The 72,089-nt window shown below is 31.9% G+C and overlaps 7 protein-coding genes across 7 annotated transcripts in view; 1 reads left to right on the top strand and 6 right to left on the bottom strand.

The window, feature by feature from the left end:
* Positions 1–5,330, bottom strand: part of NEF1 (no exine formation 1) — a 6,624-nt gene extending 1,294 nt beyond the window's left edge. Inside the window, exons 1-4 of the mRNA XM_020363147.3 lie at positions 3,983–5,330; positions 587–1,158; positions 264–483; positions 1–164 (exon numbers count right to left, since the gene is read on the bottom strand). The exon at positions 1–164 is cut by the window's left edge and continues 1,294 nt beyond it. Coding sequence (XP_020218736.1) covers positions 1–164; positions 264–483; positions 587–1,158; positions 3,983–5,197 — 2,171 coding nt within the window. The 5' untranslated portion in view covers positions 5,198–5,330. The remainder of the gene's footprint in view (positions 165–263; positions 484–586; positions 1,159–3,982) is intronic.
* A 1,622-nt stretch (positions 5,331–6,952) lies between these two features.
* LOC109801721 (SNARE associated Golgi protein family) lies at positions 6,953–9,886 on the bottom strand. The gene is made up of 2 exons (XM_020362836.3): positions 9,440–9,886; positions 6,953–7,597 (listed from the first exon to the last, which is right to left on the bottom strand). The coding sequence occupies exons 1-2, from the start codon at positions 9,742–9,744 to the stop codon at positions 7,171–7,173; spliced, it is 732 nt and encodes a 243-aa protein (XP_020218425.2). The 5' UTR covers positions 9,745–9,886; the 3' UTR covers positions 6,953–7,170.
* Positions 9,887–29,483: 19,597 nt separating this feature from the next.
* LOC109802552 (heparan-alpha-glucosaminide N-acetyltransferase-like protein (DUF1624)) lies at positions 29,484–35,720 on the top strand. Its single transcript, XM_020363955.3, has 14 exons — positions 29,484–29,643; positions 29,767–30,026; positions 32,364–32,501; positions 32,673–32,754; positions 32,995–33,071; positions 33,304–33,413; positions 33,733–33,847; positions 33,978–34,094; positions 34,199–34,290; positions 34,426–34,492; positions 34,580–34,658; positions 34,748–34,839; positions 35,013–35,156; positions 35,300–35,720. The coding sequence occupies exons 2-14, from the start codon at positions 29,811–29,813 to the stop codon at positions 35,324–35,326; spliced, it is 1,356 nt and encodes a 451-aa protein (XP_020219544.1). The 5' UTR covers positions 29,484–29,643; positions 29,767–29,810; the 3' UTR covers positions 35,327–35,720.
* A 3,620-nt stretch (positions 35,721–39,340) lies between these two features.
* Positions 39,341–43,396, bottom strand: LOC109802063 (glycine--tRNA ligase, mitochondrial 1). The gene is made up of 7 exons (XM_020363271.3): positions 42,408–43,396; positions 41,769–41,963; positions 41,461–41,685; positions 40,838–40,897; positions 40,629–40,709; positions 40,139–40,544; positions 39,341–39,825 (listed from the first exon to the last, which is right to left on the bottom strand). The coding sequence occupies exons 1-7, from the start codon at positions 43,362–43,364 to the stop codon at positions 39,593–39,595; spliced, it is 2,157 nt and encodes a 718-aa protein (XP_020218860.2). The 5' UTR covers positions 43,365–43,396; the 3' UTR covers positions 39,341–39,592.
* A 3,984-nt stretch (positions 43,397–47,380) lies between these two features.
* On the bottom strand, positions 47,381–50,424 carry LOC109802025 (14-3-3-like protein A). Its single transcript, XM_020363216.3, has 5 exons — positions 50,301–50,424; positions 49,312–49,816; positions 49,099–49,221; positions 48,418–48,534; positions 47,381–47,694 (listed from the first exon to the last, which is right to left on the bottom strand). Exons 2-5 carry the CDS (start codon positions 49,795–49,797, stop codon positions 47,641–47,643), a joined length of 780 nt encoding a protein of 259 aa, XP_020218805.1. The 5' UTR covers positions 49,798–49,816; positions 50,301–50,424; the 3' UTR covers positions 47,381–47,640.
* Positions 50,425–56,787: 6,363 nt separating this feature from the next.
* On the bottom strand, positions 56,788–59,389 carry LOC109802230 (Zinc-binding dehydrogenase family protein). Its single transcript, XM_020363501.3, has 5 exons — positions 59,047–59,389; positions 58,773–58,953; positions 57,724–57,890; positions 57,446–57,528; positions 56,788–57,265 (listed from the first exon to the last, which is right to left on the bottom strand). The coding sequence occupies exons 1-5, from the start codon at positions 59,272–59,274 to the stop codon at positions 56,887–56,889; spliced, it is 1,038 nt and encodes a 345-aa protein (XP_020219090.1). The 5' UTR covers positions 59,275–59,389; the 3' UTR covers positions 56,788–56,886.
* A 2,899-nt stretch (positions 59,390–62,288) lies between these two features.
* LOC109802373 (T-complex protein 1 subunit zeta 1) lies at positions 62,289–69,491 on the bottom strand. Its single transcript, XM_020363713.3, has 15 exons — positions 69,251–69,491; positions 69,115–69,178; positions 68,865–69,000; positions 68,162–68,313; positions 67,974–68,021; positions 67,733–67,825; positions 67,169–67,275; positions 65,744–65,858; positions 65,533–65,619; positions 64,789–64,993; positions 64,535–64,629; positions 63,803–63,871; positions 63,601–63,708; positions 63,356–63,474; positions 62,289–62,788 (listed from the first exon to the last, which is right to left on the bottom strand). The coding sequence occupies exons 1-15, from the start codon at positions 69,382–69,384 to the stop codon at positions 62,713–62,715; spliced, it is 1,608 nt and encodes a 535-aa protein (XP_020219302.1). The 5' UTR covers positions 69,385–69,491; the 3' UTR covers positions 62,289–62,712.
* Between the last annotated feature and the right edge of the window lie 2,598 nt (positions 69,492–72,089).

The following is a 72,089-nucleotide window of genomic DNA, read 5'->3' as shown; positions in this document are numbered from 1 at the left end:
GTAGGCTTGCCAGCTATATAACCATAAATTGAGATATCATCGGCAGAGTGACGAGCAGTCTTGATAAGATCAGAATGGTAAGTCAATGACACAGGAAGAGGCGGCTGCATCAAAATAAAAAGTAGACCAGTTGCCACTACCAGCACTAGACATCTTTTGGCAGACTGCACAGGAAACAATAGTTTATATTATTAAGGAAAACATGATCAACTACTTTGTCGACAATAAATAACAAAAAACACAGATTAGAAAGATATGCATACCAAAACATGAGAGAAATGAATAGCAACAATTGGAACACAAGCCAATCCAGTCGACAGTATACAGAAGCCCAAAATTAAACCATCTGAGGGAGACCTTCCATTCCACCACTGGAGGGCTTCAAAAATTGTTTCGCGGCAAAACCATACTGACAAGGCAACTACACAGGCATGTGCATAACCTTGCCATGGTTTCATCCTAGAAGTTGTTTTTGATCCATCCCTACATAATCCAACAGAGAAATATCATAAGGACAACAAAGTCTAGGGGCGAAATGTGTTAGAATCCCTCCAACCTGACAAATTCCAAAGATTGTCATAATTACCTGTAAAGAAGCAATGGAGGAGAAACAGCCAACAAGAGAACTGCAGAAACCCATACAACTGACTTTGATGAAATAAATAACATGGCAAGCTTTGAAGAAAAGAGGCAAGTCAAAATCCAAACTGCTTTCCCTCCAATTCGATGATCCACAGATAGCCTTCTCACCAAAGCCAAACCCAATAACGTTGTCATCACAACCATATAGCTAGGATACATCACCTCATCCTCAAATCCATAATAGTAAATGCTGGAGTAATTGAAAAATCGGTTCTCAATGTAGCATAAGAGCAGCGCATGGCTTATCAGACCAGCCTCAGATAAAAAGTTCAACTTTGAAGGTAAAAGAGCTAAACCAGGAATAGCCATAGCCAGAACAGCATTTGCTATTATGAGTTTACAAAATGATTTAAGGGACATGCCTGCCATCCAAATATTTAAATCCCAGAAGTTGTGCAGAACAAACCATGTAACCATCAAACTTCCAAGAATAACAAAAGCAAAATATGATGCTAGACTCTTCTTTTCAAAAAAACGAGCCAAATAAAAGCCAGCAACTGCAGGTAGAGGGAGGAACTGCAAATCAAAGGTTGAAAATATCTCAGTAATAAAGAGAAAACCAAAAAGGGGTCGCAAAATTAAAATTTAACCAAAAACATAAGCAATATTATCATCATCCACCAAAGAAGCCAGCACATCAAGAATTGAATTTTCAAGAAAAACGCCATACAGTTAACCACCCAGTTATTTCATGAAGCAATATGAATTTTAGCACATCAAACAGTATTTTCTAGTTTCAACATTTAATATGATGACAAGGGTAGTTAATTGTGAGTCAGCAGCCATCCTAAAAACCACTATAACGGTGTAGTAGATCATAGAGTGGCCTTACACTGAAGTCAGCAGATACAATTAAAAAGTATCATAAATTAAAGCATACATGATTCACTATTTTAATTTTAATATAAATAATAATAAATAAATAAATAAAAATGAAGTTTGCAACATTGTGTTAAAATTAAAGATTCTAATTTATAATCATTATACATAATTATAAATTATATCAATATTACCATCGTTGAGAATTTGAGATCCTACATAGATTAGGGATATGGTAAATAAGTCCTTATAAGGCTTGATCTGTCCTCACCTTGCAAGCTAGTCTAGTGGGGTTGAGTTAGATCCAATGTTTTAAATCCCAGATAGCTGCGCATAGCGACCAGCGCAATAACTCTATAGCAAGATAGCCACTATTTGGAAATTTTTATATAGTTTATATAATGTGTATACACATGTAAATTCTCAAAATTGATAAAGGTTACTCAAAATTAATGACATTCATAATGAACAATAAAAAGTCATAGGAGTCTTAAACAAATCATACAAGTAAATACCAACAAAAGTCAACCACAATTTTCATAGATAGGAATCATCATTCAGCATCACTGCATAGCACCCAAACGCTCAGCTATGGCATCCCTTGTAGCAGGTAGGGACCGCTCCACACACCTACACAGCTATAGCATGCTATTTAAAACCCTGGTAAGATGCTAGGTCCAATTATAAGATAATATCATAGCCTATCCTAAATCTGTTATTGGGCCACCTATATTTGTCTAAGCTCTAGATGCTATTCCTAAGCATGAGTGTTGTTTAAACAATGGCAGCACGGGAGTTTGACCTGCTAGATAATTAAACTTCTAACACTAGCTCACTCCTAGTAGCTTCCAACAGTGCAAAATTCTCTAAGTATTGTATTTAATTCAATTCTCTTAAAGTTTATATTCATCAAATCCATGGATGAAGAAAAAAAAACGTTACTTATCACTTAACATGAGGGCACAAGTTGACAAGTGCCTATAATTGTCTAACACATTTATAGAAAATAAGAAGTTTTATTGACACAGTGAAAAATAATCAGAAAAACCAAAGTGGAGAACATAACCTCTGTAAACGAAAAAAAAAAATAATAACACAAACATCAGCACAAAAGCACCCTCCAATACCTTTGAATATCTGTAGAAGAGATGCCCTGGGAAAGGCCAAAAGCTTAAAATGAAAAAAAGGCCAAATAAAAAATGATCCTAATGTTCCTGACGTTCCTATTCAAAAGACGATAGGAAATCCCAATAAAGTTTGCACGAGTTATCTTGAGAGACAATATTGTTGACAAACAGAAGAGAATTCCCTATTATATCTGTTCCTCAAATACACTAGAAGACATTTTCTCAAAACTCAAGTAGAAGCAACACCCAAAACCAGAAAAGGAAAGAACAATACCTAAACAGATTTCATACAGCTCAATCCAGTCTGGACAAAAGCCAAGAGAACCCCATACAAACCATAAACAGGGTAAATTGTAAGCCCCACCGGAAACAGCTTAGTTCAAGTCACACAACTACCAACGTCACACAACTTGTGTCATGTAGCCTAGCCATAGCACAGATGTGGTTACATAATCAGAACCTTAGGGTTCAAAAGGAGAAGGTCCAAAGCAGGTTCATTTTTGAGCAGTGAATGACGAATGTCATTGATTAACTGAGTGGTTGAATAAGTTTAGTGCAAAACAGGTTTATTTTTGCATCTGCCCAGTCCAACAACCACGTTTCAGCTTAAGCTTGCAACTTTCTGAAAACACACATTCATGACAACTATCTGAAAGTAGTATTGCAGGATTCACAAGCAATCCCACCAAAATGTGATCATAAGTGGGAGCAAGATTGCAAAGGCAAAAAGGAGCACATAGAATTGTACAACTGAATGATCTGCATCGCAGTTTTGACTACCATGCTCCACACAGTTCAGCCTAAACTAAATATTGAAGGCTGATGCCCCGTCTAATGTGAAGGGTGCTTAAGAAAATTAACATAATTGCATTACATAGTTGAACAATCCTCTGGCTAATGCATAGTTGAACAATGCATTGCAGCCTTTTGGTATTGCGCACTTAATGTTAAGTGTTTGTTACAATTGAATGAAACATAATAACAGAATTTTCAGAAACCAGTACCTTCGACAACAAAATTTATGGGACGAGCTTGACTAACAGATTTTCTAGGACGGACATGCAAAGTGACTGCAACGCATTTCCCTTTAACGCATTTATTCAGTTCTTCACTCTCGTACATTTTAGACAAATCATAATCCAACTAAGTCATATTTCCCTTCTCAATGGATTCTCATTCAATTCTAAAGAAAAAAAAACTCAAAAAGAATAGCATATACAACCATCTGTCAAACCAAAACTAAAGCATTAGCAATCAAATAGCCTCCTATACCTTATCCTACAAGATTTATCAAATACGATGGCAAACACAGACACACACACACATACATGTCCAAAAACAACCACTAATGAATTCACATTAAAACAGAGTGAAATCAGCATTAAACTGCATACCAGCAAGGGAAAGCCCACAACAACTGCTCCGGCGGCACTGACGACAATAGCAGAAGTAGTGAAGGCGACGGAGCTGAGAGCATCAGAAACCATACCCATGGCATAAGCCCCGGCAGCAGAAGCCCCTCCAAGCAAGGTGATAGTGACGAGAACATAATTGAGAGGCGGCGGCACCTGAATGTACCTCCCAAAGGAATGGAAAACCACCCTAACCTCCAAGGCAAGAACGACAAAGACAAGAGCAACAGCGCCATTGACGACACGAATGCTGTGTAACTGGTTGGGGTTGCTGGTGACCCACCACAGCGCCCCTCTGGTGGAGGCGTAGAGCTGAAAGAGGAAGGGAACGAAGAAGAGGAGGATGAGGTCGCAGAAGGAGGCAGGGGAAGAGAGAACGAGGTTGTAGTGGGAAGCGATGTGGAACAAGAGAGGGATGAAGAGAAGGTAGAGAGTGTGGACGCAGCTTTCGAGGGGTCCGAGGATGAAGCTGTCGCGGGGAGCCTCGCCGCCGTGGTACCGGGCCTCGTGCTTGGTCTTGAAGGAGGAGACGCGGGGGAGGGAGAAGAGCCAGTAGAAGCAGCATCCGAAGGCGGCGAGGTAGTAGGCGGCGTTGTTGATGCCGACGGCGGCGATGGCGGCCCAGGCGAAGAGCGCGGAGGCGGAGATTGGGAGGCAGGCGAAGAGGAGGCGCTCTAGGGCAACCGCGATGGAGGGGTTTTCTAAGAGGAGCCACTTGAATTGGAGGGAGGACCAGACGCCGAGGAGGAAGGTGGTGTGGGCGCAGAGGAAGGAGGCGAGGACGGCGGCGCCCACGGAGGAGTTGAAGGCGGCGAGGAGGGAGGAGGAGGCGGAGAGGAAGAAGGCGAGCTGCGCGAAGATCAGGGAGAACCACACGCTGAAGAAGGCCGCGGGTTTGAGATTTAGGGAGTCCAGGATGTAGGAGATCATGAGGCCCACGACCAGGGTGGCACCCACGGTGGTGCCGCCGAGGTCCAGGAGGAAGAGGGCGGAGGGGACCAGCGCGATGGCGATCCGGTAGTTGTGGCCGAAGGCGGAGGGGCTTTTGAGGGATCTGGAGGCGCCGGTGCCGTTTCCATGACCGTGGAGCGACGGCGATGCGGCGGTGTCGTTAGGGTTTGAGGAGACGGATAGGGAAGGGGCGCTTGTGGAGGATGATAGCGGTATGTAGGGGCGGAATGCGCGGGGTTGCAGCATTTTATACTGCGATTCTTATTCTTCTTCTTCTTCTTCTTCACTTCAGTACCCAAAACTCGATCGAGGAATCGATGAAGAAGAAGCTAATTGCTGACTTCATTCATCTGCACAAGAGCTAGCTAGCTGGAGTCGTTTTCCACTCTCTTTTTCTTTGGTCAAACTGTCTCTGTATTTTGGTGGGCCTCCGTGGTCTGAACACACAAAAAGGCCCCGTGGGTACCTTATTGGGTTGGGCTTCTACCAAATTGGGCTCACCGCTCACGTTCTATCTTTCCTCCGAAGACGTGTTTTGCGTCGTATTAGTATTACAATATTTGAATTACTGTGCGGTTTTCCTAAGCATGTATAACTTAATTACATTTACAGCTACATCCTACAATAATCATTAATCAATAATTAAGGTTCTGTAAGCAAAACAGAAGCCCGCAATGTGGCTTCATCAACATGGGTTTAGATTGGTGTAAGAATCGTTATTTTAGAAGCCGAATCGAACATCTGTGAGCAAATTTAAAAAATATAATTATTAGTATTTACCAATTGTGTTGATGTTGAATTACTCAAAATAGTTTATAATTAATTAATTAGACGGTGATCCAATTTGTCTTGAAAGAGAAAAAGGAAAAAAAAAACAATGGAGCAATTTATGCTGAAGAAAGCGCGTTGTGTGTTTGATAGGATAATAATTTAGGCTTCAATTCAAAACTAAAACCCACAATGTGAGTTCATTCGAGTTGGGCTCAAAGAAAGCGGGGTTGATCTGTCTATCCTCCAAAGACGCGGGCGGAACAATTTGCTCATGTATTTTACAGCTACACTTTTCCTCAATAATCAGTAGCTTCAATTACAACTTTAATTTCTTCAATCATCAAAAATTAAGGTTTTATAATTTATAAATAAAATAGGAGCCTACAATGTAGCTTGGCTTCTATCAATTAAGTTGTGCTCAAAGAAAGCGCGTGGTGTCTTTCCTCCGTAACCATGTGTTTGTTCTTGCAATCTACTGTCACTGTTGGAAACAGCATGTGCTTGTGTGTGGGTGTGGGCAAGTAAAACTTAATTACAACTCCATGTGCAATTTTCCTGGATGATCGATACTTTAAATTTCTTTAGACCAGGAGAACAAGTAAATAAAGATACGCTCCTTTTTCATGTCGGCATCGTATAATGGAGACTGCCTGCCCTGCACTTTCACATTCATATATGAAGCTTAAGCAGCATGATAATGATGGATGGGACGGGTGGTTCCTCTTGAATGCAAATGCATCCACCTGTTACGCGCATTTACACTATACAACAGAAGTTGTGCAGGAATCATTATCGCTGCTATTAATATCCAAGATTATTTTGCTGCCTGCTCTTACGTACGGCTAGCGTACAATTCACTCCATATCTTCACATTTCAAATAAAATGCATGATAGGAGGGGGAAATAATCAAAATGAGACTATACATGACAATAATGTATTCGCCGATCACCTCAGAAGAAGCAACCTGAGTAAGTAGTGTGTGACTATGTCGCACTGTTTTTAATAGAATTCAAACATAATATAATGCTAAACGCGTATCAATAACATTAAGGCACTCCTCCCATCCCATTCATGAACCTGCGTAATTGTATCGCTGGCTCATTGGTCCGAGTTTTTCGTACGAAAAAGCTTCACGTCACGTAGGTAGGGCCACCCGTACTACCTAATCCCCCAGCTCAATTCGTGTGCAATTTTGCGAGGCATTATTGCGCACGTTGCACTACTCTATCTAAATAAAGGCTTCAAATATAATTAAACAAAAACATCCAAACCAAAGTTTAAACAACTTAAGTGAAATACAACTACCAGACTAAACGATGATTAAATCAGCACAAAAGCTTTTGTAAGAACGTACTAGTGTAATGTTAATACTAACTCAACAAAAAATGGTCCTTGACCTTTACGAAGGTACTCCGTCTCTTGACTCTTCACTATCGGATAAGGTGTGTCACGAATCGTGGGTTTTATCTTTGCTCGGGGGTATTTCAGAGGCTGTAACTTGGCTTGAATACTTTTTAATTCTCAAGGAAATAAGTACACTAGACAAAATGCCAACTACAGGAAAAAAGTAGGACCAAATTTGAGATTTCTTAGAGCCAGAGGCTGAGGCAACCGCAGCACCAGCAAGACTTCCAATAGATGTATTCTGCAAGATCATGGGGAGACATCCAACAGCAGTAGGAAGAAGGAAATCCAGAAAGAATCCAACTTCAGTAGCCGCTAAGGTATAGTTAATAACGTAAGAGGGCACGGGTGAGAAGCGGGCAAGAAGAACAAATTTCCAACCATCTCGCTCAACTCCTCTAGAGATTAAGTGAAAATATCTGTTTCTTTGGGCCCACTCCACTGCTGAGCTTGATTTCCTGAACACAAACCTGAAAGAACCCAAATGTCAGACAGACAAGAAAAGAGAAACAGCTCAGAAATTACATGTAGGCATAGCACATCTAATCAAATAGACAACATGTCATTAACACATGGACATCATTCTTAAGTTAAACTAGAATAGTATTCATATTTCACACAAACGCCGCCATTAACTAATCCTATGAATTAGCATTTATTGTTTGCATATACACTAACAGCTCTTTTCGTCAGACAGTACAAAAGTCAAAGAGGCAAAAACTAAAATGAATGGTTTTCTTGAATTTCTATTCTAATTAAGCTATAAAGTTCGAACTCAACAACTTTTTAAGGTCAACTTGAATCAAGCGATCTATAAATGTGTGTTTGAAAAGACGTCATATGTTTTTCCAATCCATGATATAGTTACTTTGTTATTTGATGTATTGAAACGCGTGAAAATCCACTTTAGAAATTAGAACATCTTAATGTGAAATCAAACATATAGTAAGTTTTCCCATTCCCATTGATATAAATTAGGTCCACCTAATTGTGAATGAGGACACAAGCTAAGTAAACATATCATTAACTCACGGTTTCCAGAAAAATCACAATGGTTTTGGTACAATGGCAGCACCCCGGCAACTCCTATTCCTACTAACTAATCAAATTTCTAACACGGGCCCAGTCCAAATTTTGTACATTTAATAAACTAATTTCTAAAATTAAAGTCTTATATTCATGAAATCCATGGATGACAAAAAAAAGTATTAGTTATTCCACATCACGAGGGAACAAGTAAGCAAATGCCTATAATTTTTTTGACTCATGTATAGAAGATGAAAAGTTCTAATAAAATGCAAACCGTAAGATAAAAATAAAAATATAAATAAATAAATCAAAGAGGAGAATATAACCCCTGCAAAGAAAACAAAAGGATAAAAGACAAACGCAAGTCAGCACAAAAGCAGCCTCCGATTGCTTAGAATATTTGCATAAAGAGAGATGCCCAGGAAAAAAGGCGTGAAGCCTAACAAGAAGAACAAGAAAACGCCAAATAGATAACAATCCTAAAGTTCCTGTCACTACTTTCCCAAACACAAAAGGAAATTAAAATTCCAATTAAATTCTTCTAAGCTATCGTAATAAAAAAAAAAAATTGAGGAGAACCAAGGTTTTAAAAAAAACAGTCCTCGACGCAACATCAAGGTTTGTTTTTCGGACGTGGTTGAAATTATGACAGCATTTATCCACAATTTCCTGCTATATTAAGGAATAGTGACCACAATTTAAAACCATGATGAGGACTAACAACAGAATCCTTATTCCCTCTGCTCACTGGACAAATCAGGCATGCTATCATCTCCAAATTGTTCTGACCAACCAATTTGTTTCCATAAACTGAAAATTACGGTAACATGATTAAAAAACCTAAACATGAGCTCCAGTTTCAATTTCAAGGAAGGCTCCACGCCAGAAAATAACCAAAATTCAGATTTAGTATTTTAGTTAGATCATCCAAAGCTATACGCAAAAATAAACCATCAACTAAACGTTACTTAATATTCTTAAGAAAATGAATATGAACCTAATCAGGTAGTCTATAAGTCTAATAACACTATAATATAAGTTAGACTATGGTAACATTTTAAGAAAGTACATTGAGTATGTGAATTCGGATCTAACTCAAACTTATAAAATTGATTAATAAATTGATAATTCATTTCCACTTATATACATTCTTATAATTATGATTATCTCAGCAGTCATCATGGCACTATTTGACGAAGGATCTCCAAGAAATATTGAATTAACAATTACAAGTTCTAACATAAACAATTATCCTAAAAGGATTGAAGAAGATGGAAATTAACCTGCCGATCGAGAAGGAGAGAGAGGCTGCGAGGATTTTGGCGGAGAAGACACAGAATACGGAAGGGAGGAAACCGAAGAGGAGAGGGGCGGCGGTTTCGAAGAAGATGGCGGAGGGCAAACAGAGAGCGATGGAGACGGTGTGGACGGAGACGTAGAGAGGGATCGCCCAAAACCCTAATTTGTCCGACCAATCTCTCACGAACTTGAACGCCGCGTCTTTGTCAAATCCACCGCCCTGCCACCCTCTCCACGCCGCCACTATCGCCACCAGCACCGCCACCTTCCACCACCACCGGCGCCCCATTTTTGCGGCCACCTGAGTAAATCTTATTGGATGGATTATTATTATAATTTAATGCTGTTAAAGATTAAAGATAGATGCTACATTTATCTATTTCAAGACACTTCTACTTGTACTACCATTTTCTTGACTTTGTCTTTCATATGTCGTGCCTAATGCGTATCAGTGATTTTACATTATTAATTCACTTATTCTTTTATTTTCGTTCCTGTCTCCGCTAAGATCTGAATTAAAAATATTGTTTAATTTCTTTTTATAAAAACTAACTTAAAATATGTCTTGTATTAATTATTTTTTATAAAATAAATTTAATTAAAGATATGCTTCTCAATTAAAAAAATCATTTTTAAAAAAATGTGTATAAATTTTAAATAAATTTAATAATACCAAATTAATTAATTTCTTTAATCTTAATGAATCAAGTAACTTGTATTATAAAAGAAAATGAAAAATTCTCAATTTCTTCTTTAGCAGGTAACGTACTAATTCTTTTCTTCACTTTTTTATTAGAAAATTTTAATATTTTATCCTTTTCTGTCTTTAAAGAACTTTAGAATTGAGGTGTAGATTTAATATAATTTTTACTAATTATTCTATCGTTTAATAACTCTATTTTATTGATTCAACCGTTGAATTATAATTGTATATCATCTTATTTATATATATATATATATATATATATATATATATATTATATTAATTTTATTTTATAAAAATAGATATCAAATCATCTTTAATTAATATAAAATTTTGTATATAAGATTTAGGAGTAAAAAATTTTCAATTTAATTGTGAATTTTTAAAATTATCATTTAATTAAAAATTATTAAACAATTATATATATATATTACAATTTTAATTATTTGTTATAAATATAAAATATAATTTCATTTAAAAATAAATATTTAAAGTAAGTCACTAACTAGATCTTTAAACATGGCAAACATTGTCATTTTAGTCATTAAAATAACTAGAGGAAAAAAATAATGCTTAAATGTATGAATTATTTCTCACTTTATCTCTTTGGTAAATGCTCCCAAACAAACTTAAATACTTTATGGTTGTATTGACAATACACATTACATGGTACTAACTTAGGAAGCTATGACCAATATCTAAATATATGAACAAAGATCAAAATAAAGTAGATAAGAACCCAAAAGTATCAACACCACCATAAACCCAAATTTTTTCTAATTAAATGTGGCTTTTCTTATCATTCAAATGAAGTCTCAAGCAACAAGTTAGAAAATTTGTATGCATGATATGATCATGAATAAATGATCCAAAGGATTTAATACTTGATAACTAAAATGATGTTGGGGTGGTCATGATAAAGACTCATAGCATGAAAGGTCACAATAAGATCCAAAAAGGTACATAATAATTTATTGAATAATGAAAAAAACAAGCATAACACTAGAGATGGTTTGTTCTATAACATAGGAAAGACCTACTATACACATAAGTGTTATTTTTAACGTTATCTCACAAACTTTTCTTTTCTTTTTTATATTCAAATTGTAGACCAATACAGGTCCTTAAATATGAATCCTTACTTATTAGTTGGAAATATTAACAATCAATCATAAGAATTCTTCATATTTTTATTTTTTGAGTATACATTTCCTACATTTTATTAACAAATACTCAATAATTCATTATTTAACAATTGTGTAACATTGGATGGATGGATGGATAATGTTGTATATTCCACTCCTATAATTTTCTTCTTTATCATCATTGTCTTCTATGGCCAAGTATTACTATTACACAACCAATAAAAGCTTATTTGAGTACAAGTTATAAATCTTTTTGAATGTTTCTTTATTGAAAATAAAGAATATTTTCTAATGGAGAAATGATCAAAACAATTTTAATTTATACCCAAATTAACTTTAAATTACAAACCAAATTCTCAAATTTTCATGTTATCTGAATTTAACACTTTTGAAATATCCATACTTCTCAATACAATTACTATTATAAATGACAATAATAAAAGAGCTTGAGGATTACTCATATGACCTGCAAAAGGATTAAAAAGATTGTCATTGAAAAAAAGGAAAGGTAATGACATTCGAAAAGGAAGAACGTGTTTGGTTGAAAGATATTGAAAGGAAGGAACATGAGTTTATGACAATAGTGACATTTTTAATTGTTAGTTAGTAATCCAAAATATAAAGTTAGTTAATTTTGTTTGATGTGAAAATAGAATATGACAGCTATTGTAATGAGTATATAAGGAAATATATTGTATTGCTAGTTATTAATAATAAAAGTCTCATTCTATATTCTCTTGTGTATTATCCTTAACACTTATATCATGTGTGTGTGAGAGAGAAAGAGTAAATGTTCATCTTCGATCCTAATATAGTGGTATCAAGAGCTTATGTAAGGGAGGGAACTATGAGAAAAGAAAAGAAAAAAACACCATATTGAAAAAGCATTATGTGTGTGTGCTTCAATGGCCAATGCAAGTAGCATTCATGGGAATCTTCTTATGTTTGATGGGAGCAATTATGATGATTGGTTTGTGAAGATGAAAGTTATTATTGGATTTCAAGAAATTGATGAAGTGGTATAAATTGGGTTCCAAGAATCTCCAAATAATGCATCAGAGGAACAAAAGGAAGCGTACGGGGAAAATAAGAGACTTGACTACAAGGCTTAGGTGATACTCCATCAATGTGTCAATGTTGTTGCCCTTCAGAAAATCTCCAAAGCAGTTACTACAAAACAATCCTAGGACATATGCAACAAGCATATGGAGTTTCTAGGAAAACCAAGAAAGTAAAGTTTTAATCCCTACGAAGACAATATGAGTTGTTATTAATGACTAATCAAGAAACAATTGCATAATATTCCAACAAAATTCAGATTTTGGCCAATGCTATGAGATTGTTGAAAAGTACTAAGAACCTTAGCTCCTTGATATGATCATATAGCCATAGCCATTGAAGAATCTAAAGATATGGATTTTATGACAATAGAAAAGTTATAGAACTTTTTAGAGGTGCATGAGTAAAGGGTGAATGAGAGAAGGAATAGTGAAAAGGCTACAAAATAAACCTTACAGGCCAAAATCAACCACAAAAATAGAAGTGGTGGCAGCTAGAACAAGAAAGGTAGAGGCAGGTCTTAGGGAAGAGGATGAAGTGGAAACTTGAATGCTAAAAGGTGGAAAGGGCAAGTAGAACTATGAAGCAAACTTCGTCCAAGATGATGATGTGTCTGATTCCGATCAAGTATTACTCTTAATGACCACAAATATGGAGGAAGATTGCTCCTTATGATATCTTGACACTGGTTACTCAAATCATATGACTGGATATAGAGATTGAATGGTGGATTTTGATTCAAATGTCAAGAATAAAGAAAGGTTTGTTAACAATGGCACTATGCTTGCAAAAGAAATTGGGAGAGTAATGATCACAAGGAAAGATGGTAAACAACATTTATGAATGATGTGTTGTATGTGCCAATAATGAAGAATAAATTGCCCAGCCTAGGACAACTACTAGAAAAAAGGATTCTCAATGTTAATGTAGCATAATCACATTGATATTTATGACTCAAAACAAAGTTTAGTGTTGAAGAAGCCCTTGTCAAATAACAAAACCTTTAAACTCGACTTGAATGTTATAATAATCCATGCTTATCCACCATTAACATTAAAGAAGAGGGTTGGTTATGACACTACAAGTTTAGGTATTTAAACTTTAAGGGTTTAAATCAACTTGGTAGCAAACACATGGTGCCTAGACTCCCATTAATCACACCAACACAAAAGTTATGAGAAGGATGTTTGATAGGCAAGTAACTAAGGAAAGCCTTCAAGCCTAATGCACCTCGAAGAGGCAAGCAACCCTTTGGTGTAGTCAATTTAGATGTGTGTGGCCTTTTTGACACTCCTTCACTTAGTGGCAACAAGTATTTCACGACATTTGTAGATGAATTGACTTGGAAGATTTGGTTAAACCTATTGAGAGAGAAAAATAAAGTGTTTTCCTTATTTGTCAATTTTTGCACACTTTGTTGAAAGGCAAAGTAGCTTTAAATTAAAAATACACATAACAAATGGTGGTGGTGAGTAAATAATTCTAGGGAGTTTAAAGAGTTTTGTGCTACAAAGGGTATTGAACATGAGGTGGCAACTCATTGCACACCTCAACACAATAGCTTAACAAATAGAAGAAATAGGACACTGTCAAATATGGCTACATGTATGCTAAAAGGAAATAAGTTACCTCATAGTTATTGGGGTGAGGCAATGACAACAACTTCTTATGAGCTGAACAAATATCCCACAAAAAGATTTAAAACAATTACACTTGAAGGAGTTTGGTTTGGAAATAAGCCAATTATGCATCATTTTCAATATTTTTGGTTTGCTTTGCTACAAACACATCCCTCATGAGAAAAGAACGAAATTAGATGACAAGAGTGAAGTTTTTATAATGTTTGCATATCGCCTAACTAGTGCTTATAAACTCTACAGTCCACATTAGCAAAAGATTGTATGAACAAAGATATCACAATAGATGAAACAACATCATGGAATTGAGAAACTAAAATTGAAGACAATACCCCTTGTGTCTTTGAAGAAGAAAATTAGAACAAGTAAAGGGACCTAAATCTGCCTAAAAAAATTAGTAGAAGGATCACAGAGAGTGAGATTCTCTTCCAATAGGCTTGTTGATCATGGAGTGTATATTGATAGTGCAATTTCTGATAATGGTGAAATGGTACATTTCACATTCATGGTGGATATAGAACCACTAAATTAGGAACAGATACTTGAAAATAAAAGAGTGGAAGAATGTTATGATTCAAAAACTAGAAGCCATTGAGAGAAATAAGACCTAGGAACTAGTGGATATTCCACACAACAAACATCCAATTGATGTGATGTGGGTGTTCAAATTCAATTTCAAACCAAATGGGATAGTTGCAAAACACAAGGCCAAGTTAATGCCAAAAGGCTTCCTTTAAAGGCATGGAATTTACTAAATTGAAGTGTTTACTTTAGTTGCAAGAATGGAGATAGTTAGACTTGCGATTATTGTTGCTAAATCTAGAGGTTGGTCAATGAGCCAACTTGATGTGAAGTCAGCCTTCCTCAATGGACCATTAGAGGAAGAAGTTTATGTCCTACAACCACTAGGATTTAATGTAAAGAGGAGAAAGCAACAAGTGTATAGATTGAAGAAAGCTTTATATAGCTTCAAGCAAGGTCCTTAGGCTTGGAACAAATTAACACATGCATTCCTATCTAAGCAAGGTTTTGTTAAGTGCACAGTAGAGTTTGGTGCGTATGTGAAAGAGACCAAGCGAAGGAATTTAATTTGTATGTGTCTTTATGTGGATGATTTACTTGTTACCGGAAGTGAGCAATTTGAAATTCAGAAATTCAAAGAGAGGATGAAGTCAAATTTTGAAATGTCTAATTTGGGAGTCCTCAATCATTTTCTTGGCCTTGAATTTGTGCACACAAACAAAGGTTCTACATCAAAGGATATATACACTTTTGAGGTGTTAAGAAGATTTAACATGGAGAATTGCAATGTTATACTTACACTAGGGGAAGCCATTCTGAAGTTGATTGAAGAAATGGATAAGAAAGTAGTTGACACAACTTTTTTCAAGCTGATTATAAGATCACTCAGGTTCTTGTATAACAGTAGACCTGGTATCAATTATGAACATACCCTTATAATCTCTCAACAACAATTATCAAATCAAACAATAGAATCATGAGATGATAGTGTTACATAAAAAGAGAAAAATAGTAATATAGAAAATGTAATCAATTATGAACATACCCTTACCACGGGAGTGTAAGTATATGTCACAATTCATATACGAATAGGACAACTACTTTGTTATTTGTATCTTTTGGTGAAATACCTAATTTTGTTTCGGATACTACACCTAATTTGTTAAGTACTTGATCATTATTTTATATATTGTGACAGCACCAAACATCAAACTTATATGTTGCTACTTACTAAAAGAAATTCACCTTCGTACTTTTGTGTTACATCATGGTACGTAAAATAGAAAATCGATAAAGTTGAAAACGATAATCAAAACATTCGAAACCATAAATTAGGTTTTTGAATATTTTTATTTATCATTTATATCGGGAATCTTTCTTGTTTTAACATTTATTACTTTGAAAATAAGATATACTTTATGAATGAATTTTTCACTAATATAAAAGCCAACTCCACTGTATCACCCCGTAATGAGAAATTGGAAATATTATGTACATTTTTAGAAAACATCTGCGTAGGGGTATATAAATTTGTTTTAAAAATAATGTGAAAGGGATAAGGATTTTATATTAATAAATTTCAAACCACACAAAATATAAAATTAAAATAGTTATACACATATTTTTTATGATATATGTACTATTTCCTCTGAAGCTACTAAAATATTGCTTAGTAGAGGTAATTCTGTCCAAGGAAAATTCTTGACATTAAGATGTTATAGTTGAGTAATTATGATCGAATAAAATTGTTCACCATCTAGACTTAATTATATAGTAATTCTGTTGGTGAGTTTTTAATGGAAATCCAAATATTTTATAGTAACTAAATAACTAATTGAAATAACTATTATTTAGACAAAAGTGGTGAATACGAAATCGACACTATTCATCCCATAATCTTTTATATAAAAAAAAAATTGAAGTAGAGAAAGTGAGACAAATATTTAATAGCATAAAAAATTAAGTATAAAAGTTAAATTTTTATAATAATCATTTTTAAATACATTTTTGAATAAAATGATTATATAATATTTAAATTCAATTTCAGTCTCTATAATATTTTTTTTTTCACTTTTAGTTCTTATTAAATTTTTGCTAATCTTTTCATTTTTTTTAATTATTTTTAGACATTGTTGACTTGTTAAATTAGTTTGTTATGCGTGACGTCAACCATATATGTCACGTCAGTAACATAAGTTTAAGAGAATGAAATTATAATTAAGCCTTAATTTGAATTTTGAAGTACTATTTTAATTTTTTTTTAACATGATTTTACGAAGAAAAAAAACTAATACCACGTACGCAGAATATTTGCAGGTTCATTACCAAAAAAAGAATACTTCATCATTATTCCTCACGGCACCTCAATTTCGATCGAGAGAACCAAAAAGAGATTCCCACAGGGATGGATCGTCTTGATTGTTTTCTATCCTTTTCTCTCTATTTTAAAACTTATAAACAATTAACTCTGTTTCCATCTCTTTATTAATTCTTGGCTCGTTTTTCTCGTAATTTATCGTTCACCATGCATGGCACAAGAAAACTTATTTCATGTACTATCATTTCATTTAACATGTTATGAAAATTAATTAAGACTCGAGTGTACATGCAGAAGCATGCGTGTATTGTAAAATTGATAAATTTTCAAGTATTATTATATTCAAACATATTCATTGATCTTCTCATGAAATCCTAACTATTTTTTCTTCTATAATTATGATATAGTATGAAATATCTATTCTTATAAAATCCTAACTTTTTTTTATTTATGATTATGATATATTATAAAATATCTATTGTCAATTTGTCAAAAACAGTAATTAATTATATATGCATGGTGCAAATATATATATATTAATTTTTTTTAAGAAAAAAAAGGTGTATGTGATAAAGGTGCATGTGGATGTGGGTAATGGGTATTGGGGGATAAAAAAGGTGGAAAATTAAGGGGCCAGGAGCAGAGTGGAGAAGATAAGAGATGAGTCAGCATATTCTGCTAAGTTCTAGATAAGTATGACAAGAGCTTTGCACCGCCCATTGCCTAAACCCTATACGTAACAGAGTCTAAACGGCATGATTCATGGAGATTGGAGAATGCATTTTCCTACCTTCTGCATGCAATGCAACCATTTTTCCTTTATGCGCTTCGTCATGTCCACAAATTTACCTAAACCAATCATCCTTAACTTAGTTGTTCTACCTCCTCTTTTTAATTCTTAAACTACTTCAACTTCATCTTTTTTAGTATTTATACTCACCTAAATTAACCTCTAACATTAGCATTTGCATTAATTTGAGACTTTAATCAGTATCTAACTACAACTCCCCCACTCATTCGCCACATACATTACTTTCTATTCATTTAATTATATATTATGATCAACGTTTAAAAACCTATAGTTGAAGCCATTCCATACTCTTTCTTAAATCTTCCTAAAACCAAAAGGTGAACAACTACAACCATTATTATATTAACCAAATACATGATATGATGATACACTTTTATAATATATATATATATATAGTCTTATTTCTTATATATTAAATACTATTTTTTATCGTGAGGGTGTTTTTAAAATCTTTTTTTTTAATTATAAAATTTTAAGAATTTTAATTTATTATCTAATTTGATTTTATTTATATAATTATTTATGAATTAAATTTTAATATTTTTAAAAATATTATCAATATAAAAAATTTATGTTATATAATAAATTATTTATTATAAATTTAAAATATAATTTATATGTTTAAAATTATTTATTTATATAAAATTTAATTATATTTTTATATTTAAATATAATATACGTTTTTATATATAATTTGTTATAAATTTTAATTATATATAATAGATATTTAGTATGTATATTGTATAAATTAAAATATGAATATATATATAAACACAACTGAAATATAATTAAATTGACCACTATAGTCCAAGATCTTATATCGGTTTCCAAACCGTTAATTTATTAGTTGATAAAAGAGTAGGTAAATTTTAACCAAATTGAATGAATAATAACATATACTCCTTTTGTCGTCATCATATCATATATGTATTTATCAACAGACTAAGAGTTTGTTTTATTTTAATCATTGGATTCAAGTTGGAATTTTATGTATATAGTTTTATTATTTATAGTAGTTTTATACAGTTTAAACACCATTTTTTCATTCCTTAAAAAAAACGCTTTTTCAAGTGGAGAATAAATATGATCTATAAAAAAATTAAATATACATGAATAAGTTGCTGTTCTTAGTAAAACTAAAGTTCATCCTTTTAAATTAGATTTAAAGTTCAAGTAATGTGAATGGATAAAAAAAATGTAATTTGAGAAAAATGTTCACTAAAAGTGGTAAGCCAAATTTTCTATGTAATTTGAGAAAAATGTTCACTAAAAGTGGTAAGCCAAATTTTCTACAAAAATTAATCATCAAGAAAAATTAGATGAATACTTTATACGAATGATATGATTATAAAAAAAATCATATATATTTAAAAATAAAAATAAGATCTAGGTTATTACTACACGTTTTGTTATTATATAAAATAATTATGTGATAATTCGACTTTAAAATTTAAATAATTAAAATAAAAAATAAACATCATTAAATTATCATGGATATATAATTATACATATAAATTTCACTATAAATTTAAAGTCCTTGTTAAAAGAAAGTGGTTAAGAATTTAACTTAACCTTAAAAAAATGATTTATTAGATGAAGATTATTTTTCACTTATATACATTATTGTGATCTTATTTTCAAGGGATATGAGATCTCTAACGCATTCCTTTCATGTCGAAAATTGAACATCTCGATCTATTAACTCACTAACAATCAATAATTGTTAGAATATATGTTTTTATATCATCTTAAAAGAGTGATTTAATAGTTTAATTCAACCCTATAAAACCATTTCGTAAAATAAGATTACTCTTTACTTATATATATTATTATGATCTTATTTTTAGAGGATGTGAGATCTCCAAATAGTCTCTTTCTATTAACAACATAAACTCGAACTTAATTATTTAAGCTTTTGAAGCTTATATTGGAGTTTACATTTGGAATTACGAATGAAGTTACAAGCGCCCATGTAATGCTTTATTATTATTTATTTGTTTTGTTAATAAGATATATATGTGTGAAAGTTAGTGAATTGATGCGTTGTTTGTTAATGTGAAGAGTAAAACTTATTAAGTTAACTATTAATTTGTTTGAGATGTTGGATTATGTGTTCATAGAATCATAGAAAATTAATATGTATGTGTTTGTTGCTAGTTAATTAGTAGTGGAGAGTGGTCATGTGATTATGGTTGAGATCCAACATGTTGAATTGTGAGTGAAAATTTAGAATATATATATATATATATATATTTATTTATTTATTTATTTATTGTATGCTAGTGGAAAGCATACTCAATAAGTATATATGATCCTGTGTGAGACGTACGTAAGATGTTGAATTTTGTGCTAATAATTTATAAAAATTATGCATATATATGTTTGTTGTATGTTATAGTAAAGAGAGGAATTTAATAATATTTTCTTAATAATACATAGTATTATTTTGTTATATATAATAATTGTTTTGTCACATTTTGTTAAAAAAAATGAAAATTATATATAGAGAGAGAACGAGAGAGAGAAAAAAAGAGAGGAAGGATTAATTATTGCTAGTTTTTTATTCTTGTCATTTTGTGCAATACTCCTATATTAGGTAGTAATTATCTGCTTAGCAAGTAAAGAATAGATCATAATTGAATCTCTATATATACATATATGATAGAGTCGATGCTAATAGGAGAGACTTGAAAAATGAGTTTGTTATGAGTGAAATTGCACACTCTGTTAAAAAGACCATGAGACAATTTTATTTTACTATGATTAGAGACAACCTGTTTTTATCTAAGGAAGAGATAAAGTGTCATTGCAGAAAGTATGAATGCTCAAGTATCGATGCAAGTTTATTACTGTTAAATGAGAAAATTGCACTCATTTTTCTCTTAAGATCTAATTAAACGATATACAATTTTTCTAATTTTTAAAAATCATTTTTTTATAACAATATCATTAGTTAAAATAAAAAATAAAAAATAATTTATATTATGTCAATCGTATAGATATCTATTATTTATTTTTAAATTACATATTATATTAAGTATTCTTGATGGAAAATTCCTTTATCTTTAATTTTAAAAGTAATAATTTCTCATTCTATAAAATTAGTATAATTTTTAAATTACATTATGCATGATATTTAGAATATAATTTGAGAATTAAAATTGAACATATAATTTGATAATTAAAATTAAGTAAGAAATTAAGTTTTATTCAATTATTAACACTTATATTAATAATTTATTTCTTTTTAACAATGTATAAATGATATTATTTTATATAAAAAGTTCTATTTGTCATATATTTAAATAAATAAATAAGAGAGACTAATGTAAAAAAAGTGTTTGTCATTTAAAAATACTTCAGGAAATGTCATTACAATTTTTCCCATGAAATTATTGTTTAAGCTTGAGTTTTATAGTTTTATTACAAATAATACTTAAAATACTCATTTATTGAACCATTAAACTCATTTTAGTGATGAAAAGTTTGAAGTAAAATACACATGACCTTAAATTTTAATTTTGATATTGTCATTATAATTTTGATGGATAAAAAAATATTCATTCATTTCATCCATCACAATTGAATATATATATATATATATATATATATATATATATATATATATATATATATATATATATATATATATATATATATAGAGAGAGAGAGAGAGAGAGAGAGAGAGAGAGAGAGAGAGAGAATTCATTCTAAATTATTATTATTTTCATTTTTATATTATTTGCTAATTTTTTTACCATTATTTTAAATTTTGACGAAATCAAGCTTTCTTATAAAAAATCATAATTTGTTTTGGAACACGTTATGTTTTATCGTAATATACAATGTTCGTGTTTATATACATATAACTTTATATCGAAAAGCAAAAATGGCTCTGGTATAAAGAAGTAAAGTTTTTTATTTATTTTAATTAACACTTGAAAATTTATATAGAGTTTTATAGATTCATAATACTTCAGTCACCCAAAAAAATTAAAGCATTTTTTTAAAATGTCACGTCAAATATAAATTTGTTTTGTGGTATGGAGCTCTTTTCCTCTATAATCCACTTTTTAAATATGGAACCTTGAAAAAACATACATTTTATTTTATTTTTAAAATGTGTATTTAATTATAGTGACATGATTCAACTATAATAAAAAAATAAATTTCTAATAACGTACGTCAACCTTTTCTTTTAGAAGATAACGTACGTCAACCTAAAATTTAAGAAATAATAAATGTATGGGACGCTTTCGAAAAAAATAAACCCAACTAATGAACATTAATTTATTTACGAGAGTTTATAGTGTTGATTTAGAGCCAAAGGCATGATTAGGTTTGGATGAAGGCACGACATGTGTCGAACACCCAACAATGGTATTGCAATATTAAGCAAACCATTGCACCAGGTTACAGATAGACTGAGCCAAAGCATGATATAGCACTTAAACTTGAAGTCTCAGATCACAATTGCGACTAAATAAGCTTCATTCTTCACTCAAATTCCCATGGTATTAAAGAGAAGCAAACCAATTGTGATCATATATATGTCAAAATATATTATGGTTGCCTGAAATTTGAATAAGTTGTTACATAAAAGAGAGAACAATTATCTACGTGTCCAGAAAAAAAAGTGATTCTTATTTTCTATTTCATTATCATAGCAGTGACTAATCTTCTCGCTATGTTGGAGGCACCTTAGAGGGTGGGATAGTTGGCCCCAAGATTTAACGTGGCTGCATACATAAGGCAAGATTTGAACCCTTGACCTTGCTTAAGCATAGATCAACTCCTACCGCTGAACCACGCTCTTAGAATTGAGAGTCTGGTGTATGAATTGGAAGATAAAGTTTACGAAAATATTTTTTTCTTGATTGAGATTTTAAATGGTAAAATAATTAATAATATAAAGATTGGCCTTTAAGTTTCGATAAAGGCAAATAAAATAAGGGTAAATTTAAAATAAATAAAAAATACTTGAAGATTAATTCAAATTTTCAAATTCAAATATTTGAAATACTATTTAAATTTTAAAAGATATTAATTCTTTTAAAGTATAGTTTAGAATTGAAATATATTATATTTATTTTATATATTTGTTTTCTCATTTAAAATTATGATGTAAGATCAATAAATAGATACTCTTAATATGTGAAGAATCACTTGACCTATAGAGGACGTCACTATCTTAAATAAGGAATAAGATCATGTGAAGGAGGGTTTCTAAATTTCGCTAAAAACTTGTAAAATACAAATTTTCAAGTTTCACTCGTAAAGCTCATGAGGAATGAGCTTTCAAGTTTCATCTATAAAATTTGTGAGAAAAGGTTTCTAAGCTTCACTCACAAAACTTGAAGGGAGGATTTAAAAAAAAAAACATGTAATGCATTTTGAAATAATGAACATCTTTGTGAATGTAAACATGGATAGTTAAACCATGTTAAATAAAATTTTGTATGATCTTTTTCTATTTCTTTATGGTGTTGACTTTTTGCATTCTCACATTCTTATGCGTAAAAGGAAAAGTTTTTTTTTATTGTTCCTATTAGTGGTGTTAGAGCTCATGATTTGTGCAGCTTGGTGACTTGTTACTTGAGTATTGAAAATTGACATATGACGATTCCAATACCTAAGAATTAGCCTGTCGATTCCCTCCAAATATTGTGCCCTTTATAATACTTAGTTAGATATTTTGACCCTCAACCTTATACCTTACTCGATTGGTCACTTACAAACCAATATGATTCGACCTTGTCCTTATACAATATCAACTAAAGGCCTAGAGAAAATTAAACAATTTTACTTCAAGAGATACTATACCTAAGAAGGGTTTTTCAACATCTAAGCTTTCAAAGCACTACAACACCATATCTTCATAATGAGGTATTTATTTTTTAAACAACATCTCTCCTCTAGTCCTAAGTTAAGAACAAAATACAACTATTTGCATCAAGCATTCACAACACAACTCTATTCAACACTATAAATTTTATCGTCATACAAGTCTACTAAAACTAAACTTTCAACATACTAAAATCAGAACATCATCATATGAAGCATTTATCCTCATGATTCAGCATTTAAAATCAACTAAGTTAAGGTTTATTCAACATAACCATGCCCAGTACCATTCAGTCCATGCCTGACATTGGTGAGGTAGAGAGTCTCTGACTTGTCCACGCTTGGTGCAATATCATTTGCGTTCAACATGAGTGACACATGGGATTTGTAAGTATACTACGTCTAGCATTGCAAAACTCACGTCGATGACATCCAGGCAAAGAGTCTCTGCCTTGATCATGCTTAGCGCTACTCATCTTAGGCCTAACGTCAGCAAATGAGAGAGCTCATAAGGCAATTATGTCTGATGCCTTTCAACCTATGTCTAGTGTAATCAAGTAAGAGATATCTGAGTACACTGTGTTTAACATTGCAAAACTCACGTCCGATGACATTTAGGCAAAGAGTCAATGCCTTGATCATGCCTGGTGCTACTCATCTTGGGCTTGAGGTCACAAAGTGAGAGAGTTCTCAAGGCAATTACATCCAACGCCTTTCAACCCATGTCTGGTGTAATCAAGTCAAACATCTTAGATCTCTCCTCCAACTCACGTCCAATACTACCAATCTCACATCCAATGTTAGTGAGGTAAAAAGTCTCTAACTTGCATCACACTTGACACCATGAAATTGCGTTTGACGCGATGGTAATTTATGCACTTTATATAATCATAATTTTGGCTCAAACTTGTAAAATCCCAACCCAAACTAACATACAACTCATGAAAAATCTGTGTATATATCACAAGCAACTCATTTTCAACCAAAAGAACAATATACAACCACAATTGAGTACAATGATCATCATTTTCTTCCAAGAAGTGCAAAGCATCCAAAAACTCAACAACTCAAATTTCATTCGTGACTCAAATCATAATTTCATTCGTCACATCCAAGCTCTCTCTTAGCAATATTATTGGTGGATTCTGTGCAAAAGTAGTGGTACATGACATAAGGTACGGATTTCAAGGTTAATTTTAATTTCTATTCGGCTATTTTTTTTAAACATTTATTAGGCTATAGTAAACATTTACATAATACCAACTATCTATCTATCTATATATATTATTTTTTATCTATACAGTTACACCTATATCATTCATTATCATTTTAATTATCTCAATTAAATATTTTTAGTAATTACTATTTTAATCATATTATATAAACTAAAAATTTATTATATATAAATAAAGTTTATAATAAATCATACAGTACATTATACATTATACTTGCTGTTTGAACTATTCCCGAGAGAAAAAAAATGATAAAATATAAGAATAAAACAAATGTTGAAAGTTTAAGAGAGAGAAAAGAAGACATGGCTCCCATTAATTAAGTGGCAGACTCAGGATCAAGTTGGGCTCACAAATTAGTGCTATAAGGCATAGAAATATGGCTAGGTCCAATTAAGACTGAAGCAGATTAATTAACGCAGTCAGAGGTAATTAATTAACATGAGCTGAAATCTTCAACTATGACTTAGTTCAGATATTTCACAAAGATTCAAAGGTTCAGTTGATGAATTCCTCGTATACTTGACTGCATCGTAGTATTACTCAATCTTCTATAAAAGTTGTTGACATGTCTTTTCTCTTTTATTTTTGGGTAAATTTGTCATCTCATTCTTTTTCAGTGTTTTGATGAATCACTTATAATCGAGGGACAACGTAAACATGAGTTTAGCTTAAGGTTTCAAACATCAACATCTACGATTGATAAAACATACCGTTGAACATTTTTCGTAACACTTTTTCTATTTCCCATATTAGTTAACATTTGTATGAGATTTATTAAATTATGATTAAGATTAATCGAATAAAAAATCAAATATCGTATTTAATAAGACTCCTATAAATTTTAATTAATAATAAAAATAAATTTAAATATATTTTTAAACTTTTAAATTTAAAATAAATTTATTTTTAATCTCTTAAATTTAAAATTGATCTTTTTAATTTTTGTAATTTACAAAAAACCTTATTTCAATTTTTATATTCATTTTTTTAAAGAATTCATCAAATATTATTATACAAAATTTACTTATTAATATCTCTCTATTAATAAAATATATCATTAAAATCGGTTGATACTATATAACTATCTCAATTTATTACTTTTAAAATATTATTGACAATTATAGAAACTAAAAAATAATTTTAAATTTGAGAGACTAAAATAAATTTAAATTTAAAAATATTATTAATTATGAAGTCTGATCTTATTAACTCACGTGTCTCATTTTAAGAAATACATTTTAATTTTAATTAATAATAATAATATTCACTTAAATCATTATTGAATAGCACTTATTTATCAAAATAGTATGTAAGTCTAAGATCTATTAGCAACTTATTTTAATTTTTTATTCAAATATTATGCTCTTTTTTCTGACATTTTAAAATACTGATGTTTTAATAATTAAAAATGCAGTTTTTCTAAATTATAATTGTTAATGGTGCATAAAAAATACTAAAATTCACCGAGATATAAATGGCAATATATTGATTTTTTAATTTATCAAAATTACAATGACACACTAGTATTTAAATATAAGATTATGTGCAAACTATTATAACTCTCACCACTAGATTCACTTTAGTAATATATGTTAATATATGATTTAATGTTATTAATAGAGTAATTTTTAAATATAGACTAAATTATACTTTTTATTTAGATTTATTATGGTTCTTTATCTATTAAAATGTTTATTTTGATCCTTTATCTTTCATATTTGGATCAATTTGAACATTTTAAAATAAAAATTATTTTTAGTTTTGCAACATGTTTGTGAATCAATTTTTTTTTTTCTGATTCAAAATGTAAAATTTGTAGTATTAGATTCACCTATATGAAAATTATAAAATAAGATATTGACACCTAAATTTAAAAGGGCAATAAATATAGTAAAAATCATGTGAAAAATATATCACACGAACAACTAGAAAATAATATAGAAATAATTTTATAAATTTTTTTAATTTTCATCATGTTTATAATACATTTAGTTTGAACTTCAATTGCATTTAAATTTCATATAATTGAATATTGTGAGACAAATATTAAGCATTAACCTAAACTTAAGAGATAAAAATGAAAATAAATATAAAAATTAAGATAAAAATCAAAAGTAAAACTTATTCTTAAATATATGAATAAATACTTTCTATAAATAATAATATTTAATTATTTACTAAAGTAATATTCATAAAAATAGAAAGAAAGTGATTTATTTATTTATTTTTATATAGTATCTGTTAATGTAATTCCAATTATATATATATATATATAAATTATATTATTAAAATAAAAACATAATAGCACAAAAATTAATATATATTTAATATAATATTATTTCATCAATATATATAATTTATTTTTGACTGATTTAAAACATGAAATTTATAACATTAAATTCATCTATATAAAAATTATAAAATGTAATTAATATTTGAACCTAAAAAAATTATAAATATAGTAAAAATTATGTAAAAAAATATATCTCATGAATAACTAAAAAGTAATATGAAGACTTAAATATGTTTTTTTAGTTTCTTATATTTAAAATAAAATTATTTTTCATCCCTTAAGTTAAAAATTAGTAATTTTAGTTCTTATAAATTTTAAAAAAATTATTTTAATCTTTATATTCAAATTTTGTTAAAAAATTTATTAAATATTATGTCATAAAATTTACTTATTGGTATTATTATAATTTGAAATATATATATATATATATATATATATATATTTCTTTAATATATATATATATATATATTTAAAATATATTATTAAATTAAAAGCATAAAATCACAAAAATAATATATGTTTAATATAATACTATTCAGTGATTTAAAAACCGGACCGAACCGGCCGGTCGGACCGGTTGGACCGGGAACCGGTGGTCCAGCCGGTCCGAATCTTAAATTGGATCGGTTATGCAGTCGACCCGTTTCAAACCGGATTGAATCGGTCAATTTTCCGGTTCAACCGGTGAACCGGTGGGTCAAACCGGTTCAACCATTTTTTTTTCTTTTTTTTTTTTTAATTTTTTTAAGGGACCATAAATCACAAAAAATAATAATGAAAATTAAATCTCTTAATGAAAAAGCAAGGAGTCTTATTAAATATAACAATGACTACTTGTTCTAATATATTTGTTTGCAATATATACAACTTAAATAATTTTTATAATATATTATTAATTTTAAATTATATATTTAATAATATAATATTTATATAAATATTACATATATTATTTTGTGATATTAATTGTAAGCATATTATATATGTACATATTATTTATATTTTTAATTTGTATTAATATACCGTTTAACATGTAATTTTTTATGTATTTTTTTACAAAATAAAAATAAAAATAGTTTTAAATAAGATAGAAAAATTGAAATTTAAAATAAGATATGAATTTATTAAAATTTATAAGTATAAAATATATTTAATATGAATATTTTTTAATAAAAATAAATAAAAACCGAGTCATGCGGTTCAACTAATGACCCACCAATTCAACCTTTGACCCACTGACTCAGTACCTTAACCGGTTCAATGACCGGTCCGGTTTTTAAAACTATGATACTATTTCATAAATACATATAACTTTCGTACAATGCTTTATAATTTTGTTGTTTCTGATTGTACACGTTAACGAGCCCAACATTCAAAAGACCCAGCGACTACAATCAATACCCAATAGTTTCTGAAATCAAGAGATTTGCTCTGTTACCTTAAAATGTTTCATTTTATAATAATAATAATAAGCTTTTCATCCTTTGTATAAAAATATTCTGTGAACAAATCATTTTAAATGTTATTTAATTGGTAATTAGTCATTGAAATGATGAATCAGTAAAAATTGACGAATTAATTCGATAATTATTTGCAGTATATATTTCGGGATAACGAGTGGCCTCGGTGTTGATGAGAGGGTAACAAGAGCGTGGTAACGTACAGGGACGACCATCCTCGTTAATACCACGCACATCAATCAATAAATATATAAAATCAAAATAGAAAATATCATTTATTTTATGCTCCCAATAAAAGTAGAAGAAAAATAAGTGCAATAGTTATTTTTCCATAACTTTATATATTTTAATTTAAATAAAAAAATCCTTAATATGGTTATTTATTTATTTCTTATAATAATTAATAACTTATCTTTTATCAATAATAATCAACAAACTTAATATGGTTATTTATTTATTTTCAATGATATTATTTTATCTTTCAAATACAAACTTTCATTAAGTTACTGTACATAATTTTTTTATTAAATTAAAAACTTTTGGTAAGTAATTATATATTATATAATTTTTTCTAAAATTATTTTTTTATAAGAAAAATAAAAACACAAAATATCTTAATCTCACTAATTATATATAACACCTGTAGTAATATATAAATTATATTTTTGTTATGAGATAAGATTATTTTAACTATAATTAGTTAAAAATAGTAAAGTTAATTAAAAATATTATGATAAACATAAATCAAAATGAAATAGATAAAAACTTTCTTTTAAAATTATTTTTGTTAGAAGATAATTATTGGTATTTTATTAGTTTGAGATTAGATGAGGTGGATGGAGTAGTTCATTTTCTGTTTTAATTTTATTTTTGAAAAGGAGTTACATAATGTTATCTAAAGAAGGTTTTTTAGGTTCATAAAAATAAAAATAAAAAAAGAAAAAATAGAAAGAGGAAACGCAAAATATCGAAAATGTTAGCGTTGTGTGTCGCACTTGGTTGTCCTATAAAAGCGGGTAACAAGGGAAAGAAAGGCAAGGAAGAATTTCAAGAAACAGTGGAAGGAGGGAGGGAGGGAGAAAGAAAAGAGAAATAATTAACAGCATCATCAACAACGAAACGAAACGAAACGAAACTCCTCTCAACTACTGCATTGTTTCTTCAAGTAAGATAAGACTCTTTCCTTATTCCCTTACTCACTCTCCTTCAACACACACTGATTATTATTATTATTTGTTTTATGGTAACATTTATTCATATGTATGTATCTATGTATGTGTATGTGCAGATGGTGGCAAGAGTTTGCAGTGGAAGACATTGTTGATTTGAGAGATGGCGAGTTACGAGGCTATTAAAAACTTTGATGATGATGATGTGGAGATGGCGCTTCCTCATAACCAGATCTCTGAATCAAGATCTGCCACTGTTAATCGAGAAGCCATTAACAACATTGAGGAGCAACGTTCATCCTCGTCCAGACACCAACAACCTCAGAACAAACCTCAGCGTCTTGTTTCGCTCGATGTTTTTCGTGGTCTCACCGTAGCGGTAATCTCTCTCATCCTCTTCCTCTTTTTCCTTTTCTTGTTTTCTTCTTTCTGTTTTTAGAAAATAAGGAGGAAATTAATTATTTTGCCTAATAAAGCGGACGCATAGTTTTTAAGCCGTTAATCGATTAATTAAGATTTGTTTTTATTAGAAATGGCATGGTTCGTTGCCGAGAGTTTTGGAAGGAGCCAAACGACGTCGTTTGGTCCTTTCTTCTTTCCTTCCTTGGATTTGGACTCGGTGATAGTACAAAAATGTTATAATACAAGTGATGAGGTTGTTGCGCAATGCGCACCTCTCAATAGACCTAATCATGAGTACTGACTCACCCACCCGTGATGATTCTTTTTAATTTAAAATTGGTTATTGCTTATGGCAGGAAGATTTAAGCTGTGTTTGGATTGGTTTTCAGTTTTACCAAAACTAAGTTGAAGTTCTTAGGAGGTATCCGAATACAGTATGATTGATAGGGATTAGAATTTTCGGGTGTGGAGGTAAAGGGAGAGATTCCTGGAAATTATTTTTTAATTTTCTGGCTTTAAATTGTCATCTCAATTTGACTCCTGGGAGAATCCAAACTCGAAAGAGTGTGCACGTGTTAAAGTAATGTTGCTTTCCTTTGAAGAAAAGAATAGCGTTTGGTGTTACCGTCCGTTGTTTCGTTTTGTGACTTTGTTCTCCTTTTTCGGAGATATTGTTTTGTTACTCACCCCTTGTCGTTCGGAAAGCCTTCCATATAAATAGAATTACGGCTACTAGCCTCTTTCCGTAAAAATCCTAATATTCGCACATTTTACTTTTAACACAAATATTTTCTACTACTTTTTATTCTTCTTTAACAAAAATATTATCTTATTCTATTGAATTTTTAGTAATTCTAAAATTGTTTTTTAATCCCCATCTTTTTATTAGAGAGTTTGTGTTGTTTCTCTTTAGTCTTTTGGAGAGCCGTCCATTTAAACAGCACTACGGCTACTTGCCCTTTCGAAAAAAATATCACAATATTCTTTTATTATATAGTGTATATATATATTTATTTATTTTCTTTGTTTTAAAATCATAACATCTCTGCATTTTCTTACATCACACTGTCCATTGACTTTTATCATTATTCTTGAATTTATTATCGCATATTAAATATTTTTTAATTTAATTACGCTTCTAATTGTAGATGGATTTCATCTGTTTTTTTCCCAATTGCATATTTGAGCACTTATTGATTTGAGAAGTAAACAGTATATCCCAACTCCCAAGCGATTAAGTACTTTCCTGTTTTCTAACGGCCTCTTGTTATTAGGTTTCCTTCCCAATTAATTACTTTTGTTTGTATGTAGATTAATATGTGTAATTTTAGAAAAAAAGAAGAAAAAAGATGCTCCCAAAATCTATATTGATTACTAAAGGAACATAAAAATACTTGTTTACAAGCCAAAAAGGGGTTTGGATCTTAACCTCCTTTACTCTTGAATCATGATTAACAAAAAAAAATCACAATCTTCTAAACAAGAAAAAAAAAATATTATCTCTCATAAATGATGGTTGTTGCGCATTTTAGGCAACCCTCAAACCTGTTAGATAATAAACATCAGATTTGGCAAAAATCAGTGCTGATTCGATCTCAGTTTTACCTCTTTTCACGCATGACAATTTTCTTTTCATTTAATAAAATATAAAATAATATAAATGGATTAGGTTAATCCGAAATTGTGTATTGCTTATCATAAACAAATTCATGTTTTCAAGTTCGTTTATTAATTAATATTAATTGGTTTTAATGCATCGTACAAAGAGTGGTGGCATAACGTGCAGTCGGTTAGATTTAACACCGACTGGTCACCACTATGACTTACTTTTGTATTACTTTATGAATTGGAAATGACGAAGAAACGCAAATAATGCTTGCCATTCGCTTTAGAAAACAGCATCCTACACTGGATCACATTTACGTGTAAGAAGCGACATGCATAACCTATGCTGTTGTTGGCAAATATGCGTCACTGAATAAGAAGTCTAAGAAATTATTAAATCATTGAATTTACATAGTCTTGTGACATTTGTAAAGTAATTATTATCTATATAGAATTCTTATAGTCTTTACTCTTTAGACCTTGTTTGGTGCGCCTAATAAAATTGGACTTGATTAGATAAGTTGTCATATTTAGCCTTAATTGTGTTAGGTGCACACATGTGATAGTATTAAGTATTGCTACTTGATGCGAAGTATGATCAAACCATTGATGAAGATGAAGATGAAAATGAAATTGCAATGACCTATAGTTTAAGATTAATCCAAGTTGTTGCATTTTTTTATAACTGAATTTATCAATCTTGATGCAGCTGATGATACTGGTTGATGATGCTGGCGGACTCCTTCCAGCGCTCAATCATTCCCCATGGAATGGTTTAACACTAGCTGATTATGTCATGCCATTTTTCCTTTTTATTGTTGGTCTTTCGCTTGCACTCACTTACAAGGTAATTCAATTGAAACTGTTGTATAAATTAACCAAGTATAGCGCAAAAACAGATGTGATAATGTTGTATAGTAATGCAATTTTTTTATATCATGTAAGCAGAAGCATAATTTGTTGTTGAACTTTCATTATAAATGGTCCATGTAACCTACCTACTCTTTTTCTTCAACAGAAACTGTCTTGCAAAGTAGTTGCATCTAAGAAAGCATCTTTACGGGCTCTCAAGCTTCTCGCATTAGGCCTTTTTCTTCAAGGTGCTCAACTGAACCTTTTGCTAAATTTTAAGCTTTGTTAAATTGTTGGCATCTGTTTTTTTTTTTTTTTTTTTTGTTTTTTTTTAATGATTGCCTAGCTGAAAACATTGAATGTTGAACACAGGATAGATTTTATAATTTATAAATGTATATATAATATGCACGGTAGGTGCTGAGAACTTGCATTTTGTTATACATTTTTCTTTAAAATGTCTAAAATCTAAAATTAAACTTCTGCAGGAGGTTATATCCATCGCGTGAACGATCTGACATATGGAGTGGATATGAAACAGATACGATGGATGGGAATACTTCAGGTATGCTTTCTTCAGAAGGGTTTTCTTTGCCTCTCCTTCTGAAAAGTTGTAAATGAGAAGCATCAAATGCAAGTGACTGCTATAACTTTTTTCCCTCACGAGAAATTTGAACACAAATTAAAAACAAAAGTTAACTGTTAACTACCAAATACTTTGTTTTTGCTGTTGCTATCTGTTTATATTTTTTCATGTATGTTAATTTCCATTCCCTGTTTTCTTTATTGGATATCAGAGAATTGCGATAGCATATTTGCTTGCAGCACTATGTGAAATATGGCTCAAGAGGGATGATGAATCTGTTAATTCAGGACCATCCCTATTAAGGAAATATCGATACCAGTGGTAAGCTTAATTTTCCTCTGAACTTTTTGTTTCTTATTTGATGTTTGACGAACCCATTGAACCTGGAGGGAGACACTAGCATGAATCTCAATTACTTAGTTTTGTTTATTTATTTTGTGAGTGGCTTTTCAACATATCCATATCTTGTTTACACAACAATATTCTGTTGGCAATGCAATACTAGTTCATGATAAGTCCTTAAATGCTCCTTTTCCATTGAACTTGTGTTTCAAATCATGTTTTTTTAGTTGGGTTTTTATTTGTTTCTTGTTTTTCCCCCACCATGGCCATGCCTTGTTAATTTGTTTGTCTGTAACAGGGCTGTGGCTTTGATTATTTCTTTCCTTTATATTTGCTTCCTATATGGATTATACGTTCCTGATTGGGAGTATCAAATATCAACAGAGCCTTCTTCAGTGCCTAAGACATTTTCAGTGAGTATTGATGTCCTCTGTTTTTTTTCTCTTTGTTTGTAGGTTTATGGATATTTTGTGAATAATATGTCTTCTAGTATTGTTTTAAAACGGGATTTATATTTAAATTTATATTTATATATTTGCATAGGTTAAATGTGGAGTAAGGGGTGACACTGGACCAGCCTGCAATGCTGTTGGGATGATTGATCGTACAATATTGGGTATACAACACTTGTATAGGAGACCGATATATGCAAGGATGCCTGTATGATCCTCTTTATTGACAGTTTTTTGACTCAACATGCTAGTTCTTGTTGCTTTTTCATTTTTATAAATATGTTACCTTACTTTTTTTTTTGTGATCAATAGGAATGCAGTATTAATTCTCCTGACTATGGACCATTACCTCCTGATGCTCCTGCTTGGTGTCAAGCACCTTTTGATCCTGAAGGAATTCTAAGGTGAGGTCACTATGTCACTCTCAATGAGGGGTAAAAGAGAAAGAATGTGACTACTGTTTGAATGCCAAACTAGTCCTTTAAAATCGAGTGTTTTTCCTTCTTGTCTCTAATTTTATGTCCATTGTGGAATTACAGTTCAGTGATGGCTATTGTTACCTGCTTGATTGGCTTGCATTACGGACATATTATTGTGCATTTTAAGGTGATACTTTTTTTATTTTTTATTTTAATTATCGTTTACCTGTTTTGATTGTAAGTTACACAGTTGTTTCCTTGTTGCTGCATGCAGGACCACAGAGTGAGAATCATATACTGGATGATCCCAACATCTTGTCTTGTAGTTTTTGGCCTTGTGTTGGACTTATTTGGTAAGCATTCTCATAAACTATTTCTTACATGTGCATTGTACCAATCACATTGATATTCTTTGTAGATATTGATGTGGTTCTCCTTGTAGGAATGCATATAAATAAGGTGCTCTATTCCTTCAGTTACATGTGTGTCACTGCTGGTGCTGCGGGCATCCTCTTTGTCGGAATATATGTCATGGTTAGATATTTAATTTCTTTCTTTATAGCTGTGTACTAGTATTGACTTGAATGTTGCATGATTTCCTTTTTTTGATTATCATTCAGTTTTTGGTTCTCACTAAATTTGCTTAAGATAGCATCATTCTTTGATCTTATTCTAGATGAATTCTTAATTTTTTCTCTTCCTTGCAGGTTGATGTATGGGGATATAGACGCATGACTATAGTTATGGAATGGATGGGGATGCATGCATTAATGATTTATATCCTTGCAGCTTGCAATGTTTTCCCAATCTTCCTCCAAGGATTTTACTGGGGAAGTCCTCACAATAACATTGTAACTTTCCTAACCTTAATCTGGCTCTAATAATATTAACCATATTCTTCTATTATGACATTTGAAGACTTGAGAATTTACAAGCAAGTGTATATTATTCTTCACATGCTGATAGTGTAATCTGCTGCAATTTCTCATCACAGCTCAAGTTAATTGGAGTTGGTACTTGAAGAGAGGCACATAGATATTCTGTTGGATAAAGATTATATACAGTAAGAACAGTGATACCCGTTCTGTTCCACTGTGTCTGAAAGTAACAGCTACCATGCGGTGTTGGTTGGTTTATAACCAAAGTTTTGGAGCTAGTCTTTTGTTGAAGAACGTGTGAATCATGTTCCTCTAATCCTATGATGGTGTCACCTGCATGGATGTTGATGCATATAATATCTTAGAGAAGCTACATTGGCATAACCTTTCTATATATAGAGAGCAGCTTTTGTTTATAGTTCCACTGCGATATCATGTGTAATTTGTTTCCTTGAAATTATATATTTCAAGCACAACATTTGACACATTATTGATGTACAATTTAGTTTTATATTTATCAGCACTGTTAGTCAAGAACATCTAGCCAACTTTCTTTAATCACATTGCATTCCTTAAATAACTGGAACAAGACTAAAGTTAAGTTTAATACTTAATGCAGTAAACTCGAAAAATAACTTGGTGCCAAGGTTGTTAAGACAGATACAAACACGAACACATTTCTATGAACGTGACTTAAATCCCTGCATAGTCTCTTTATTTGGAACTTGCACTAATTGAATGGAAAATCATTTTTCACCAATAATGCGATCGGAAGCCAAAATTCATGTTCCATCATCCAGTTATCTCATTTTCTAGAGGTTTGCATAAATTGGATTGAATGAAATATTTATTTTATTTCTATTTTTTTTCAAATTTAATTAGTTTGTATTTAGTTTTTTTTGTTGTTGTCAAATTTTAATTTGATTTGGGTCAAACTATTAGATTTATTATTAAAATAACTATAAATACTAAATTACATTAAACTTAAAACACATTATGTTAAATTTAACTGATAAAGCATTCAATTTTATAAATGTCTGTCAACAATATAAAATACACAAATTTATCTTTTACCAAAAATTTAAAGTTCACAACATAAACCAAACCTAATAATAATAATAATAATAATAAATGATTGAATTTGCAGCTTTTTTATAATCCGAACCAATTTGATATTTTGAATTAATCTGGATAACTTTTCGGTTTGACTTAGATTTCATTCAATCATCGGATTGATTTGTCATTTTTAATTTAATCACTTTGGATGAGTTACACTTGTGCTCTAATTTTATTCTATTTTTTCCTCTAACAAAATCCCCTGTTAGATACTCGTTTCAGATGGGGACTATGTCCTTTTTAAATAAAAAAGATTTCATGGGGCCCATTGCAGACCAAAAAATAAAATAAATATGAAAATGCGAAAGATGTCGACAAAAAAAAATGCCAAAGATAAAGTGTCTTAAAGCAAAACCTTAATGGATCTTATCTTTTTGCCAACCCAGAAGTGGGAGGAAGCCAATCATTTTGGGCTATCACGTGGACGCAAAATAGAAGTAAGTGATAAGTGCTTTGGGCTTTATTGTGGTTGAAAAGTGTTTTAAGTGGTTGGCCACTATTACTCTAATTCCAATCCTAACGAAAGGATAGAAGGGTGATAGTGAAGAACCACAGCCTTTTTTAATTTTTTTTTTAATTTACATTATTTAATCATTGTTTGATTTTTATAGTAACTATTTTAAAATTCACATATAAAATAAATTTTAATCCGTCATTACTATAAAAATCTTTGACTTAAATATATTTTTATCCTTAAAAATTTAAATATAAGATAAAATTATTTTTTATCATTTAAATTAAAAATTGATTTTTTTGGTTTTAATCCTTAAGTTTTCTCAATAAACAAACTTTGTTTATGCCAAAGATTAAAATGTTAAGAGAAGAAAAGGTTTAAAGACTAAAAGTAAAAATTAGCAAAAATTTAGGGACTAAAAACAAAAATTGACAAAAGTTCATGATCTAAAAACGTATTTAATATAAAAAATCCTAAATTTAAGAAATTAAAAATATATTTAATTCAAAATGTTTTATAAGGACGATGTATGATAAACACTTTCCCCATAAGACGTATCTTTGATATTACCAATTGTTTTAGGCCAACACATCAGTTCAATAAGGGAAGGACTTGATGGATTTCGACATTACATGCAAAAGTGAAAGTTGATAGCTCAATGAACAACTAAACAATGATTCATACCAGTCATGTGGTTGCAAATTATATAAACTATCTAATAATTTAACATCACTCATTTCAACGCTCCAACATCACTCCACCAATATAAGGTGGTAATTGCTTACAAAATGTATGGTAACATGAATGTTTTTGTAAGTGATTGACACTACTACATCAAGAATGCTTCTTTCTAACTTCGTAAGAGATTCAATAAAGCTCTATCAGATGAATTCCAATTTCAATTTACAACTAGAAACCATAATGTTTGGGTCATTTTTACTAAATCATTTAACCAATTTGAGCATCTTTGTCCATACCACTCATCAAAGTTGTGTAATAAGGACCCTGTTAGGTCAGTTTGTTACAAATAATAAATAAAAAAAAGTGATTCAAATGTAAAATAATAATGTTATTTTATAGAAATTAAGAAAAATAGAAACTAATTTATGTTTACTAATAGGCAGAAAAACCATTTTTTAAAAAAGAAACTAATGATTTTGAGATACTTTTTAAAATAGCTTCTGGTTTTAACCAGGTTTGAAATTCTTTAAAGTTTATTATTATTTAAAATGTTGAAACAAAAACATGAAAGCTTATAAAATGATAGAAACAAAAAAACTTATAAAACAGAAAACAGAAATAATTATGAAATTATAGAAACTGAAATAGTATGTACAGAGATTAATATAAAATATTTTAAAAGGATTGATGAAGTTATAGAGACTAAAATGATAATAATTATTATTATTTTTAATTTAGTTTTCACAAAAAATACGTTTTCATTGTGATCAATACACAACGAAGATTTATTTTCCTTGTAATACAAACGAAAATAGGGGACATCAATTCACCATACAGAGCGAAAATTCCATAGAATACAAATCCAGAATAGAAACTTGTTTCCGTTACGAATGGTAAAATTCAAACAACCTTTCACCATTTATCAATGTCAGTACATGTGTCAACTTATATCAACATCAATATCAATATTATTATCAATAGTGATAAAGTTTTGAGTTACTAATAATATATTAATATAGTTAATTTTGACACTTGAGTGAAAATGAAACATTACAAAATAAATATAACATAAAACAAAACAAAATGCAAAATAAATTCATGGCATCACTTGCGAGTCTTCGTCCTCCTCCACTGTGAATGTGTATTGCGAGGAGAGTGAGTGTGAATGGTGAGAAGAGGGTTTAACCGTTTGAAAGACGGGGTAGGTGAAAAGGTGGGGCTAATTTTATTTTAAATTCTCAGAAAAAAAAAAAAGAGTGTAAACTTAAATATACTAATTAAAATACATATATTTTACAATAAATTATAATTGAGAAATATTTTAATTAAATTTAATCTAAAAATAATTAATACGTTAAATATCATGAATTGAACTTCATATAAAAAAAAAAAATTATTTAAATCAAAGTTAGTAGAAGGGGCGTGAATAACAGTATCCTATCCTATTCCAGTGCACCCACCAATTTTTTTAAGTTGCCGCAGTTGGTTACTGAATATAACTGGACCTACTTTTCCCACTAGATGTAATTGCTTAATTTACTTGTCAAATACTAATGTTAAAAAATCGTTCACATTTATGCAACCCAACGAATTCTACTTGGGAGTTTATCCATATCCATTAATTTAGAAATAACCAATGAGAAACAGAAAAAAGAAAGTACTACAATAATTGTTACCATGCTTAGGCACTTGTAAAATCTGGACAAATCACTGAAATAGTGTTATAGGTTTTAAACCGGCAAGATATGAAATCACTACTACGCTTGGGAATTATCAACATTGAGATCTGATATGAAATCACTTGCTTGTGCCTAATAGACCAATTTCAGACATAACACAAGCAAAACATTTTCTTTTTTAGGTTAAGCCACATAGCCTAAAAACCTCAGCATAAGAGACATTAGTATTAAGTAATCTTCGGAACCTGATATATTATGACAAAACCCCGAGAAGCAATTGGCAAACCAGAAATTTATCAAAATACATATACCTATGATATGACTACCGTAAATGTTGCAGAAACTTGATTAAACAAAGAAATGGGTATCTAGTTGACAATTAGTAATATCCCTGTAGTTTGATTCATTGCTCAGAAAACAACACAAAATTTTGCAACAGAAAACTCTGATGAGTCAACCTAGATGGTGACCAATAAAATTCAATCATCTGCAGATGTAGAGGAATGATGAGGAAAAGTTGACCACACATCTTCCCATGTCCTCTGGCCTTCAGATACCTCCTTAATAACAGTGGCAGCTTTTTCCACATCAACACGCACCTGATCCTTGCTGTCCCTCTCCCGAATAGTCACCGATGATGTTGAATCTACAGTGACAGCAAAGGGTACACCAAGTTCATCTGTTCTTGCATACCGTTTCCCAATTGATGTACCTATTTGACATTTTAAAAAAAATATAAACAATAGCAAATAAAATATAAAGTTTAATCCTTTGACAGTTTTATCAAGAAAATAACACTTCAACAGGAGCAAAAAGCCAAAAGCAAAGCCTACTTCATAGAAAGGATGATCTAATATATTCCAAGGCCCCAAATTCCAAGAAATTTTCCTCTATTCATCTTAATGAATCTTCTTCTTCTTCTTCTTCTTATATATATATATATATATAAACCTCCAAAATTTTAATTAACATTATATGTAGGTATATTTTACATATCAAAGGGAACTTATATTTTATCCACATACCTGTAGTGTCAATCTTATGTGAAATTCCAGCAGCTGTCAATGACTTGGAAATTAATTTAGCGACCTCTTCATACTTCTGATTCTGAACCAGTGGAAAAACTGTACACTTAATAGGGGCTACAAGTGAAGGGAAGCGGAATACATTTAATTGTTCATCCCCAGCTTTGCTTGGCCTCGTGTAGAATGTGTGCTCAAAGAGACAATAAATTATCCGTCCAATTCCAAATGAAGGTTCAATGACAGATGGTGTAAAAACTCGCTGGTGCTCTTTCTTTTTCTCCTTTTGAATGGTCACCATATTCTTCTTAATAGTCACAGTTTTCTCAAGTGTACACACTAAAAACTCCACCTCTCCTTTTGACTCCAGAGCAGCCTTCATATCCAAAGCTTCTTTCTCAGGCATTGCCTGCCAGAGAAGATTCCATGTGTCAAAAGTAATGTAAGCACCTCTTGACAATAACTGTTGGTACTACTAAACACCATTACTTACCTCAAGTGCTTCAACCACCATTCTCTGGTTCCCCTTGAATGCCAGACCCAGCTCTTTCTTTACTGGAGTTATAACCAATTTCTGAAACAATGTACAAAACAAGTCAACCAATAATGACAACCGAAGACTTTTGAGGTCGTGCATGAAGTTGAAGGGACCAGTCATGTGTAAACCATAAATAAATCAACACATTCAGCATTAAATAGTACCTCCACTTCCTTAGGTTCGGAAAATTTTTCATGAGCCACTAGTGGAACACCACTTTTATCCTGCGATATCAAATACCAACATTATGAGAATGCAGAAATGATCATATTATAAGATTAGAATTTCCTTTGCTGTTTTAATATTATATATTATATACTATATACTATATAAAATACATTTTACCTCCATCAAAACATAGTCATTCCTCAACTTAAATGTAATTTAATTTCAAGTGAAAGTATTACTTTTTAGTCAAACCAAATTGTAGTTAAATTTCAGACACTTAAAACCAAACTTAGAGATGATTAAGTGATAAAGAAACAAGCTCCAGGGATGATTAATGATAACCAAAAACTTCATTTTTGCAATACCTCTTTATATTTTGCTTGATTTAACTTAAAAAGAAAAAAATCCATTTGAAACCTAGACATGAAGGAGGTTTGTTGATTGAGAAAAGACTTTCTTCAACTAGGTAAACGTATTTTAGGCTATTAAATAAAATGTACAAACATTGTCAACAGATTTATAGCAAAAGGGTCCTGAAATGAGGAAAACATTGTGAATTATGCTATAGTTGCAACAAGGAATCCATTAATTATAATTAGAGTTTTACAGAGTGGGTTACCGAGTGAGCTCGTAAATCATATGCAGATCTATCGGCAATTCCAACACACTCAATCCAACCATAGGAGCACTCAATCTCAGCATCCCAACAGTCAGCAGCATAGTGGGCCATCTCATTGGCAAGATGTTGCCTAAACCTCAATCGGTCCTTGTCGATACCAAGACGCGTCAAGAAAAGATACACTCTCCCAATGAAATAACCAAGAGTCTCATTATTGACAATACCCTGACCAAAATACACCGCAGAAAATATGAAAAAAAAATCTCAAAAACCACCATTATAAGTTCAAACATGGAAACCAAACCAACCTTGGAAACAGCATCGCGAAGAGGAATCCTCTTGGCAGCCTGACCCGACATTTGCTCCTCCCTCGGGAACATCAAGAACTCCAAGTCAGCAACCTCAGGGTACTTGGGATGAGACTTATCTTGCGGGTCAACAAAGTGCTCAATCTCCGCCAACGTGAACTCCCGCACTCTCAGAAGCCCTTGTCGCGGAGATATCTATACACTCAAACACAATCCAATCCATTCCGCAAACTATTAGTATAAAGTTTATTTTCCGACAAGTAATTACAAAGGGCATTTGTTCAAGCCTTCAAGGTACAGTATATCATATCACCACCACATTCTAATTAAATTATTTAAAAATTCAAAATACGTTGGGAATACCATTTTACCGGAATGATAACTTAATCCTTTTTAATACAAAAACACTCTAATTTGTGACATTAATAAAAATTGTTTTTTCTTTACCAAAGCTACCAGCCAAGGCGTTACTAAAAATGTCAATAGGTTAGGGCTTGTTTGAATGAATTTATCCAGAAGCGGTTGAGAAAAAATAAATAAAAAAAAGTTTTTGGAGAAAGTTTTTCGAAGCACACGAAAGAGGTTCAAAATGAGCTTAATTTAGAAAGGATGTAGGAGAATTGAGAAAGAAAGTGTGACCTCATTCCTAAAGGCTTGTCCAATCTGCGCAGCAGCGAAAGGAAGCTTGTTCCCATTGTAATAATACAAATCCTTGAAATTGACAAAAATCCCCTGCGCAGTTTCGGGCCTCATGAAGCCTGGGCTGAGGCCAGAGGGCCCAATGGAAGTCTGGAACATCAAATTGAAGGGATAGGGTTCAGACAGTGCGTTCTTGGTCTCAGGAGCGACAATCCCATAGTCCCTAATCTTGGCCCCAAGCTCCTCGGCGGAGAAGTCATCGAGCATGGCAAGCACGTGCTTAAGCTCGGAAATCTTATGAGCAGGGAGAGAAAGGTCGCGCTGAAGCTTGTCGTTGCAGAAATCCTTGAGAAGATGATCGGCGCGGTAGCAGGTGCCGGTGGTCTGGTCCTTGACCATGAGATCGGTGAACTTGTCGACGTGGCCGGAGGCCTTGAGGACGATCTCGGGAGTGACGCAGGGGCAGTCCACCTCCAGCATGTTCTCCTCCAGGACGAAGTGTTGGCGCCAGAACCCCAGCACGTTCGACTTAACGGCGCACCCGGGGGGGCCGTAGTCGAAGAGCCCCGCCACGCCGCGGTAGATCTTGAACGACGGGATGTAGAACAGCCGCCGCTCCAGGGTGTTCACCACCGCCTGCCGGAAGGCCTCCCGCGTGTCCGACCCGCCCACCAGGGACCGCTCTATCGAGGTTTTCTCCAGTTTCAGCGCGTTTAGGGCTTCGATGGCCGCCTCGATTTCGGCCTTGGGCGCGCCCGAGGCTTTCAGCGCCCGCACCGCGTTGCCCTGCGCCTCCACCGCGGCGAGCTTGTCGGCGAGGGACTTGCGGAGGGAGTCTTCGGCGGCCATTGGAAATGGAGAGGAAGATAGGGAGTGTGGGAATGTGAAAGGCAGTGGAATTGAATGAGAAGATATTGCTCTTGCTATCGCTCTCACTCTCACTAAATGTCTAAGCATTCCATTTCACCCCAACTATGTGTTCACTTCAGCATTCAAGAGAATAGGGTAACGGTATTGGAATCAACGCGTTTTTCAGACGCATGGGCCTCGACCTGGGCCACCTTCCCTTGGGCCTCACTCGCTTCTATTTGGAAGGTTCTAGTTGATTCTTTGCATGCTTATGCTACTTGCTACTTGCTACTTCCTACTTGCTACTTGCTACTTGCTAGAGAGAAAGAAACAGTATATTTAATACGTTATGCTTAATTTTCAATTATGTTTTTTTTAATTAATTTATTTGATCCGAATAAGAAGAGTTGTCATGAAATGCTTGAATCAACTGACATGGTTGTTAATTTTTCATTTTTCAAATTTATATTTATTTCCTTTTTTAGTTTATTTTAAGCAACTAATGTATTTTACAATAGGTGGCTTTAAAGGGAACTGACTCCACTTTTTTACAACTTAAAATCGTTCATGTTGAGTATCATCTAAGTAGAAATATGTTGGAATTTTTAATATAATTTAAAATTTAATTAAATGTATTTTATTTAATTATTTATTTAGCGTTTTACAGTCTGATAAGAGTTTAATATATTTGACTTTGACCAATTCTTACTCTTGTGTGCGTTATTGTTTTTATCGATGTGCACGTTATAAAATTGGTTCCTGTAGTGCTGCAAGGTTGTTTTGGATTTGTTGCAAGAATTAAACATGATTTTAAAATGTGTATAAAGAAATAATATACATATGTGTGTGTGAAATTAAAAAATATAATAAAAAGAATTAAAAGAATACTAAAAAATATAAACATAAATAATATTTTTAATAATTAAATAAAAAGCCTTTTTCTTTTCCTATAAGATGATGCATATAAATTCGCTCTCTAATTTTATTATTGTTTATCTTGCTGATTTATTTATTTATTTATTTATTTATTTATATATATACATCAGAAAATATAAAAGCAGAAAAACAAACTAAATGTTAACATGAACAACACCCATTATACATAAGGAGACATTAACCAAGGAGTAAAACTATCAGCATGGTCTTGCTGTTGCTGAATTTAATTATATTGTTTTAAACACTTCTAATTATATTAAATATAATTGTGTAATAAACATTTTTTTTAAAATTTAGTTTAAATATTCATAATGTTATTATATTTATAATTATATATTTTTATGTATAGAACAAATAGACATATTTCACCGTGAAATACACGGGCACACGCACTATTGCATATATAAATAGGAAAATGTAGCATTTGACTGTGCCAAATTCTTCCCATGCTTATGCTAGTTGCTAGAGAGAATAAGGTACGGTCATTTGATGCTTATTGTTCAAAATTAATCCTTATTTAATACGTTATATGCTTAATTTTCAAACAAGATTTTTGAGAAGTATGAATTTTGAATTATAAATAATCAACAAAACTTTCATTTTTTAACTGAAGAAGAAAGAAATGTCCAAAACTGAAATTTATAATAAAGTATTTTTAAATAGCAAAGTATTTTTACCGTTAGCAAGCAATTAGATGCTAATCAATGACATTTATTTTTTTTAAAATTAATGCGTGGATGACTCGCAATATTTTCTTTTATGAATAGAATGGAATTTTTTCATAAAAAAATAAAACTGAATTTGGCACGGAGTCAATGATGACCAAGAATGGTAACCGTGGTTGCATCGGTGGATAATGGGCATGACTAGAGATATTGGAGACTTGGGAAGGCTGATGGAGACATGGTTGTTCAAGAGTCAAGACGGTGGAAGATGGAAGACAACTTCTTGCAAGTGAATTGATTAACTTTTTTTTCTTCTTCTTTTGGGTACAGTGGGTTATTAAAAGATTTTAATTTTATATAAAATGTTCGAATAAAAGGGTTATTCAATTAGAACTTATTGTCACGTCTTTAAAATAATTATAATATAAATTAAACATTTTTCTTAAGATAAGATGATTTGTGATTACAAGTCATCATCATAACTATCCATCATATTATTAGAACATACACTACTTTTTCTTATCAAAATATTTTTATATAAAAATAAATGTATAGTTGAGATTGTACTTTTGAATTAAATATGAATGAACTTTTAATCAATATAACAAATTCATTATGTAATCTGGATATATGATTAAAATAGCTAATAAATTAACTCAACTAAATATCATCAAATTATTTGATTAAATAAAAAAATTGATAAACTTAATTATTTAATTAGATTGTGAATGCAAAATAATACAATATAGACGTGTATATGTTATTTATTTTATATTTTTCATGTAGTAGTATTTTCATTATAGGATCTGATTAACTTTTTTTTTTAAAGGAAGGATCAAATTAACTTATATCCATGAATTGTCCAAATAATTATAAATAACATTAATAAAAAATTAATGTTTCAATAAAATGATTTATTGAGTAAATAATCACAAAAATACTAGCAACACATTTTTTAATATTACAAACACCCACTTATTATTTAAAATCTGTTAAAACTACAATTATTAAAAATTATAAAATCAAAAGGAAGTGTCATCGAATAAGAGGCATGGTCAATTAAAATATGTGATTTTCAATAATAAATTTCAACCAAGGTGTCAAAAAGTATTGCATAAAAAGCTTTTAATTTATTTTTTTTAATTAATTTAATGTAAATTTAATTTAAACAATTATTTTTAAAAAGAATGTTTTTAACAAGTATTTAACTGAACAAAAATTATTTTTCAGAATACTTGCAAATATCTTATTTATGATTAATAAAGATAATAAATTATACATTAATTAAAAACCCTTTAAATGAATAAATTAATTAAGTTAATGTAATATAAAAATTCAAAAAATGTGTGATAAAGTTAAACATTTTTTCCTCAATTTGGCAGTGAGAAGAATTCTAAGGTGGCCAACCATTATAAGTTGTCTACCATGCATCATAGTTATTAAATATATTTGAATACAAATTTAAAAGTGTTTTTAAAAATCTTTCTATTAAAAAATATTTTTTATTTTTAATAGACAAACTCATAAAAATATTTTTAATTTATATTCAAACGGACTCATTGATTTTTAGATTAATCAAGTCATGTTATTATGATGCACCTTTCATATTGCTATACCAGCACCATATCTTCCTTTCTCAACAATCCCTCAATGTCGGACCATTGTACACCATCCATAGTGCTACCGATCACCGTGCACCGACCCCTCCAAGCCCACTGCCTCCGTCCCATTGTAAATCATCTGTACCATTAAATTATGAACCAAAACAGCATCAAACACCTAGTTTTACAACTCCAACTTATCATTCCCATGAACATCAGAAGCAATCGAATTAGACATCCCAATGTGCAGCTCCATTTCTTCATACAAGTTTTTAATCAAACAGGTAGAAGTCATTTTACCATAAGCCCTAGTTATCCCAACCATTTTTGTCCAAGGTTGTAAATAAAATAACGCAACCAAAGCAGGCATATAACATCATAGTATCTAAACATAATAACCAAAGCCTTGCACTCCAAGTATCCTTATTGTAAATCTCTTTATTAGCCACAACAGCACCTTTCTCGTGAACCTAAGAGGCACAGATAAACCAAAGCCCATTAGTCTTTCAGCCAACACAACACAAACAAATCACTGAAAGTAACAAATGCGCAGGTTTCGCACCATGTATGGGGCGTTTGTCGGCAAGGAAGAGGGCTTTGGGCGGTTGGAGGATTTGTGCATGTTCGGTGGCGTAGCACAGCGGTCAGGAGAGGGGGGGGGGGGGGTGGTTGCTGGGGAGAAGAGACAATAGTGCTACGATGTCGAGAGTGCACAATATTTATGTAAACTTGGGCCATTAATTGTGGCACATGGTGATCCACCATCATAGGCGGTCTACCTTAGAATCCTATTGCAAGTGATTCGGGGCTATAAACAAAAAGAAATCCCGTACCAAGATGGTTGATTTTGCTATAAAAGTTTAGATATTTGCCGGCTGTGCACTGCAAGTGATTCAGGAGTATAAACAAACACACCATTAAATGCAAAATAAACCTCACAAGAACACTATGCATTCATACACTAACAACAACAAAAAAATTGTAAATCACTAAACCACCAAGCCACATTCTTCTCATCAATAAAACACATACACGAACCATTGAAACATTGTAAATCCCAAGCGCAACCCGCACTTGAAATCATGAAATCCATTAATACAATCCTACAATGGCAAGCCACATTGGATCTATATTAAGGGTAATACATATCACATCAACTACCACATTACAACTGCCCATCGCCTATTCAGCTGGTTGTTGCTTAGATGTTTCCTTGATCTCATCTCCAGCATCATCCTGAGATATCAAAGGCCATTCAAGTTATAAAAAAAAAAAAAAAACCAGAAAAAATAATATCACCACAAATCAATATAAAGCTGATAGAGAGGAACAAAAAAAAGCCAACTCCAACATTATATGTTAAAAGAGTAATTAATAACACTCTTTCTAACGCATTCTTATGAACACACTCCTTACTCAAAAATCATGTCTGAAAGCTGTCAACGGCAAAAGAGAGCATGGTTGGGGTAATGCATTAGACATGGACATTGGTCAAGAATATGTGCCAACTGTTTCTGTCATTGTTTCAGCAAGTATGAGGATAAAACTAAACTAGTCCATTAACAAAAGCTCAAAGCCTAACTCCTACAGTACTACATGGCACCAACAAAAACAAAAAAGACGCTCCAAAGGAAAGGGAAGAGTACTTAGTATTGGAGCTTGGACAATTAGAAGAAATTACAAGCAGACAAGTTTAAATTTGTTCCTAACTTTCGTTAGCTTGACTCTTACAATGAAAGATTTTTGTTGTCGGTATTCAGCTTATTAAAGAATTACTGATGATGGCTTGTTCCTTTACAATATAATTTCGTCCAGCCAAGAGTAGACATAAAAAATAAAGGATTAAGCAATGTACCAAGAAAAAAATTTATTTCAAAGTCCACAGTCAATCGCAAATCAAGAAACATTTAGTATAACTATATAACTGTATAAATAGCAATAAGAGAGAGAGAGACAGACCGTGATGTCTGATGTCCACAAAGTCAGATTGTCACGGAGGAGTTGCATGATCAATGTACTATCCTTGTATGACTCTTCACCCAATGTGTCAAGCTCAGAAATTGCCTCATCAAATGCCTGCCAGAGTTAAGTATTTTTCACAAATCACTAAAGAGAAAGCAGAATAGAGACTACAATGCATGAAGAAAAACAAACACATCATATAGTCTTTACACCCATCATAATTCATAACACAAATGGGAAGCACCAAACACCATAATACATCAATATTGTCAAAAAAGAAAAACGTAAATTGACTAAGGAACCGACAGTATTGAAATCAGAGTACCAAATTGCTAAGTTCAATCTCTTAACAAAGAGCTAATTTCCTACAATTTTCTTCAACAAAAATAACTAATATTATACAAGTGCATTTGATATAATATATCAGTCTCCAAATTACATTCATTGTGACTTTTGTAAGCAAATTTCACTTGTTTGGTTCAAAAACAGTTATTTTAAAGCAAAGTAAAGCAGATGGACAGGACAAATTTCCATGTAGCAAGATAGAGTATCTTGAGCCTCACTGGTTGACTACAAAAAAATTACAAGTTTTTACCAGCAAACTGTCATCAAAGACTGAAGTCTACACTCTATAACACGTATATATAATTTCTTCATGGGTGAACAATTGAGATATACCTGCTTGGCAAGGTTACAAGCACGATCTGGTGAGTTAAGGATTTCATAATAAAACACAGAAAAGTTGAGAGCAAGTCCAAGCCTAATCGGGTGGGTGGGGGCCAGGTCAGCAAGAGCAATATCCTGCATCAAGCAAAAACAAATTTCAATTTGAGCAACACAGCAACTTGTAACCACCACAATTCCATAAAAGCTACATAAACAGCAACCTACCTGAGCCGATTTGTAAGCAAGCAATGTACTCTCTGCAGCCTCTTTCCTCTCTGCCCCAGTCTTAAACTCAGCAAGGTACCTATGGTAATCACCCTTCATTTTAAGGTAAAAGACTTTGGACTCGGGAGTTGCAGCAGAGGGGATGAGGTTGGTCTCAAGGAGGTTCAAAATCCCATCACAGATCTTGCTGAGTTCAGCCTCAATCTTGCCCCTGTACTCCTTTATAACGGTCACGTGGTCCTCGTTGCCTCTACCCTCCTCCTTCTGCTCAATGGAGGAAATGATCCTCCACGAAGCCCTCCTCGCCCCAATCACGTTCTTGTAAGCCACGGAGAGAAGATTCCTCTCCTCCACCGTCAACTCCTCAACCTCCACCGTCTTCGCAACCTTCTCCATGAACTCCACCATCTCCTCGTACCGCTCAGCCTGCTCCGCCAACTTCGCCATGTAGACGTTCTCCTCCCGAGAATAATCTGTTGCCGCCATTTCTCAGATTCGCCTAATCCTACAAGTAAATTTCCCAATATTAGGCAATCTCCAAGTGATTCGTGAACACTTCTCTTCTTCTTCTATATATATATACTTTATTAACACCTGTCATTTTTTCATCTCAATTTCTCTTTAGTCTTTCCACATCACGTGTTATTTCTACACTTCTCTTCTAGTTATTTCTCTGACTATGTGTTAAAGTATTGACTAATCATTTTATTTATTTTTACTCAATTCAGCATTTAGCGAATCTTGATCTGTTTCTCGTTTTATTTAAAGAGATGATGAAATTGAAATCAGCGTAATCGAGATGCAAATGAGGTAAATCAAGCAGAAGAAATCGGAAATAAAAAAAAAAAAAGGCGAAAATGAAAACATAGAAACAGATGCAGATCTGGATGAATGAAATGAAACCTAGGAGGAACAAAATAGAGAAAGGAAAAGGCGCAATGGAAACCCTAAAAAGAAATGGTGATGTAAGAGAGACAGAGAGAGCGAACCTGAAGGAGAGAGAAAATTTTAGAAAAAAATGGAAATGGGGAAAAGATGGGGAAAGGGAGGCTAAGATATAGGAGAGGTGAGGTCCAATAGGAGTGTGACACGTGGTGGGTGGCGGAGATTCCGTGGAAAGTGGGAAGCGTTGACCGTTTGTAGTAGCGTGAGTTGGGTGCTGTGGTGTGTGGGACCCATTGCCTCGCACTTCACGCTGACATACGTCATGCTTTTCGTGTCTCTTTGCTTTTCTGTCTTTCTCAATTCCCGCGTTTTCACTCGACCCGCAAAATTACTTTATTTTTAAATTATTCATTTTTATTTTTATTTTTTACTATCAAAATCCTTCTGTTTCTGTTTCTTATTCTATTTCTATTGGGTTAATGTGTCATTTTTCCGTAATATTTAATATACTATAATTTATTTTATTATGCATTGGTGTGTATATTAACTTTGATTTTAATTATTTTTTATTTTTCTAACTTCTTAAAAAATTAGTTTTATAATTAAAAAATTATTTTAGGAATATCATTTTTTTATCTTTATAATTATATAATTTTTTTTAGTTCTTATAATTATATAACTTTTTTTAGTCTCTATAATTATATAAACATTTTTTTTAATTTTTATAAAAATAAATTATATGAATTAAAAAGAGAAGAAAAAAAGCGTGTATAAGAACTAAAATGAAAATTTTTAATTATAATCATTAAAATGTAAAATTTATAAGACTATCGAGATTAAAAAGATAATTAAACATTAATTTTATTGATATAGTATGAAATGGTTAACAAATACAACTGTTTTACAAGCATGTAATTGGTGGTTTGTCCTAGTTTATGAGTATAGGAAAATATATTTTTTTTACGGAGATCAATTATTTAAATTGATTTTAGTATCTCAAAGATTAGTTATTGATTTTGATTAAAGGATACTCTGATTAAAAAATATATATTTATATACTACTTTTAATTTAATATTTTTTGACAATGTATGCGTGGACTCGTGTTTGCATTTTTCTTATTTCTTGAATAATATGTGAGGTTTGTAAAAAAGAATAATAAATTTTTGTAAATCAATTTTAAAAAGACAAGATATGACATGTGACTTATAAAAAAGAATTTAGAAAATATTATTATGGGTTAAAATATGATATTTTTATTTAAATTAATTTGAATTACTTACGACGAGCTCATTAAAGTGATATATACATCTTGGTAGACAACTCATTGTTGAACAGGAGTATTTTTCATGTTGAGAAACTATGAACCAAATGGATTTTAACTTCACCTAAATCATAAATGGTAAAAAAACAAAAAACAAAAAAAAACGTTGGTTAGGATGGTACATATTTGCTGCAATTATAATCACTAGATTCCGTCAAATAACTAAAGATTAGTGTAATATATGTACGATTTAAAATTCAAATGCTGTTGTTATTATTATAATTTATACAATATTTTTTATACTAGAATTAAAAAGGTTTGATTATTTAAATATAAGACATGAATATTATCTTTTGGTTCTGTCAAGGAATTTCTCTCGCCCGCTTGACTGAATCAGAGACAAGACAAAGATAACACAAGATGTAATATTATATATAAATATTTTTTTAAAAAAATATTTTTTTTTTATATATATGAATACACATATAAAATCAGCTTTTAAAACTTATTTAGATATAAGTTAAAAGTATCTTATCTATTTAAAAAAAAATAGTTTTTTTAGAGAAATACCTAAATTTGTATATAAACATGTTCGTAATTATATATTTTTTAAGCATGTTAAGAAATATTTTATTTTTTACTCTACTTGCAAAGAAACCATTTTTGTAAGACGTAAATAAAATATTTTAATACATAAAATATTTTTTAAAAATATTTTAAATATTATTTTTTATTCAAAAATTAATTTTTATCTCAATAATGGATTTATAAATTAAAAATCAATAATCTAAGCAGTAAAATAATGACCAATTTAATTGTTAAAAGTTACTAAAAAAAATTGTAGCCAATTTTCATTTATTTTTAAATACGTATACACACATTTAAAACAAAAGTTCACCTACTATGATAAAGTATGTGTATTTGTCAAATTTAGTATAAACTTTACTGTGTTTTACAAATTTGTTTTGTTTCCTACAAATAAATATCATTTAATGGATCACGTCATTTAATGGATCACCTAATTTAGCATTGTTTTTAAATAACCCCCGCCCCCCCTCTCCTTTTTTTCAACTATAAATAACAGAACGGATGTATTTTTTCATTTAGGATTTCTTTTTCATTTTGACTTTAACTAATTATATAGTATACAAATGATACTCTATCAAAGTCAATGAATGCATAAGTAGGGTAACAACATATGGGAAAGTACGTATATAGGGTGGTCCTTTACATGCACTACATATTTATAGGGATTTAGGTGTAGATTAGTTATAGTGAAGCCATTTACCATCTATATTTAAAATAAATCTATATTATACTTTATTAATATTATTTTTCATCAATAGTATTTGACTTTTCATCTTTTAAAGTTTACTTTAGCATTAAATAATGACATCTCAAATTTTTCTATATTTTTTACCATAATTTTATGTCATTGATAAAAAAAAATAATTCTCTTTACACAATAAAATTACTTACATATCCAAGAATTTTAAATTGAATATACACCATAATTTTATTACGTAGCTCTATATATATATAGTAAAATTGGAATACAAAATTTAAATACTATAATCAGAAAATTTATATATATTATAGATGATAAAATAAAAAATGACTATAAAAAAATATTATCCGTTAACAAACTGCTGTAAGAAAAAAATGGTTATTCTCTTTTCTTTTAATGATTATCCATTTATGTACCGGTATCTACAAAGTAAATTCACTATAACAAACCCCAAGTGTGTGGTTCAGCGGTAGGGGTTGATCCACGCTTAAACAAGGTCAAGGGTTCGAATCCTGCATTGGGTATGCAGTCGCGTTAAATCTTGGGGCCAGCTATCCCACCCTTTGAGGTGCCTCCAACGTAGCGAGGAGATTAGTCACTGCTATCGGCGGTGGATACTCTAAGGACGAACAAAAAAAAAAATCACTATAACATAAAATGACTTGATTGTTAAATATTTTGAATCCTTTGATGGGAGAAATGTGGCAGGATGCTAAGAAATCGTTGGTTGGACTTGGAGCGCATAAAGCATTTGTATGTGATATGCTTGCTTTTGTCGACCTCACATCTCACGTGTGCATTCAGCCTGAATTTTACGAGGTTTTTCTTAAACATCAAATACCTTTTGTTATCTCTACACTATGTACAAGATCCTCTACTTTCACTTGTTACTCTCTTCTAAAATATTGAGTCTAATAATTATATATTCTCTATAATATCTAATTAACTAGATTAATTAAATAAAACTCAATCCCTCATTAAGATTTTTCAAACATTAATTACCTAGATTGCAAAATGATCAAGTGAAAAAATAAAAGGTTAATTTAAAAGATGTTAGAAATAATTTTAAGAAAATGATTTAAATTATTGACAAATTCAATACTTTTAACTAAACACACTTTCTTAATGAATATAATTTAATTAAAAGAGTCTTATAATTAGGAACAAAATTATTATTAAAAGTTATCTTATTCGAACTACGCAGAATTATTATAAATGATAAAATTTTCTTTTTAAGGTATTTAAGGCAGTAGCATACATATAACTCAAACTTAAAATTTCTAATTAAACTATAACAACCTCGTATCAACTGCTTCACGCACTAGTGAGATACCAAGTCTTTATTGCTTTTGTCAATGCTTAATGGCCAGCGAATTATCGTGGCTGCAACTACTTTTAATCTTACTTTTCATGATCATCTGCTATGGTGAAAACCATGGCTGCAATTGCATTTAATTGTTCTTTATCGTGTTCATCTGCTATTGTGAAAGTATCTAATTTCAACTGATTATGAAACTCAACTAGAGAACATGCCTTGAAGTTGGTAGTTCTACATTCTCATCTATTTCTTTTACTGTTTCATTTTTATCTTTGTAGTTCCATTTGTAACACCCCAATTTCTTTAAAAGGATATTTTTATTAGTAATGGCATTTCTGTAATTACTGAGGACATTTTCGTAATTTTATAAAGGTATTAGGGGTATTTGAGTATCTCGGAACGGGCTGTTCCGAAAGTGGAACGGGCCGTTCTGAGCATTAAAAATAAGCTAAAATTTTAGGTTGGGAACGGGCCCAGAACGGGCCGTTCCAACAAGGAGAACGGGCCGTTCCGGAGGGAGAACGGGCCGTTCTGCTGAGATTGAGAATGGGCCGTTCTGATTTTAGAACGGGCCGTTCTGCTTTTTGGGAACGGGCCGTTCCAATTTTGGAACGGGCCGTTCCAGTTGAGAAATTTGCACAGATTCGAAGGATCCGGAACGGGCCGTTCCGAATTCAATACGGGTCGTTCCGGGCACACCAGTTTGCCTATAAATAGGAAGCAGGGGGGTGAAAATTTTATACTGAAGTGAGAAGTGAAATCTTAGAGAGAGAAAGAGGAGAGAGAGAGAGAGAGAGAGAGAGAAAGAAAGAAAGAAAGAGAGGGAAGAAAGAGAGAATCCAAAGGAGGAGGCCCTGCCCAAATTCCAGCTCCTGCTTATCCAGGTAAGGGGGGAGTGAGAAACCTCGCTCAGGGGTGTGGGGATAATTGTTGGATAGTTTGTTTGTCGGATTGGCCCCCAATCCCTTGCCGTTGTGCTGTCTTATTTTCTGTTTGCTCTACTTTATTACTTGTTGGAAATAATAAATGATTATGTAATCCCAATCCCTTGCCGTTGTTCTGTTTGATTTTCTATTTACTCTACTTTGTTTTTGTTGAAGGTGTCGTTGCTCTGTCCGATTTTCTATTTATTCTAGTTTGTTCTTTGTTGAAAGTAATAAATGAGTATGAAATTAATGTTAATAATAAATGAGTTTTAATATGAATAAGAATACTCTCTGAATCTTTGTGAATACCTATGCGGACCTTATGAGGAGTATTGATGACATGACCATGGAAATATGGACAATGACATGAGACCTAAGAATGGACTATGAGACCTAAGAATAGACTATTGAGACAAACTGTGATAATAAGAATATGAAAAATAATGACATGATATACTTGATGAAATCTTGTAATAAGTTAAATGTTGTGTTCATGAAATAATGAATGTATGACATGCATCATATACATATATTACTCTAGGTGTGCCGCTGAGGCCGCATACCAACGATGCTAATAAGGTGTACCTTAGGGTCACCGACAGTTGATGCTAACAAGGTGTACCTTAGGGTCACCAGTGATGTAACTTGCTAACGAGGTGTACCTTAGGGTCACCAGTGATGTAACTTGCTAGCGAGGTGTACCTTAGGGTCACCAGTGATGTAACTTGCTAGCGAGGTGTACCTTAGGGTCACCAGTGATGTAACTTGCTAACAAGGTGTACCTTAGGGTCACCAGTGATGTAACCAAGTGTACCTTAGGGTCACCAGTGATGTAACCAAGTGTACCTTAGGGTCACCAGTGATGTAACCAGGTGTACCTTTGGGTCACCAGTGATGATATGTGAAACTTCCTTATGGCGCCACATGTATGCATTTATGAGTCGAGTTCATGACATCATTGCATGATAAATGAGTATATATGTGATATTGATGATGTATGTGTATTGTTTATATGTGACTTATATTTGTTGTGTGTGTGGGTGCTATCTAACCTTTATTTCTTCACCTAAAACTGAGTGAGATGTTTCTCACTCCCTTGTTGTTTTTGTATGTTTAAATTATGTTGCAGGTGAACAACATCATGAGGATGTTGGTGATGAGGCTTAAGGCTTCAGTTGTGCATGCTCTGATAGGATGTGACATCAGGCATAGCTAAGCTTGTTTTTTGGATGTTATTATTTTAAAAGCTTTAATTTTCTCTTCCTTTGTAATTTTGAACGTTCTTGAGAAAAGATCAAAATGTATATCTTTGTCATACTATTTTATTACATGATTTGAAAGTGATATATTAATTCCTAACTAGGAAGCACTGCCACCTTTACTGGAATTAATATATATTCTCCTTTATATGATTTCTTGAGTTTAATACTTATCTTTGACTTTTTTTGTATGATTGATGAGTTACAAATGTGAATCTTCTACCTTATGAGATTTGAAGCAGTTGTTTTATACATGAAAGATGTTATTAAACTATGAACGATTTTATTTACTCAAAAAGAAAAAGAAATTATTGTTTACATTTATTGTGTATTAACGTTGGGGTAGAGGGTGTCACACCATTTCAATCAAACCAGATACAAATTCAGTTTTGTCTTTAAAGTGAGAAGGTAAGAATGTATCTTCTGATTTACTCGTTTTAGAATAGCCAAATCCACCTGAAGCAGATACTTTATCTTGTCGATAACTTAGGCATATTGAAAAGTTCATATTTTCTACTCAGAAAACAGAGAAGGAAGATGAGAAAGTAAACCATGCTGCAGTTCTAGTATATCCAATAAAACTCAACCGAATATGTTTAAAACATATAAAGTTTCAGCTGGTAAAACACTGAAAAAATCATTCATGGGCAACGCGAATGACTTGCTTACCAACGTTCTTGCCATGGAAAAGCCCAACGAAAGCAGCTGGACCACTTTCCAAGCCTTCATTCATGTCTTCAATATACACAATCTTTCCCTGCTTGTAGTAACTTGAAACCTCTTCCAAAAAGCGAGGGTATAGGTGCAAGTAATCACTTTGCAAAAAACCCTCCATTTTGATGTGCTTTATGATGAGGTTGTATATATTGTATATCCCTTTGGGTTTGGAAAGGCTTTGCTGAGACACTGCCCCACAAACTGCAATTCTACCATGAGCCCTCATGTTAAGGAGTGCAGCATCGAGCATGTCCCCACCCACATTGTCAAAGTAGATGTCAATGCCTTGCGGAAAGTACCTGTTATGTGAGCCAGGATAAATGATGTCTTGAATATTGTTGTGGAAGCCATGAAGGATAAAGTGAGAAGAACTCAAATTTGGAACCTTATTTCTGAAACAAACTTTTAAAAACCATTTCCCTATACATAGACAATAGCTAACAATTCAAACTTATATTCTTCTAGTGCTTGTTACACACCTTTGTAGAGTTGCATTTAAGTCTAATTCTTCCTTGTAATTAAAAGCTTCATCGAATCCAAGCTTGTTCTTTAGAAGGTCAACCTGATATAACAAATTTAATGAGAAAATCAACAAAATACTGAGTTCAAGTATTTGTGTGTGCATCCATGTGTGTCTAAGTGTCAATACTTCATCTATTGTATACATGAAGGAATAACTAATTCAAGCAAAGCATTGGGTTTTTCTTTTTATTTTCTTCTGGCAATTGTTATGGAATAAATAATCAGTGAAACTGACCTTTTCCTTCGACCCAGCACTTCCAACTACATAGCAACCATACAACTTAGCAAGTTGGCCTACTAGCTGACCTACGGCACCAGATGCTGCAGACACAAAAACATATTCTCCTTTGCTTGGGGAGCAGACCTCATAAAATCCTGCATAAGCAGTAAAACCTGGCATTCCTATAAAATTAAAAGGAGAAACGAAGTATTAATTATTTATCAAACTGTAGCACCACTGGAAGGGTAGAAACTGGTTTCACTATCATATCATATTCATATAAAAATCAGAAAAAAGAAAGCCTCAATGGCAAGAGGACATGCCATGTTTTAACAACTATTCGATAAAAAAACATTGAATAAAAAGATAAACTAAGGAAGTCTTAAAATTAACATTTAGAATAATTTTATCATGAGAAAATTTTGCCTCTATCTCACTCGTTCTATAGATTTACTTATCTCACTCTCTATATATGTGTTTATATATTTATAAAAAGTTGTCGTTACAAGTGGTTCAACGGACAGTTGTGTTCTTTAATCAAAGTCAAAATTTAATCTTTAGTTTAGGCATGGAGTCGCAACTAAAGTACCACTAAACCCCTAAACTGAACCGACCTAGTAGAGGAGAGTTGTACCTCCTAGACGAATTCAGATTCTCTAATTTTAAAACACGAAAGTTACGTAACATGCATTTAAATTGTTAGATTTATAAAAATAAATCATACTGTGACACATGTACGATATATATTTTTAACTTAAATGTACACGTGTTACAATCTGACCTATTATTACAAATTCAATGATTTAAATGCTCCATAAAATCAGAGCATCCATTTCCCTCCTAGGCTCCTAGTTAATTAACATGAGATGACTCATTCCCAATTTCCCATGACCTCATAAATCATATCTATCAGGAAGCACAAACAGAGATACGAATATAACACCTCATTGACATTCGGATACAGTAAACTCTAAAAATATAAGATATAAGCATAGAAAATTGAAGGTAAAATAAAGAAACAGTCATGTCTCCTAACTTGATTGAATGGAAGGTCCAAGGCATACCAAGAAGACCAACATGGAAGGAGAGAGGAATGGCATCATCTGGGTGAATTTTTCTCAACTGCTCTGTTCTTCGGATGAGGCTGTATTCTTCCCAGCCAGTGAAGCCGGTGATGAAATCACCAGGCTTGTAATTTGGGTTATCAGAATGTATAACCTTAGACACCCCAAATCCTTCAAGGGCCTTCACCAAAATGCACATGTACTAAGCTCAGGAATTGCTTAGTGTACTACATTATTGTAATATAATTTGAAAAGAGAAGGAAGAGTTAGTTACCTGACCGGGAACGAAAGGGGGGATGTATGATCCATGGAAATCACGCATGCGACCGCGCATGAATGGATCGCAAGAGAGATAAAGGTTCTTGACGAGAATAGCTTGTGAACCTTGTGGGGGAGGGTTGAGCTCAATTTTTGAAACCTTGAGTTCCATATCGGTTTCATTAGGGACACCATCTATGTAGCCTTTGAATAAAACCTGCTTGTTTTGCAGTACTTGTGCCATCGGAAGGGATCCAAATGCACTATGCAATGGAAAGTAGTTGAGTTGAGTTGAAGTTGAAGAATGAACGGATGGACAGAGCCACTGAATCAAAATTTTGACCCTATGAAATGAAGTATCTACCGTCCACTGTCCAATCCCCCTCTACCTAACACCCTCCACACGTGTCACTCCAAACTACCACATGGGAAATCATGAAAATTCTGCAAAACAAAACTACGCTCCTTAATATGTATACTTTATGTTATTATTAGTTAATATTTATTAAAATAAAAAAAAAAGTTATTAAATAGAGAATGGATTTATATATTATTTTAGTTGTTAATAAATTTCAATTTATAATAAAAAAAGTTTTTAAAAAATGTGCTGCAATCATTTTCCTCTCATTTATAAAGTTAATATTTGTGCAACAAAAAAATATGTTTACAAAGTGTTTATCGATGTTTTTTAATTTTTATTTAGAAACTCGCCTTATTATACTAATTCAGATTTATCTCATTTGCTTACTTTTTTGCAAATTGATCCAATTCGACTAAGGTTATAGTCATATTATGCTCATAGCCTGATTGATAAATTATTTATATAACATACTCAATTCCAACAAGGATAATAGTATTTAATAAATTTATTCAAATGTTTAAATTATCATAAAAAATATATTTATTTATTTAAAAATATTTAAAAAAATTTAAAACTTAATAATAATAATAATAATCAATCATAATCTTTACGTGTAATCAATCTATATGTCTCATCTAATATCAATTCTATAATAATGTATTCTCAACCCTAATAAATAAATAAATAATATATATATATATATATATATATATATATATTTTGTTAATAGGAAAATTTCTATATTATTAATTGATTTAAAATTACTTTAAATATAACTTTTAATGTAATTACAAAAGTCAATAACTTTTGTCTTAGATGATTCAATAATTTTATTATATATCATAAATTATTTTTAAATGACGATAGAAAAAATACATATATTATTGATCAATTTAAAATCACTTTAAATATAACTTTTAATATAATTATAAAAGTCAATAACATTTTTTTTAGAAGAGTCAATAATTTTATTATACATCATAAACCATCTTTGAATGATTGTAGAAAAAATACATACATATTAGTACATTTTAATTAAGCTATATATTAAAAAAAATGCATCTTTAATGGGTTAAAAACTACCTTATAATATATATATATATATATATATATATATATATATATATATATATATATATATATAGTAGGGTTATAATAACACCGGTGTAACTTTTACTAAGTATTACACCGCTTAATAACTTTATATTAAATGTGAATTTTGTAAATTCAACCATTAGGTTGAAAATTCATATCACTTTATATGTTTATATCAATTTTTGTTAAACAACTACTTGAAAGTAATCAAAGTGTTCATATTTTAAAATATTTTGAAATGTATATATTACATCAATATAAAGTTATTCACATTTAATATAAAATTATTTAGGGGTATAATACTCAGTAAAAGTTTTACCGGTGTTATTATAACCCTCCTCATATATATATATATATAACATAAAAACACAAAATCTATTTCAATTTAAAAGTTATCCTATGGCGCTAGCTATAATGGACAAATTTAATATTGTCCACCAGTGCATAAATGAATAGTAGCAATGTTTTACTTCAATTGTGATGGTGCAGATTCACATTGACCTCTACCAACAAATTCATGGTGTGCTCTAAGTCAAAGCCGTTTAATGGATTTGAGTCAAGATCTAAAAGTACTTTTGTCACACGTACTCGTGTCATGTGTAGTGCCGTGAGACTGTCACTTTGATCATGGTAGTGTAGATTCCCATCAAACTTTACTAGTAGCTTCACACAGTGCTCCAAGTTAAGGCTAACAATAAGGAGGATTGTTGTGCGGTCATTGGCATCAACATCACGATCTTCGCCAAAGTTAGCGTTTCAGGGGAGAAGTGTTAGGAATTTGGGACTAAGGGTTTAGGGAGCGAGTAGTTCGCTATAGGAATATCCTTTTCATGTAGTACCACAACACGAAGAACCCATCACCATTATTCGTGTCTAACTATGTAAGCATTATTCGTGTCTAACTATGTAAGCATATTTGTGAACGATGCCAACTTCTTTAAACCTTATGAGGTGTCCTTGTTGTTGTCACCATCAAGCTCCAAGCTCCGAAACAACACGTAGTACTATGACATGGAGAAACCACACTACTATTCATGTTCGACCATGTCAACATCTTTGCGAATGGCACTAGCTTCTTCAAACCCTCCGAGATGCCTTTACCATTGTCATCATTGTTGTTGTTGAGCATCAAGCTTTGGATCAAAACCGACTTGAGACACACGAAGACCCTTTTGAGCAGAATCAACTTAAGATGCACAAAAAACTTGTCAATGTTAAGTTCTACCAAAATCTCACCATTGCCATGCAACACAACTAATTGAATAGAATAAGCAGCAGATTGAATTTGAGAGGGAATAAGTAACAGATTGAATTTAAGTGGGGATGATCAAACAATTTTTGTTTTGGACAAAATGACCATTTATTGCTGAAAATAAATTTAATATATTAATAAAAATTTTATCATCAAATAAATTTAATCTGTTCAATTTAATTATTTATATATCTAATGATGTCTTTCACTTCTCCAGCGATAAACCAAACTAGAGTTGTTTTTATCGATCTAACCCATAAACCACATGATGTATGGGTGCTCAGTATATTTCACCATTATTCTATAGATTATTCATGCTTCATAAATGTGCAATATGTAAATCACAATATTCATTTACTATAATGGAATGAAAATTATATTTTATTTTTAAGTAAATATCATATATAATAATAAAAAGGTAGATTTAAGCTTTGAAATACCTACAATATTCGTACACAACACATATTTCTTGGTTTATTGTAATGTTCAAAAGTTGCATGACAACAAAATACCTTAATCATCACAAGCTTGTAACAGTAATGCAGCGCACTTGGAAGTTGGAATAGGCGACTTAAATTTAATTTAAGTTCAATGTCATCCACGTTTCAAACAAAATACAAATAAGATGCTAGCATGGACCCTGTGGTTGCTCGTGTGTATGAGCCCTTCAGAGAGATGCTGCTGGTTAAAGCAAAAACTACTAAGGTAAAGCATTCTTTCAACTAATTTTCTACAAAACAAATTATGCTTACAAATTTTAGTTGGAACCCAAAATTCAGCCATAGTACACTTACATGACGTCATCGAGAGAATAAAAATATAAATGAAGAAAAAAAAAAAACCAGAACCAAACAATGTTTCACCGGAGAAGATTAAAATGAGTCATTACAATCCCAAAGAATCCTTCTGGCACCTCCAAATAAATAAAGTTCATGGCACACCCTATTCAAAAGAGAAGCTTCAAGAAAGAACATCTAGGTTGGCTTCCGCATGTTACGACCAGCACGAATTACTTCATCCACCACCAGTAACTGAGACACTATAACCGGCCTGTACAGCATGGACAAATATTGTAACCAAACCAACTTAAATGAAACTTAATGATTTGGTGCAATGCAACTTTTTAAATGGTTATACATCCCGATGGTGTTTAAGATGTGCATTGTTGAGTGTACAGTGTAATAAATCCAACAACATTAAAATTAACAACAAAAATCCCTTCATCCACATTTCATGAGTATGAATGTAAATCAAGAAGATTGAGGATACTGAATATGCTAAATGTTTAATAGAATCAATTCGATATGTTAGGTCAATTACTAATAGCTTCATCAATGCTTTCATGATTTCATGTGTAGGCGTGTCACAGGCTAGAGATGAGATTTTGGCTTCCAATCATTTAATTAATTTTACTGCAGCTTAGATCAGTTAGATGGTTCAAAGAGATGTGCCACTACATGTTTGTTTCAATATAGACTAATGATTTCAATCGAAACTTTGTTATATGTAATGATTTTTATTTTAATTTCATGTGATTCTTTTATACATTCATATTTGAATATTTTAATGCATGGTTTTCATTAATGATGGTGTCATATACTCGAGGATCAACCATACCCTGAGTTTATGATTTGGCGCTTCACAGAATAGTTGTCAAAAATACCCTCCATTGCAGGGTCTACAGGTTCTCCCGTGTTAAGGCTCAACCCCACAATATTCCCTTTGTCATGCTCTCCCTGAAACAGCATTCAGCAAGTACAATAATGCCGATAATCAGTCATCTACTTTACATGAGAATATACATACAACCACATTAGGGGAAGGAAGACAAAAAAAGTTGAATAAATTCATGGGAAGTATACCGTAAGGGCAATAATCACATCTTGAGTATCCAGCCCGGAGTTTTCGGCAAGTGTCTTGGGCACCACGAGAAGTGCATTAGCAAAAGCCTCAACACCAAGTTGAGCACGCTGTTTCAAGGTTATAAATATAAACATCAGTGTTGGAATACATAACTGAAAATTAAAGTATAATAACATGATGGAAAACCAGAAACTCATTTACCCCTTGAACTGTTTTCTTAACTTCGTTCATCAGATATTGTCTAGCAGCAACTTCAAATGCACCTGCACCCTGATCATGGGCAAGAAATTCCCCAAGTCTGTTACAATCACAATATAAAAGATGCAAACAAGAGTTCTGCATAGGAGGATGTATAAATTCTATAAAGTTCTATCATAAAGAGCTAGCTGTGCTATTGCGTGTATCCTGCTTCCTTCTAGTTTTACTGATTTCTTTCCTACTATTAACTACTTGAAAAGTGGATTCAACTATGGGAACATATCAAGTTATTTTCATAAACCTATGTAAAAGGACATTCTTTTCTCCCAATTAGATCCCTTTATCAACTCAAGCACACAAAAGAGGATAAAAATGCACCTTATCACAATAATGTGAGATTAAAGTTTCTGGCTCATATTTTGATATAACTCAGTTAAGGACTTGCTGAAAGCATGTCATATTCTACATTAATCTTATCTCACTTTAAATAAGAACATTAATTATCTACAACAAGTGTAACTGCTAGGTTCAGAATTTCTCCAATTTATTTAGCCATATGAACAAAAAGAATAGTTCCAATTTGATTCATTATTTTCTGAAACACCTAACAGCTATGCCACCCTTCTCAGAAACCAGACAACTTTTGATTTTGTATGCTAACCAAACCATGTGTTCATTTTGGGGAACAACCAAAAATCAAGAATCAAAATAATGACTACTCAAAAAAGATCTTACCAATACAACAGATTCATCTTCAAGGGTATTCTTTACGGCCCTCAAACCATCGCGTATGGCATCTTTAATCTGAGCTATTGTATGATCATTAGGACCTGTAACATCAAGACAAAATAGCAACATCTCATCTTAAATCCATGGAAATAAAATGATAGTTTGTGTTCCAAAGATGTATGACAAACATCATGCAAAAATAATAAACAGTATACAAGGATATGCTCAACAAACTCACAATAGGTGCAAGGACAAATTACCTTTAATCAAGATTGTGCAGGAAAAAGGATTTTTCACATTTTCTATGAATGTATATTTCTCTTCACCAAGGACATGCTCATATACCAATCCTGCCCAACCCAGACATTCGGGAGTCAAATCATCTACAGAGTTTACTGCCTCTCCTCCACAGGCCAAAACCAATCTTTCCATGTTTCTCCTCTTTGCTCTTCGAAGGGCAATTATCTAAAACAGACAAAAAATCAGTAGATGGAAAACTGTCTAGGAATTATGTAACTGAGGTTGGCTCATGAGTTCACTTCATATTACACCAGAAACTTGGAATTTGTGCCATGGGATATTCCAACAGTAACATTTTTTTTGGTTTATATCATGTAAAAACTTTCAACTAAGGAGACTACTTGCTCGGTGTTTGAAAGCCCCCTGGGAGCAATCAGGTTTCAAATGACACTAGTGTACCTCATTCTGTACTGGTCATTTTCAGCATATTTGTGCATCATAGGTCTTCACAATTTTTTCAAGAAGACATACACCAGTTCTACCCCTCATTACCTAAATATCTCAGGCACCTGAGTTCATAATCATTAAAAGAATGAAATAAAATACTAGCTAAACTCACTGAAGACTTCAACCTTTAAAAGCCTACATCTCAAGATGGAATACCCGGTGCACGATCAAATTCCCAAGAGTATTTATACAAAAAAGTAGCCATCTTCACAATATTCAAGTTTTAAAAATCTTGAACATAACGGCATGTTACTTACTCCTTCCCTTGCAAGCATGTCCAATGATGGAGGATCAATTCCTTTTTGGTTGATGACAACAAAATTGCTATCGCTACCATCACAAACCTGCACCCACAAGTATGGAGGTATTTAGCAGTAAAATAATATTATCCTTATTATGGCAATATAACACAGACCAAATTTTATGACCAGCACGTAAAAATACATACAAGAGCAATTATTTTTCTACCTTTTTCTTCAGTTCAATGATTTTTTTAACTTTTTCATCAACCTGTCGTCTTTCAGCTGCAACCATTGCCTCTCTCTGTTCAGCATTTGAGTAGAAAAATCCTGAATTTACTTCACTGAAAGGAGAAAATATTGACTTCATTAGTCTCAGACTACAGACAATCATCCAAGATAACTAATGAATTCAAATTAGGCCAAACTTCTGACAGAAAAATCACATATGCAGCATTGACCAGTGATATATAAATGTTGACCAAATGAGACTTAAGATTGAAATTATTAAATTTATAGTTATAAAGCCAGCATCGAGGAAATAAAAATAAAAAAAAGATTTTCCATGTATTACATTTAGGATCGATTTGTTTTAGGTTAAAATCAATATTTTTAGAAAGTGTAAAAAAGAAAATTCAGATTAATAGCAAAGAAATTTTGAGTGTACCAATACCTAATTTTCTTATAGAGTAAATGAATAATTGATTTGTTTCAGGTTATCTAAGCCTTCCTTAGCAAGACGGAGTAAACATAAAACCCACACAAATGGGAACATTTCATGTCATGTGAGCATACTTGTTTTACTGCACAACATCAACCTAGGTTGTCAAACTCTCGAGTTAACTAGTAAACAAGTTACTGAGTTAGAAATCACATGTAATCCTTGCCCCCACCCAACCCATTGACCCCATAGTGTTAGTGTTGTACTATGACTCAAATGATTTGAAGAAATCAACTCTTTTTTTAAATTTTTACTTTAAAACTTATGTTTTTATTAATTTATATAATTTGATCATTTAGGTTGTTTAATCATATATAGCACTAATATACTATAACATTGTAGTTTGCCGCTTTGCTTTAGAATAAAGATGAAATGTTGAATAATTAATATACTATAACGTTGTAGTTTGCTGCTTTGCTTTATTATAAAGATGAAATGTTGAATAATTGTTCTGTTAAGGGTATTATGTTATGCATATATGTTATTAATAGGTTCTTTAATATTACGTGACGCTTCTGTACACTCTTGAATTTGACAACCATGACATCAACATATTGTGTCTGAAGTAAAAAATAACACAATTACCAAAATAGAGACCAGTTGAATAAAGCTTGCAACATGTGGTATTGGTAATCACTAAAAATCATTACAAGTAAAATTTATAGCTTTCAGATACTTCTATTTAAATTTAACCAATTGAGGATAATTAAGCAGTTTACATTAATATAAATATGTATACCATTCTATAACAGACTAGCTTGTGTCCATGCATTAAGAAATAGGTATGATAGGATGATAACCTCCCAAATGCACTTACATGTGCTGATAACAGGTGAAAAGAATCAAATAACAGCCATTTACCTGTGACACATACATTTGTGTGTGTGTGTATAACACAAATTGGATGAAATTGGCAAATATGAGCTTGATTACCTCTTCTCATATTCCAAAGATACATTGCATGTCAAGATATAACAATTCTCTGCACGCCGCTTCATGTCAGGGTGCCTAGAACCATGATCAAGGACAAGACCCTCAACCTAAAAAGCACACAGGGATGAAACAATTGGTGCAAGAATTCCGTATGTAAACCCAATACATAAGGTGCACCATAATATTATAATATTATAGTTACAAGTAAGACAAAAGGGATAAGTGATAGTTAAACATGGATTGCTATTTGAGTTGTTGACTTGTTGTAGATGATGAAAACTGTCTATGTTCACAGTAAAACAGATTGTAGCTTTGTCTAAAACTGTTACTACAATGAAAAAGGAACTTCCTGGTAAACAAAGCTGATTCCTCATCACATCCCAACTTTTACTAGAGTAATATTAATTTGAGAATTTTAATTTGCTACCAAGATAATGGTGGAAATTCAATAACATATTAACATCCTAGATGTATATATGAAATTCAGAAAAATTATCCAAATAACATACAACTAACAAAATCCAGTGCTGCAAAAGAGAGGCTACAATTATTCATAAAACATACCAAGCGTGTGTCAACATCAAACTTGTGCCGCATATGCATAATCTCCACCATAAACAGATCAATTGCTTCCTCTGGCTTCCGGATGCATAAAACCTATCATAGAAAAACCACATGTCACTGAACACCCAGCTGTAAAAGGTCTTAGGTCCAATAGATATTGAAATGACCAAACAGCATTAAAACAAAATTTTCTCATTTACAAGGGTTCAAAGTAAATATCAAAACTTCAATGTGTACTCACCGCATTGACAATTATATCAGTCAATTGATCTGCAAGTGATTCATACAACTGCAAATTACAAAGAAATATAAAAATAGTAAGATGATGCATGTTGAAAAATTATTTGACAAGTTATATGTTCATTATGTCCACAATACCAAAGTATGATCAAATGTCATCTAAAACAGATAAAATAAAATAAGATTTACCTTTGTCCTGACAGTTGTTCTTGCTACCATCTTGAGAATCTCTTTGTCAGGCTCATCACCCATCACCACAGGAGTCTTAAACTTTTCAAGGAATTGCAGAGTTGCTCTCTTTGCAATATCAAAACCATCAACCAATACCCGAGGATGCATACCTGGAATATTTATATATCATCTTAACATTCACCTTGGAGGAATGACAGAAAAGGCTCCAAAACAAAAAATAGCTCAATGTCCCACATTTTATGGACATCTTGTTTTAACCTATTAGAGAATAGGATTACATTTAACGCCTCTCCTTAGGTATACAGTTCACAGTTTTTTCAAGAGAATTGCTCTTGCTTCAATACAAAGAGATTGCACTTCCCACTTCCTAGTTATACTCGAGCATACAGTCTATTTTTCCAACAAAAAAAAATAATAGTTTGCTACATAGGTTATCATATCATCACCCTAGCTTCATTTTACCTCTTCTATAAATCTCCCCCAACTAACTAAAAAAACACCACTTAATCACTAAAAGCAGTAAAAATTTAACAGTGGTTCATACTTCGTAGCAATAAACTACCACAAGCTGGATTAAGATAAATAGTCACATACTAGGTTGTACAGCTACAAACACAAGTAGTACAAGTGATGCAACGCAAATAACAACTTCATAGAGAAATAAATGATAACAAGTCCACAGAGTGGCAAAGTCATTAACCTTCATCAATGTAACGCTCAGACTGCTTCATAAGTTCACCAATGAAGATGACAGTGGAAGTGGTGCCATCTCCACTAGCATCATCCTGTGCCACAGCCGTCCTCGCGATCATAATCGCCGTCGGGTTTTGGATTTGCTGAACCAACAACAAACAACATCAACAACATTCCACCATAACAATTTTCACGTGCTCACACTCGTAGATCTCAACTAATAAACCTAAAATAGTGATAAAAAGGTAAGAACTAACCATCTCTTTCAAGAGAGTGTTTCCATCTTTGGTAAGCTTTATATCACCGGCGCCACCAACGAGCCTGATTCAAAGAGAGTGAGGGAAAACATAATAGGAAAAAAAAAATGGAAAAGGTAATGAGAGAGAGAAATACATTTTGATGGTTCCCTTGGGACCGAGGTTGGTTTTGAGGACATCGTGCAAACCCTTGGCGGCATTGATGTTCATGTGAAGTGCTGCGGATTTGTTCAGCACTTCGGCGTTAGGGTTCAGCACTCGCAGAGACATCTTCGAGAGAAGCAAAAGTGACGAACCAAAGAAATGAGTGAGGAGAAGTAGAACGCAAGTGAAGAGAAGCGGGGTTTTTTAGGGGTTTCAGTCAGAATGAAACGCCACCTCGATGCTTCGTGTATATACTCGGCGCTCAAATACGCCTTGTCGTTTATGAGGACCATTTTTGTTTTGGACACGTTTTTGGGCTTTACACAGTAACCCACTTCTCCGGCCCAACTGCTGAATCCAACATGAGTAATGTCTTATTTGATTTGATTTTAGTCTTATTTCTGTTTTTGTTGGCCACAAAAATGTCTTATTACTATTTAAGTCTTATTCTATTGACAAAAAAAATAGGTCTTGTTACTATTGAAAAAAAATAGTGTTTCTAAATTACTATTTTTTTTGTCACATATATGTAATTTTGTATTTTAAAGTATTCATTCTTAAATTTAATAATTATAATATTAATAAGGTTGATATTTTTTTATTATATACTTTAAAATGAGTATATGTTATATCAGTTTTATTAATCCTTACTTTTAATTAATGGCCGGTTAAATAATTATAAGTGGATTTTTTTATTTAAAAGTTAAATATTTAATGTTAGCAATGTATTTTTTTTTTATCATGATGATTTGAAAAAAAAAATGTTATATTTTTTTTATGTTTACCACATAAACTTGGGTATATTTCCAAATCAAAGAAAAATTTACCAACATTATGTTGGTCACGAATGGAATCATGATGGAAAATCTTAAGTAATATTTTGGATTCAAACTCTGTTGAAAAAAAGTAGTTGATTAAAGAGATTTCACTAAATATGATTATTCACACTTATTTATTGAATTTATAACCCTTTATGTTACTTTCAATTATATATATATATATATATATATATATATATATATATATATATATATATATATATATAAATGAATCACACTAAACTGGTTTAAGAATTATTTTAATCATATTAATAAATCAGTTCTAAACCAAATCATTTTTATAAACATGTTCAAAATTGGTTTATAACCAATTTTATAATCAAATTAATTTCAAACTGATTTTAAGAACTTAAAGTTTTGAATCAAAAGTTTTTTTTTTTTTTTTTAAGTTTTTTTTTTTCAAAATTGTGAACACAATCATAGGTTAGTACAGTCTTATTTTAAAGACAAATTAAAAACCTTACACTACCTAAACATCTAACTTGGACACTAATCAAGTATAATTAATTAGCGTGATATTATTCACTCCTAAATTTGAAAATGTTCTAACTTGTAACTATTCCAAGTATCGGTGAATGCTTACAAGCATGTTACACTAATAGTGATCTAAGATTCTCAGGGGATAAACTAAAATCATATGCATATAATATATGATCGGTTTGCTGAAGAATAAGAAGTAATTCTTTAAGAAGTAAATAAGAATTGTTTCTTAAGAAAAAATGTTTATATTATAAATAAAAAATAGACAAACATATTAAGGAACTCAGAGATGGTTTCCTACCAAAGCTGAACAATGGTCATTCCTCTCTATGGTATAAGGATTGGACGGGTCTAGGATGTCTTTGCAACTTGGTGGATTATGTACACATTAGTGATACTCAGCTTAAAGTGCAGGATATTTACACGGCTGATGGTTGGAACTTTAACTGCTTACGCACCCAGCTACCTTCCCATCTTTTAGATCAACTCTCTTCATTCCCAGGTCCCTCCAATATCTCGGCTCAGGACAGTTTTGTGTGGGCTGCTAGCACCTCTGGTGTGTATTCCACACGGTCTGCTTATGCTTGGCTGAAGGGGACCACTAATGACACAATACAATGGAGGAAGGTTTGGAAGTCTAAACTTCCAGAGAAAATAAAATTTTTATTGTGGTTGTTGATTCACCAAGCTCTTCCAACTAACGCCTTTAGAAACCGTTGTAATCTTCAAGACTCTCCATATTGTTCAAGGTGTTCTGGTAACATTGAGACTATTCTTCATTGCATTCATGACTGCCCCCACTCCAGAGAGCTTTGGACTAGATTGGATTTGACTCAGAGTAATGATTTTCATATTCTTGATCCTGTGGCTTGGACTTTTAAACAACTCTCGGCAGAGGATAAAGAACTCAGAATGTTAACAATTTGGTGGGCTTGGCACTGGCGCAATAACATGATTTTGGATTCTTCTTGTTGGTCGGTGAACTATGTAGTCAGGTGTATCTATTTGGATGCTTTGAATCTTCATTTGGCACTCTCTTCTGATTTTCAACTCACACCTACCCTATTTCCTCTTGACTCGTCCACTGTTCACTTGAATGTTGATGGCTGTTGGTTCTCTGATCAATCTCGTCTGGGCTTTGGTGGTCTAATCCGGGACGTATCAGGTCATTGGTTAGCTGGTTTCTCCGGCAATTCTTCACATGGTGATCCTTCTTTAGCTGAGTTATTGGCCATTCTGGAAGGTCTCAAGATCGCATGGCATTTGGGATTTAAAACTATTCAATGTATGATTGACTCCATGGATATCGTGCAGTCTCTTCTTCATAGAGATCAAGCTTACCTACACTCTCATGCTTCTTATCTCTTTGATATTTTCTCCTTGGTGGACAAACCTTGGACGGTGAACTTTCTTTGGATTGATAGAGACAGTAATTGCAGTGCGGATGCCTTGGCAAAGCTGGGGGGGGGGCCTTGTCCTCCCCTGTTTTTGAGTATTGGACGAGTCCTCCTC

This window comes from Cajanus cajan, chromosome 4, assembly GCF_000230855.2.
Source record: "Cajanus cajan strain Asha chromosome 4, NIPB_CcT2T_4, whole genome shotgun sequence".
Lineage (NCBI taxonomy): Eukaryota > Viridiplantae > Streptophyta > Magnoliopsida > Fabales > Fabaceae > Cajanus > Cajanus cajan.
The sequence above is the reverse complement of the archived record's forward strand: the minus strand, read 5'-3'. Positions and strand labels throughout refer to the sequence as shown.

Coding starts and splice junctions, on each gene's coding strand:
- LOC109802373 (XM_020363713.3), bottom strand. CDS start 69,384: ATGTCTCTGCGAGTGCTGAACCCTAACGCCGAAGTGCTGAACAAATCC. Junction 64,994..65,532: donor ACATGCTTGCAAGGGAAGGA/GTAAGTAACATG, acceptor TGTCTGTTTTAG/ATAATTGCCCTTCGAAGAGC. Junction 63,475..63,600: donor ATGTGATTATTGCCCTTACG/GTATACTTCCCA, acceptor ATGCTGTTTCAG/GGAGAGCATGACAAAGGGAA.
- LOC109802025 (XM_020363216.3), bottom strand. CDS start 49,797: ATGGCGGCAACAGATTATTCTCGGGAGGAGAACGTCTACATGGCGAAG. Junction 49,222..49,311: donor TTGCTTACAAATCGGCTCAG/GTAGGTTGCTGT, acceptor TGCTTGATGCAG/GATATTGCTCTTGCTGACCT. Junction 47,695..48,417: donor TGTGGACATCAGACATCACG/GTCTGTCTCTCT, acceptor TTGATATCTCAG/GATGATGCTGGAGATGAGAT.
- LOC109802063 (XM_020363271.3), bottom strand. CDS start 43,364: ATGCTTAGACATTTAGTGAGAGTGAGAGCGATAGCAAGAGCAATATCT. Junction 41,686..41,768: donor TTCGCGATGCTGTTTCCAAG/GTTGGTTTGGTT, acceptor TATTTTGGTCAG/GGTATTGTCAATAATGAGAC. Junction 40,898..41,460: donor ATGATTTACGAGCTCACTCG/GTAACCCACTCT, acceptor TTGATATCGCAG/GATAAAAGTGGTGTTCCACT.
- LOC109802552 (XM_020363955.3), top strand. CDS start 29,811: ATGGCGAGTTACGAGGCTATTAAAAACTTTGATGATGATGATGTGGAG. Junction 34,291..34,425: donor GATCCTGAAGGAATTCTAAG/GTGAGGTCACTA, acceptor GTGGAATTACAG/TTCAGTGATGGCTATTGTTA. Junction 34,840..35,012: donor TTGTCGGAATATATGTCATG/GTTAGATATTTA, acceptor TCTTCCTTGCAG/GTTGATGTATGGGGATATAG.
- LOC109801721 (XM_020362836.3), bottom strand. CDS start 9,744: ATGGGGCGCCGGTGGTGGTGGAAGGTGGCGGTGCTGGTGGCGATAGTG. Junction 7,598..9,439: donor CTCTCCTTCTCGATCGGCAG/GTTAATTTCCAT, acceptor GGGTTCTTTCAG/GTTTGTGTTCAGGAAATCAA.
- LOC109802230 (XM_020363501.3), bottom strand. CDS start 59,274: ATGGCACAAGTACTGCAAAACAAGCAGGTTTTATTCAAAGGCTACATA. Junction 57,891..58,772: donor CTTCCATGTTGGTCTTCTTG/GTATGCCTTGGA, acceptor TTAATTTTATAG/GAATGCCAGGTTTTACTGCT. Junction 57,529..57,723: donor GTGCTGGGTCGAAGGAAAAG/GTCAGTTTCACT, acceptor TTGTTATATCAG/GTTGACCTTCTAAAGAACAA.